Source organism: Lethenteron reissneri, chromosome 14 (genome assembly GCF_015708825.2).
Source record: "Lethenteron reissneri isolate LAM-NWPU_2019-01 chromosome 14, ASM1570882v1, whole genome shotgun sequence".
In the NCBI taxonomy this organism is placed as follows: domain Eukaryota; kingdom Metazoa; phylum Chordata; class Hyperoartia; order Petromyzontiformes; family Petromyzontidae; genus Lethenteron; species Lethenteron reissneri.
In genome coordinates, this window is record NC_083792.1 from 5,829,442 (window position 1) to 5,901,361 (window position 71,920).

The 71,920-nt window shown below is 50.4% G+C and overlaps 2 protein-coding genes across 3 annotated transcripts; one reads left to right on the forward strand and one right to left on the reverse strand.

Annotated features, from left to right (window-relative positions):
• Positions 1-15,740: 15,740 nt before the first annotated feature.
• SLC35F4 (solute carrier family 35 member F4) lies at positions 15,741-44,755 on the forward strand. 2 transcript variants are annotated; one of them, XM_061551370.1, is made up of 7 exons: positions 15,741-15,937; positions 31,250-31,556; positions 32,552-32,771; positions 36,053-36,178; positions 36,555-36,747; positions 38,454-38,543; positions 38,739-44,755. In XM_061551370.1, exons 1-7 carry the CDS (start codon positions 15,748-15,750, stop codon positions 38,969-38,971), a joined length of 1,359 nt encoding a protein of 452 aa, XP_061407354.1. In that variant the 5' UTR covers positions 15,741-15,747; the 3' UTR covers positions 38,972-44,755. The 2 variants fall into 2 exon arrangements, with proteins under 2 accessions (XP_061407354.1, XP_061407355.1); XM_061551371.1 differs by lacking the exon at positions 15,741-15,937 and adding an exon at positions 29,898-30,299.
• Positions 44,756-47,184: 2,429 nt separating this feature from the next.
• On the reverse strand, positions 47,185-52,430 carry LOC133342309 (protein FAM89A-like). Its single transcript, XM_061551394.1, has 2 exons — positions 51,088-52,430; positions 47,185-49,405 (listed from the first exon to the last, which is right to left on the reverse strand). The coding sequence occupies exons 1-2, from the start codon at positions 51,481-51,483 to the stop codon at positions 49,181-49,183; spliced, it is 621 nt and encodes a 206-aa protein (XP_061407378.1). The 5' UTR covers positions 51,484-52,430; the 3' UTR covers positions 47,185-49,180.
• Positions 52,431-71,920: the final 19,490 nt, after the last annotated feature.

Sequence of the window (71,920 nt, forward strand, 5' to 3'; positions counted from 1 at the left end):
GCCAGCACCACGCCCGACCGCCTTTGTCTCCCTAGTGGCGATGTTTACACACCGCACCAGGTACTCATTTGAGGCTGAGTCAACCTAGGGGAGGCCCAGGACCGGTTCAGATAATCGTCACTGGTGTTTGCCGTGAGCGTGAATCGATCCCGGGTCGCCAGGTTCGTAGTGCAGCGCGCTGACCGCTACACCACCGCTCCCCACCAGACACCCCCTACCTCACGCACACGTGCGGCGGTTGCTGCGCTACTGACGGAGTGGCCGCATGGATTGCTACGTCGATGCGACTCTCATAAATTTGCACACCGAATTTGAAATTCAAATTCACTTTAGGATTTGAACATCACACGCGGTATTGTGGGGAGCGGTAGTGGAGCGGTTAGCGCTACGAAGGCCGGAGAGCCGAGTTCGATTGCCGCTCACGTCCAACACCGGTGACGATTATCTGAACCGATCCTGGGCCTCCCCTATGTCGGCTTCGGCTCAAATGAGTACCTGGTGTGGTGTGTAAACAGTACCACTGGGGAAGACAAAGGCGGACGGCCGTGGTGTTGGCCATCCAACCCTCGTGTGTTGTTACGGCCTTCATAGGCGCTACTCGATAACAGCACTTGCTCCCAAAAAAACTGATTAAGGCTATTTGGGGAATTTTCGTTTGTTGTTGCATGAAAACAACATTTGATATTGAAGTCGTCTCAATTGAATAATTGACAGCCTTTGCGACGCAAAGGCAGCGGACACGCAAAGTTTGCGTGTCCGCTGCCGTACGATCGGCTATCATAGGGGGTTGTTTGACCATACTTCACCATTATGATCAGCGCAGATTAGTGACGGGAGGCCAGATTCTGCTCCACCACGCACGAGACGGATGAAATAAAAAGTCCTTGGCACGAAACAATTCGAATAACAATTTCATCGCAACACAATTCCAACGTTCCACTCCATGCGTACGAGTTTCTGCAAAACACAAAAGTAAAATATTGCCGTTTTTTTTTACTCAAGCAAACCATTTTTTTAAATGTAGTTTGTTTGGCTGAGACCCACAGAGGTATTCGATTTAAGGATGTTTGGGTCTGGCTGGGCACAATATTAAAACAGCATCTTGTGTTGTTGCACTCTTTCGGTTTTTTGCTTTTAGGGCCTTTGCAAGTAAAATTATGCGAAACTCCAGAGCGTGGGCTGTAATCCTGGAAGCCGCAAGTCTCTGAAGACGAAGTCGGGCCCCACGGATGCGAGACGGAGCGAGTGTTGATGATACCCTAGCCAGCCCACACCCCTCTTCCCTGCAGGCCCACGACACTCCCCCCCCCCCCCCCCCCTGTTTGGGGAATAAATCCCCCACTCCCTTTTAACGTGTTCTCTTCGAATTCGTTTAAATGAGTTGTCTACAGCGATTATACGCGTGGCAGCCTGACAGGAGCGATTCTCTTTGCCCATTGCCTCTGGATGGCGGAGACTCTTCCGTGAAGATCAGAACCGCCCACAGCTCCTCAGTCTGCCAATTATTTTTCACAAAAAATCCGTTACCACTTTCGGCTGTATAAAGTTACAAGCAAAGGTGCGGCCCTGCAGCTGTTTGCGCATCGCCACTGCTGCCTTAACCTTCCGATGGTTTTGGGGCAGGGCTCAGCAACCAAAATAACAAGAAGAGGCATTTTTTAATGATTCAGTAAAGCACCTTGAATATTTCAAGAGCCGCAATGCACGTGGTGAACACGCTCCTGAATAAACGACGTCACGAAGCTGTCCTCAAAGAGCCGCACGCCTCTCCGGATCCGTAGGTGGCCAAACCCCCTGGTATAGGGAGCTCCGGCGAGCCGATATTGTGTTAAAGACTGCAAAACCATCTTGGTGGGAGGTTGGAGAACCCACACGGTACCTGACGACACGCGATCTGCCGATGGAGTGAACTGCGCTATTCACACGGCCGGGTTCGTCAGAGGCCGTGGCGCGGCAGATTTAAGAAACCTGCCGCGTTGTTTCAACTGCCGCGCCGGAATATGGAATCGAACCGGTGGTCTGTGGACTCTAAGGCCAGTGCGCTTGACCCTGACACCGTGGCAGCTCCCATTGTCATATCCGTGTGGGATTCCACCCCCACCCCTACCTCCTCCTTCTAACCCTTTTGGGGAGGGGCTTAGGAGGTCCAGGATTGTTCGTTTCCGACCTCATATTTGTTCATCCTCTGTGTGCCCTGAGCTTCGGTTCTCACGGCCATGGTACCGAGCGAGTGCCTCCTCGCCCACAGATGTTTAGTCGCTGATGATCAAACCTCGGACCGCTGAACCACAAACCCCATCCGCTTGGCCTCGGATTTGTTTGTTTATTGCTGTATTTGTATGCGTTAACCTCCTGATGGTTTACGCAAATCAACGCATTTGCTAAAAACAAAAAATAACTGCCGCAATTTACACGAGATACAACCGAGAGCGTCACGCGGCTTAAGTGGCTGCGATTATCCCGAGGTGCATGCCGAAATTATCGTGAAGAATCTGCACGTGGGGTAACAGCTCCATTACCACGCGCTTCAGTGCAATTTGTAAGCCGAGAGGGCTCAAGCTAATTCTGCGTAACCATCTGAGAGGGTCCGCTGACGCATGCAGGAAATCATTTGTCCACTACACGTATGCAATTACTTTTTGAATGGTTGCTCTATTTATGATGGTTCCGATTTGTAACCCCCCTCCTCTAAAACAGCTGCACCAGGGCGCTGGTATTCGTGGAGTTGGCGACATTGAACTGGGAGGGGAGGGGGGTTTAATTTATTTCGCCATGGCCCATCCATTGCTCTGAAACCCCCGCGTGACAATCTCACCGCTCTGCAGCTCCGTGGCCCTCTTCGTCTCCTCGGGCCTCTGAGAGGCCAGGCCACGGTCGATTTGAATTTTAGTTGGGTGCCATTCCAAGGACGGCTGCCTCCATAACCCCCGTTCATGGCACACGGAACTCTCTCCCGTGCCCTTATCTGTGAGCGCGCACAGACACACACGCACATACACACACGCAGCAGCAGCAGCAGCAGCAACAGCAGCCAGGCTCCCTGAAAGTTTAATGCAGGCCACCAGGCACACACGGCTTCGTCGCGCGCACACACACACACGCGCTCCCGTGAAATAGAAGACGCGATTTAAATGATCGTTAGGTACGTGTCGCGGTGTGAACGGATCGCACGCTCGCGCCTGTCACGCGCGAGCTCTGCTGCTCAGTGTCGGGACTTTGCGATGAGAGGACGGCGTGGGCGGGCGGGCGGGAGGGAGGGGTCGTCGTGGCAGGGGTTTGGAAGGTCACCTGAATCATATTTCTAGGTCTCTCTCTCTCTCACATCTTGGAGGGACAGCCTCGTTGGCCCCAGTGACTCACCCGGCGATGTTTCTCTGCTGTCCTCCGCTCAGGCGAACCGTCACACGCGAACCGGTTTTTTGTGTTAATGGTCAATTATCTGTGACCTATACAGGCCCCAACCTACTTAGCTCAGCCCCTGAGCTGACGAGATAAGAGCGCATTCCGGTTTACGTGGTCATCGGTACAGTTCTCCATGCATCACACACGCAACACGGGTTGTATTATAGAGGGTTCATGGCACGACCTTAGATATTCACTTAATCCTGGATTTTACTGCCAACTCTTAGCCTTGTAGTCAAGGGGACCGCACCGCGGGTCTGGTCCCAACCTCGACAAAAGCCACCAAAACACAATTATGCCACATCCGTCAACGGTGCTGACCTTTCTCTCTCTCTGACGGCGCAGGGTCTGATGGGTAACGCCGATGGTTTTGATCATCTCGGCCCAGGAGCAGTGCCTGTGGAAAAATACTCCCGTGCAGGGAAGTTCAGATGCCGCAGGAGGCCACGGGCAGAATGCCACGTGAGGCCCCCTTAATCGTTCGCGAAAAATAACAGGCCCGTTATGGGGCGCCCTCTTTTGTGTGGGTCCCAGGGCGAATCGCCCCTTTGCTCAAACACCCCCAACGTATTTTCTGAGCACGTTGGTGCTCAGAAAACAGCGCAGGACAAATGCCGTTGAACTTTTCATTCGCGTTTGTGTTGTGCTGCTAATTTGAACTCTTTAGGCCAAATTAACCTCACCGAAGCCCCCCGTAAGCTACGGTCTCATTGCGATTCTGCTCGCGAACCGGAGCATCCACTAATGCAACCAGAGCGATGATGACATCTGCAGTTGCCGATCCCTGGGAGGTGGCAGCGGCTTGGGAAGGGCTTCATCCAACAGTGGACTGACCATGGCTCATTATGTTGGTGTATACTTATCGATGTAATAAAAGTCACTTGCCTACGAACATCCACACTCGCGTTTGTCAAAGAGCAAACGTAAGCCGGCAAAGCTACCGCAGCAGCCCCTAAAACACAAGTTGCAAAACTAAGTTCGCTTAGACGTTGGGAGCAAACACGAATGTCTACCGTTAGTTGTCACACACGCTGCTGTTCACGCTGAATAACTGCCGAACTGCGCGACTACCCTGTGGCGCTCCGTAAACTTTAAAAGAATAAAAGAGGAAACTCCTTCCCTCCGATGTTGCCATTTCCAATCCAAATAAATATTTGATGAAGCCGGATCGGGAGTAACGCGAGCCCATTACACTGCTCGATGCATCCAAGGGCACGGAAACCAAATTAGATGGCGCTTGGCTCTGTCGGTAGAGGCCGACCTAGGATATCAAATATCCATTCACTTCGGTTCGCCGCGCGGGTCAGCGGCCCACTTAGCTAGCGCGGCATTGATGTTACCTTGAAAGAGAATGCATACACCAAAGATTCAGCAGCATCCGCTCCCCAACTACCGTCTTCATAGGGATGAAAATATATATATTGTATTGTGCTTCAGAACGTATGGTGCAGAGATGGCCAAGTGGACTCAGATGGGGAGACGCGAAGATGACACCAGTCCCTGTGCCCCGCATCTCCGGGTCACCATTTACGGGATTTTTTTATGCCGGTTGCTGAGCACAGGCCCAGAAGCACCGTGGTCACGACATCGATACTTGATGCCGAATGGTGGTTGTTGTTGTGTTGTTGTGATCTGCAGTGTGGTGGGTAGGTTGGTGGGTGAGATGTTGAGTGAGTGGGTGGGTGATTAAGTGGATGGGTGCGTGAGTGAGTGGCTGTGTGGGTGGGTAGGTGAGTGAGATGGTGAGTGAGTGGGTGGGTGAGTAAGTGAATGGATGAGTGAGTGAGTGGGTGTGTGAGTGGGTGAGTGAGTGGGTGGGTGAGTAAGTGGGTGGGTGAGTGAGTGAGTGAGTGGGTGAATGAATGGGTAAGTGAATGAGTGGGTGAGTCAGTGGGTGAGTGAGTAAGTGGGTGAGTGAGTAAGTGAATGAGCGCGTGAGTGAGTGGGACAATGAGTGGGTGAGTCAGTGGGTGAGTCAGTGGGTGAGTGAGTGTGTAAGTGAGTGAGTGAATGAGTAGGTGAGTGAGTGAGTGATTGTGTTGTTGCGATCTGCGGTGTGGTGCTTCAATACGGTGTGGAGGAGACGAAACAGTCAGATGTGATGTGAGCTCGCAGAGCGACCGGGAGGGCGGCACTGGGGAAAGGGCTCGGAACAAGAGCAGGAGGAAGAGGAGGTGATCCCCTCCGATGAGCACGGTTGGCTACGTACGGTGCCAAAGAAGTTCAACATACATACAGAACAAGTCGGCTGTTGCCAACGCAAGGAGGGGATCGAGAGCCGGGCAGGGCACAGCCGGCGGGCACCACAACAATGCCACTTCCCATCGGCAGCGCGCGGCGTCGCGAGGGTTACAGCTGGGGAAAAAAACAGCATCGCTTCATTAAAACATATTAATTCAACGGGCAACTTTACACTAATTGTCCTTACGTCTACTCACGTCTGGAGGATAAACAACACGGCACGCGCGCTCTCTTTGCATAACGGCGCCGCGGTTAATGAGCACCGCGCTCCCATCTGCTCGCGTCACGTAGGGACGCGACCTCTGTGAGCCAGAGGCCTTCGGCCGTCACATCCACAGCACTGCAGATTTTCGTGTCAGCAAAAAGAATGTGCACATGAAAACATGAATGACGTTGAATGTGGCCATTGTTGTGTCGCGCTGATTGACACGCTGCGCGATGCACCAAACCTTCAGAGTGTCATTCCTGGTCACGGCTAACATAATTTGTATTATTCATGATTAATATAATTTGTATTAATCACTATTGTAAAATTATCATAAAATCATGAATTCGCATCACCGACCACCGTGCTGCAGTTCTTCGCGTTCACAGAAACCTTGTCACCGCATTTTGTAAATAAAAAATTTGTAATGCAGGAACACGCCTCTCTCATATTTTATTGAACCGTGCTCGCGTGTTTATGGAACACTTAAAATCGAGAGTAAATATGTCCAGAGAGCTGTGCCGTGCCGGCGAGACGTCGTGGCCCTTGGCTCCATCGCGAGTGTTGCAAATCAAACACCGCGCAGATTGATGGCTGGCGGCTCCGTGGAAACGAAATCAGAACACAGGGTCGGAATTGGCCGCTGGCGAAGACGCACGGATGGAATGGAATAAAAATCCCTGTACCACCGTCGCGGTGACCGCTGCCGTCTTGAGACGGGGCGGCTCTGAACGGCGACGGTGAATTTTAGTCGATCCGGCTGGGCCTTGTCAGGCACAACGAGTCTGTTCCACTGCTCAATTGCGCTCGTTCCTTAAACTTCCAGCGTTGTATTGTGAAGAGTGATGGTCATTATAATAATGATGAATAATCTGAATGGCGACGGTGAATTTTTGTCGATCCGGCTGGGCCCTGTCAGGCGCAACGAGTCTGTTCCACTGCTCAATTGCTCTCGTTCCTTAAACTTCTCGGTTGTATTGTGAAGAGTGATGGTCATTATAATAATGATGATGATGGTGAGGATGTAATAAGTATTTAATAATTACCTTAATTATACAAAATGTCAAAAATGGTAATTATAATTTTACGAATTATTATCATTGTAAAATTTAATACTGTATTACAATCATCATAATGTTGACCATTATTGTAACCACAACAATGATGGTAATTAATTACGCAGGAAAGCCTTGCTGACTCTCAAGACGCGTTATCAGGAGGGTCCTGCGAGGTTGGGATGTTTGGTTAGTTCCGTTCGTGACTGTTCCGTTCTGATAGTGTTCATGTTGCTGTGAACCCCAACGGCGAGGCCAGGCACGAGCGTCGCGGTTCCAATTTTCAAATTCAATCGAAAAGTCCAAAACTCGGGCCCAGGTGTGAAATACTCTTTGGTTCATCATTATGCCTCCTTTGCCAGTACCAAAATATAATAATAGGGTTTTGGTTTTTGGTACTGGCAAGTGTAGATGCTCACCCCGAGCCCTCTTTACTTTGATAACACTGGTCAACAAAAAAAAATTATGGCCTGGACTTTTGCAGCTGTTTTAGACTAATTTCAGGGTGCTGATTCCAAATCTGATCTGAGATTTGCTCTATCACATCTCATTTTCATGCTATCGGCATACCCCATTTTAATTGATTTTATCCGAAATTAACTCTGTCACTTATGATTGCAAGTTGTTGCGAGTCAGTGACTGCTTTAGTGTTAAAATATGGTGCTGTATTTTTAGGATAGTGTGTTTATAATATAATTTTATGTAGATATCCACATTTATTTAATATTTTTCTTCAGTAGTTTTTATTGAAAATGCAATATTTGATATCTCAAAAACCTGATGTGATAGACAAAAACTGATGCCAGATTTGGAATCCGTTAGAATACCTTATGCCAGAAAAAAGTGTGTTGACCAGTGTAATGCATTGTCTTTGAGCTGTACACCTTTTAGCGTCCTCTGGTCGAGCACCAATTGGGTCGAGGCTCAAAGGAAAGCCGTCCCTTGGTGTGGACCAATCAGTTTCAAGGACAATGCATATATTATCATAGCGTATTTTTTATTTGCATTTGACTGCAAGTGTTGTGGTTAATGCAGACATGAATCCTTGTAAAAATGTTTCAGTTTTGTTGCCAGAAAAAAGGGGGAAAACCCCCTATTATTATACTCTTTGGTTCTTTCGCTAAAGTCACGTAGGTAGAAAAAACAATAGATCACGACGTTTCAATCGCCACGCGACGATTGTTTGCGTGGCGATCGAAACGTCGTGATCTATCATTTTTTCTACCTCCGTGACTTTACCGAAAGAACCAAAGAGTATGGATTCCTGCAGTCACGAAAGCTTCAAATCAAGGCAGGTGTGACATTTGAGAGGATCCGAAAACATGACGTCACGCCCAGTTGTGTGACGTCACCATCGATGCATTCACTCTCGTGCAGAGGTCGCAAACGGGTTTTGATTCCTTACCCGTACCGGGCCGCACCAGGGTCGCAAATGGGTACACGTTCCATACCCGTACCCTACCCGAAATGAGTGACAAACGGTTACTCACCAGTGACTCACGGCCTACCCGTACCCGTACCCGGCCGCACCAGGGTCACAAACGGCTACCCGTACCCGGCCGGGTACGGGTAGCCGGGTTTCGGGTAGGATACGGGTATCGGGTACCCGGTTGCGACCTCTGCTCTCGTGCGCTCCCCACCGCCACTGCCGTCGGGGTGACGTCACGTTCACAATATGTGATGGTACTTTTGTCGAAATTATTAACGTGCTAAAATGTTGACAACAAAATCCAACAATCTGAAAAGATGAAAATCTGAAACTATTCTCGAGCACGCACTGAACAGTGCCCCCCGTTGACGAGGCTTCGAGGACAATGCGGCTATGTTCACAAACACGTCCCGTGAACGTTGCCACGACCTCCAAAACACGTCCAGAGAACGATGTCACAACCTCCACGAGCCGCATGGGCGGTGCGAGCTCACGGGGCGGCCACGCAGCCGTGGCCTGGGGACACGGGACGCGGGTCTCTGTCTCTCTGTCTGTATCTGTGTCCATCGCTTTCTCTCTCTCTCTCTGTCTCTCTGTGCCCATCTCTCGGTCTGTCTCTGTGTCCGTCTCTCTAATCTGGAGCCAGAGAGAGACATCCAGTGGCGTGATACGTGTGGCGGATTTCACGAAAGCATTCCTGGCACTCAGAGGGGAGTGTTTGCGAAACTGAGTAGAAGGGCGTACGGTACACACCCCTACGTCTGGCGATTTAATACAATACCAAATACCCTGAGTGTTGTTAATTTAATTGCACGATTGTTTTAATTATCGTGAGCGTCATACTGCACAGTGATGTAATTCGTCCGTACATTTGTGGAATTAAGGCTGCCAAAACGGAGCAGCCTACTCTTGCTAATTCAAATCATCGTCATCATCATCATCCTCCTCCAAGGCAGCCTCCCTCCTGTCCCAGCCGCGTGCCCGCTACGTGCTTAGAAGTCGGAACAATCGCGCAGACGTGCGCTGCCTGCAAGTGAGCGGCTCAGGCCGCGTGCGCAGTTCGCCCTCCCTCCCTCCCTCCCAACACGGCACCATAAACAATATCGCGCGCAGACGGCGGCCAAGGACATCCGAATGACGTTCAATCCACGCATGGCTGTTGCCTCGCCGCGCGAGAACGGCTTCAACGTCGACGTTACGGAAAGAAAGCCACGAGCGAACGCGCGTGAATCATGACGATTGGGACGTAGCAGAGCAGAGCGAGCGAGCGCTTGACGACTGCAGGGTGCCGAGCGTTTTGTTTGGGTGCTGCCACTCGCCGCGTGCCACTACGGTGAAGTCGAACGCGGGGCAGCGGGGGGTCAGAGTGCGCCACGGGCCACGACGCGGCCCCGGAGGCAGCGAGGTCGCCACCCCAGTCGCAGAGAACAGCTTCGCGGTGCGGATTCAGCGGGCCCCTCTGGTTATTACTGCGGTTGTGTTACCCATCACATGCCTCCTGCCGTTTGCTTCACCGTGCGCGTTAAAGATCCCCTGCCGTCGTTTTAAACGAGAAGCCCTTTGTGAGCTGGCGTCATGGTCCAATTGGGCCAAATTGCACTATTACCGAAAAATTATTGATTGGAAATATACAGCACGATAATCGCCACCTACTGGCAGCTTCATGCCTGTTTGCAGGTCAGGTGCTGAGTCACATTGTCCCCACAGGGACAGCTGCCACTGGGGTGCCCTTGCGACGAGATGGCAGTGGTTTATTATCGCGTGTCAAGCGCTCTCAGACCCCAGGTGTAATCGAGGGCACGCTGTCAACAACCCGTCTCGATCGTCATTACTCTGACGCTACGGTGTGCAGGCGCTTTGTGGATTATTACATTGCAGGGGTCACTGGAAGACGGTCTTCATTCAGCAGTAGATTGATCATGGCCGAATATCGTGGCCGAATACGGTTAGAGGCCATCCATCCTGGGCCTGAGCCGTGATCACACTCTGTAGCCTCCACGTGCCTCGACAGCAGGAGTGGGGAACCTTTTGTCTGCCATTTGGATATTTATAACATCAATCGCGGGCCATACAAAATTATCAACTTAAAAATTAGACTGTTATATTTGGTCAAACATTTAATTAACTCACACCTAATGTGATGGCTGGAACTGCTTCTCTTTGGCGAGGCGTGTGCGATGTTCGCTGGTATTTATGATGTTGCTACTCGCAACTGCTTTTCCAGGTTTGCTCCTAGAGATTTATTGAATTTCGAGTCCCGCCTGCGGTTGCCTTGGCAGGGCCACACCAAATGATTTCGTGGGCCTCATACGGCCCGCGGGCCGGACGTTCCCCACCCCTGCTTTACAGCGTCGTGGGCTCAGTGGATTTTTTGGAGAACAAAGTCCACGCGCGGTGTTGGTGGCCGTGCGACATCGGCGATGCCTCGTGCAGGAAGGGACGGTGGAGCGACGCGCCGTGCAGTCGGCTGTGTCCCGTGCGTGGGTTCAGCGCTTTCTCTCCAGATCCCCGTTGTTCGCAGTGAAATCTGTCGGAGGAGCTCCGCCGGTGCGCGTGCGATGTGGCCAGGGGCAGTCTCTGTTTGAACTGCGACGTCGCAAGCAATTTGATCAAAGTCAATCAGCTCTCTTACTCTAACGCTGAGCTAAATACATAATTTTGATGGCTCTACCTTTGAAAATATATTTTACACTTTCTGTTTGAATGTTCAGAATTTAAGAGATATGTCCAATGCAAATGTGTGCATTGGATTGATATATTTAAATCAAATGCACTGGCCCCATCGCGCCCCATCAAGCCCTGTCTGGCAAAGAGAAGAAGAAGAAGACCCCAGATTCTACCTAAGTGGTTCTCACCTGGAGACACAGCACCTTTATTGGTGCATTTATTGATTAACGTGTCCAAGGACGAAGAGCTGAATGAGGTGGAATTCACCAGCCCGATCAATCAATTCCCTTTGCCCCGGCAGACAAGGGGACACGGGGCCTCTGGGCCGGTGACACAAGGAGGGAACCTGCTCTGAACATCGACACAGCGCAACACCGTGGCGCATTCATGTAGCGTCTACATGCAGCCCCATCTCAAAATGATCTACAAAAACAGAGACCCGTGGACTCTTAGAGGCTCATAGACAAACACAGAGGATCATACTATAGACTCTTAGAGATCCATACACTCACACAAAGAACACAATCGAAATGGATCTAAAATGTAAATGCAATCGTGACTCAAGACAGTCGCTTAAGAGGGAGGAAGAGGAAGGTGGTTGAACTCCAATGAGGGCAGCTAAAGAACAGCATGGGCAGCTGGGGAAAGGGAATTCGCGACTACGAGGGCAGCCGATGAGAATGAATGACCTCCCACTCAGTGGTCGTTGTTTTGGGGGTCTCTCCACAGACACCCTTGGTAGTTGCAGTGGAGATTACGTGGAGAGGTGAGAGACCTGGGGAGGCGAGGCACGCGCGGAGGTGAGGGATGTGGGGAAGGGATTGATGGAGGTTTTAGCTGGGTTGAGGGAGTGTGGAGTTTTTGGCGCCGCTGCGCAAGATGGAATCGGTTTGGCAGCAGCAGCAGCAGCACTTTAGCGCGGAGCCGATAGGCAGCAGCAGCAGCAGCCGCGGTCGGCAGATCGCGCGGTTAGACAAACGACGCTCGCCTCGCGGCGCGGCGTGCAAACAAATCGATGCGCAGCGCGGGGATTCACGTCCCGTGCAGAGCGCCGCTCGTCAATGCGTGCGCGGCACGGAGCGCGCTGAGGGCCGTGACTGAACACGCGGCACGAGGGTAGCACGGCCCCCCCGTGGACATCTCCAGCTCAGGACATCTAACGCAGTGATCTTCACTCATTTTCAGAGGGGGGGGGGTACATTCGCCCATAAGACATCAGCGTGTGAGGGCCGCTACACCGCCTGAAGTGGGTCTTGTCACGTGCTGGGTATTGTCGGGGACCGCACTGAAGGCCACCAGGGGCCGCCAGCGGGCCACGGGCCTTGCACTGAAGAACGCTGCTCTCTCTCTTTCGAGAGAGAAAGAGAGAGAGAGTCAAAGTGAGTTCCTGCTCAAAGGAGCTTTGAGGCATGGTTGCTCATCTCCTGTTTGCGTATCCTGAGTCAGTGGTGGAAATTCCGCGGTCATACGACGGGGGCAGTTCAGTTCAGCCCACAGGAACTGCGATTAACGGGTTGGATTCAGGGTTAAGGGATAAACTGGCAGTCCCCTGTCGGTGACGAATAAAAAAAAAACCGCCCTTCCACTGCTGCTGCGTACGGGCAATTGACGCGCCACGATGGACGATGATTGCGCCATGGTCGTGTCAGAGTGGCGTTCATTTACATTTGGCGACACGCCGTTCATTATGTCGCTCCGCAGCTTCACTCGTTGCCTCCGACAGGCGAGGCGCAGCGAAACGCGGACAAGCGGCGTCCCTCGCCTCCAGCCCTCGGATTTGCGGAGCTCATCGTGGAGGCCACGGCGCGCGCGCGTGGCGCCTGCGACGAAATCCGATTCAAGATGCTCCGGGAGGGAATGGCTACCGGAAGGAATTGCTGAGAAGTCGGACGAGAAGGAAGGTGGCATGCACGGGACATTATGGGGGTGGAGGGTCCGAGACCGGTTCAGATATCACTCGTTACTCATGTTAGCTGTGGCCAGGAATCGAACTCATATGCCTGGGTTCAGAGCAGAGTGCGCTCTTCACCGTGCCACCGCTCCTACCCCAAAGCAATATCAAAATCTGAGTCTGATATCCAATTCACGTGTGTACATTTCCATGTTTTTCTGACGTCTACATTACCTACATCGGTGGAGCGAATTGCCAAGGCAACGCGTCCTTGGCTGTTTCGCGGACATGTGAATCTGGCCCCTTGATGGCGAGGTGTCTTGGAGTGGCGACGTTTGAAGAGATTTGCGGAGCGGAGGAAAGCGAAGCTCGGCGTGACAGGGGGCGGGGGGTGGCTCCGGTCAAATGGATGCGCGTGGAAGCGAAGCGCCGTGGCCCTGAAGGGCAACGGAGACTCGGAGCCGTCGCAAGGAAACGCGCGCTCGCGGTCGGCACTCCTCCTCCTCCCTCTCTGGCAGCGAGCAGCTGCACAGCGCTGCTCTGGCTGCATACCAATCGCCGCGCGCGCACACGGCGAGCGCGCGTGTGTATTTATACGCGGGGCGAATGGGGGGTTCGGAGAAAGAAAAAAAAGCTATTCATCAACTTACAAGCGCAACGGACCGCGGCCACGCAGAGCATATATTACGCAAAACATATATTGCGCACTTAAATACATTACATTGATTTATACCAGATGTACCAGATGACTGAACGAGAGTGAGCGGTGGCGCAGTGGTTAGCGCACCGTGCTATGGACCAGATGACCTGAACCGGTCCTGTGTCCCCACTTCACCAACCTGCACAGACCAGCAGGGTGAAGTATTGTCAAGCAGCGGATTGACACATGGCTGACGATGATGATGACTTCACCCGATGTCTCCCCTTGTAAACTTGCTCCCCAAATTGCATCAATTCATCTGACGAGGCAGAGAATGAAGCCAAGAGAGCAATTTACTTGCAAAAGCAGAGTGGGGGGAGCCGGGCACGAAGACGTCCCTAAAGTGCGCGCTGCGGTGTATATTGTGTGCTCAAAGATCGTGGGAAAGAAGAGCTTCCCCATCCGCCTCGCCTCTCCCTGCACCCTCGCTCGCTCGCTCGAGCGCGGGCGTTGTTTAAGCAATGCCAACAACTCAGAGGCGTTGTCCACATTCGCTCTCAGTGCCCATTCGCGCGTCAACAATGAATGACCTCACAGCCAAGGGGGGCTGAAACGCCGCTTGCTGTCGCTGTGGACGTTGCAAAGCGCCGAGCTGCGCGCTGATGGGCCCGTGGCTTCGTTGCTGCGTGGTGCGTAAGCGACAATCATCGACAGCCAAATAATGGTGAGAAATGCCACCCCGAGAGGAGACGCGAGAGCGCATTCCCAATGCGACCGCGGGCCATGCGGGTGTATTGCCTCCTGCCTGGGCGCCTACTGTCCCCGCCTGCGCTGTGCGTGCGCGGGGTGTACCGAGGCGAGGCGAAGTGCCGCGATTGTGCTGCCGCGCACGTAGCCTGGGAGCGCAGCGCGCCCCGAGCGGAGACCGGGCATTCACAATGCGGTGGTGGTCGCCACTCTTCCTCGCACACTCACGCACGCGCGCAAAAAAAACACAAAGCTCCCCCGTGTAGCCTTAACAGACTTTTGGGGCAAGTGCTGTTAGCGAGCAGCACCTATTAAGGCCCCGCACGGTACACGAAGGGGTGGGTGGGCCAGCACCACGCCCGACCGCCTTTGTCTCTCCAGTGGCGATGTTTACACACCGCACAAGGAACTCATTTGAGGCTGCTTAGACATAGGGGAGGCCCAGGACCGGTTTAGATAATCGTCACTGGTGTTGACCCTGAGCGGGAATCGAACCCGGGTCGCCAGGTTCGTAGCGCAAACACGCTAACCGCTACACTACCGCACCCCTCACATACATCCACCCACACACATATCCACTCACACACATATCAACTCACACACCCACACACAACTCACGCTTACCCACCCAGCCAGCCTACCGGCCAGCCACACTCTCACCAAGCCAGCCATCTACCCACCCACTTATCAAGCTAGCCACACGGTCTCCTACCCACATACTCCCCTATCCGTCCAGTCACTTCCCTATTCACCCAATTACCTATTGCCTCGGCTCCCCACGGTGTCGCAACACCCCCGTGTCACGGGCCGGCAGCTCGTTACCGACCCCACACGGGACCCTCCCGGGGTTTGACCCCTATCCAGAGAGCAGTGCTCAGCCCTAACGCACTGCGGATCAGATTGCACGGCAGATTGGTCGCCTCCTTGATCGATAGAGAACGCAGAATTGTCCGCGCCGTGACTCCTGCGGTCGCCAGGGCACGGATCACACGATCCGGCACTGGCCCTCGCGTCCCCGGCTCGAGGGCGACGTCCTCGACATCCACCGAACCCCCCACAGAGGCTTCACGACAGCTTCACGGCAGGAGGTAACGCCGCTAACTTCACCTCGCCCTACGAGCGTAGAGGAAAGTCAAGCACTCGCGTCACCCCGAGCCCCCCCCCTCCTCCTGAGCCCCCCCCCCTCAGTCATTGCCCCACCCCCTACGCGGACTGCCCGTGAATCTTGAGTCCCCGCATGCCGCAGCTAACCCCGGCGTCTCTGTCTCACGCACTCAGCCGCGTTCCCATCTCTCCTCCTGCCCCAGTGCCCCCCGACCTCACCCCCCCTCACTCTCCCCCACGAAGCAAAGCAATTCCCCCTCCCCACCTATCCCCCGATCCCTCTGCGCCCCCTCCCCCTCCTCCTCCTGCTCCCCCCCTCCCGCCACCCCGCCCACCGCCCACCCCCGCCTCCCCACGGCTATCGCCATGCCGCCCGTACGGCGCCTCTCAGACGCCGGCAATACGCTCGCCTCGCTGGGCGCCGCTCCGCGCCTCCCGGTGTCGCGTTCCTTCATGGACGTCCCGAGCGTCTCCAACGGCTTCGCGAGCATCGAGGACCGCATCCTGCGCATCACGGGATACTACGGCTACTACCCGGCGTGCTCCAGCCACAAGCGTGAGTACTTCGTGGCCGAGGGAGGGGACTGGGCGCTCACTCGGAGCGATGCTCCTGTCGGGATGACGATGTTGTTGTTGATGTTGTTGAGATGGTAGCGATTGGTCGTGGTTACGATGAGATTATCAGAAGTTGTCATCACCGATGTCGCCACCGTCATCAGCAACAGCAGCACAAGGGGTAGTCGGTGTTGGCACGAGTGTGCACCGTTAACATAATGCCATGTCACCGACACATCACCAACAGCAATCATCATCAGACGTTATCAGCAACAGCATCACCAATCACCACCATCAACATCATCATATCACCACCATCTCAACATCATCATCATATCACCAACATCGAGGACCATCGGACGTCACCAACAGCAGTCTACATCAAAAGTCACCATCATGACCACTAGCACTGCCAGTCATGATGTATCAACTACTGGATCCCACAGCTCCCCACGCAATGCCTCACGGCCCCCGCGATGTCACAATCGGAGTGCTCCTGCGAATGAGCTCATCTCGCGGGCTCCATCTGCGCGCTTATCGTCCTCCTGTCTGGCGCGCCTTGCACCGTGCGCACGTGCGCGTGCGAAGTGCCGAGTGGACATGTAAACATCCCCTTGTGCATGCATACGCACACCGCGCTGCGTGTACACACGTGTATACGAGTGGTGTGCGCGTGCATGGTGCCGAGTGTACTTGAGCATGGACGTGGTGCTTACCGCACATGTATTTGAGTGTACGTGTAAACTGTGCATGAACGGGCACGTGTTGCACGGTGCCGGGTGTACTTGCGGCAGCCTCGTGTACACAGTGCTCGGTGTACACGAGGCTGTGTCAAGCAGGGCAAGCCCCCCCCCCCCCACCACAAGAGGGGGTGGGGGGCGACCCAGAGGTTTGTCCCCTCGAAGGAGGCCCAATAGGCGACGTTTCGGGCAATGGCCCTTCTTCATAGCACATACATCATATTGTGGACATACATCAAGTGTATTTCAACACTTTGCAAGGCTACGAAGTGGCCACAATTTGACAGTACAGCAAGTCGGCTACTGGTGTGTATCTGCAGGCCGCACACGGAGTACTGAGCGTGACGGCGTTCCTCTGGGTGTCCTCGTGTTTCCTCCTCATCACAAAAATATCGATTTGGCTAAAAATCCCAAATAGGCAATTAACGTTGTCAATCACTCTAATTGCCACAGTGTAGAATTTCGCCGCCTCTTTCTCTCTTTCTCTCTTACACACACACACACACCGAATATGTATGCTTATTCACAATCAATAGGTATGCATTGCTATTCAGAATCAACACACGGGTGGGCGAGGAGAGAGGGCGATGGAGGGGGAAACGCGGGTCGGGATAACGATCAGGCCCTCTAAATGCAGAATGAATTCCGCGTGCCGCATTCTTCACACTTCACTTGTCTCTCAGCCTCAGCCCTGCAGTGCCCCCCCTGCCCCGCGCAGAGAGAGAGAGAGCTGATACTGGGCTTGGGATATTATTCTCTATTGTCAGGAAATCGTATCATGAAACTCTCCATTTAACAGAAGGAGCCACCGTCAAAACCCCAGCTCTTGTAGATACAGCACTGGCTGGATCACGGCACTGCCCAGCAGCAGTCTCAAGCTTAGTTAAATATTGTAATAATAACAAGTATATATATATATTCTTGGTTCTTTCGGTAAAGTCACGTAGAAGGGAAATAATAAAATAATATAAATATAAAACAATTAAAATTCTCAAAATCCACAGCAATAAAATGTTCTTGCTGTGGATTTCACACCTGATGATGATTGCTTGTGTTGCAGTCGAAACGTCGTGAGAATTTTTATGTTTTATATTTTTATTATTTTTATTATTTCCCTTCTACGTGACTTTACCGAAAGAACCAAGAATATGAATCCCTGCAGTCACGAAAGCTTTAAATACAAAAATAACAAGTATCATGATGTATTATTGTGTTTACGCTTGTTTACCCAGCAAAGTCTCACTGAGTCTCAAGACTCGATATCAGGAGAGCCCTGCCCAGTGTTAGCAGTAGTGGACGGTGTTGCTTGCTGCTGTGTGTGATCCCAATTTGGATGTTTGGTAATTGTTCAGGATTGGGATGTTAGGCCAATACCAGGCTACGACATGCAGCACATGAGCTGTTTGGGATGATGGTGGCTTCTATTGTTCATAATAATAACTACGATAATTGCTCTTGATGGTGATGGCATCAGCGCCTTTGGCCGTGATGGCATCGTGATATTAAATTTTGATTTAAAGCTTTTGTGGCTGCAGGGATTCATATTCTTGGTTCTTTTGGTAAAGTCACGTAGAAGAGAAATAATAAAATAATATAAATATAAAACAATAAAAAATCCTCACAACGTTTCGACTGCAACACAAGCAATCATCATCAGGTGTGAAATCCACAGAAAGAAAATTTGATGATTGCTTGTGTTGCAGTCGAAACGTCGTGAGAATTTTTTATTGTTTTATATTTATATTATTTTATTATTTCCCTTCTACGTGACTTTACCGAAAGAACCAAGAATATGAATATCGTGATAATATTGTTTTGGTGATGGTGATGTGCATCTCCCTCTTATCCACACGAGGGCCAATCAGGGGGAGGGGGGGTGGAAGTGGGGGGAGGGGGGCTGGGCCCAGCGCCACCAAACGTCCCCTGGGCAACCCACCCAAGTTCACCTTCCTCCGTGGCGGCGGTAAATCACTGCGGCACGGTGACCCCCGCACGGCACCTCGACTGGGCCCCCGTCCGAGAGGAGCCGGAGGAGCCGGGCCAGGAGCCAAGAGACGGAGTAAGACGAAGTGTGCCGTCCACTCAGAAAGAGGACGCGCGTGTGGGAGGGAAGCATGAGGCGGCAGCGTGGAGCGCACGCGGAGCAGATGGCGGCGGGGACAGGCGCACGGCTACAAATCGGGCGGCCGTGTCGCAAGAAATTGACAACGGATGAACACTTAAAAAAATAGAAACAATTTCCACTGTTTTTGTCATGGCTATCTCCGCCAAAGTGCCGCGCGCCTCTTCAGTTGGGGTTTGAAACCAAGGTGGCTGCAAGTCGCGAAGGCCCCGTGGGTGCGGATTCTGGCGTTTGTGTCATCGGATTCTGGCGTTTGTGTCATCGGATTCTGGCGTTTGTGTCGTCGGGTGTCGCGCTCGCAGCGCTGCAGAGACTGCTGCCACTGCGCTGATCCACGCCGAGACGCCGCAGTTAAAGGTTGGCGCTTAGCTGCAACACCGACATCAAGACGCTCCCGTTTATGTAAATGAAATGCATCTCTGCACTAAGTTGCCCATCCGTACGTCCGTACGCACGTCCAGAGAACCCAATGGCCAATCTGACTGCTCCACAGTTCACGATCGCCCAGCGCGTGACGCGGGGCGCCCCACGGGCAGCGGCTGAATCCCAACCGGCGTCGCACTACAGGGCACAGACTGGCGAGTGTTGAGGGCCGGGCGAGTTTGTGGTGAATGTCTGACGAAGGGCAGGTGAGCGTCACGTGAGTGTCACGTCACCTCGGCCGCAGGACGGGCTGCCCAACGCGACGGAGACATTCGCTCTCGAATCGTACGTTTAGAACACGAGGAGGAGGAGGCTTTGCATGACAATGCTGGCGAGGAAAGCGGCTTCCGTGGCGTGACTACGGCATGCAAATGCGGTTCGGAGAAACAAAAAAACCACGTGCGCAGAACGGCGCAGTGACTACAAAGATCAAAGAGGGATTCTCTCGCGCCCTAATCTGGAGCGTTCAGGAGACTCTTTAATCCATTATTGTGACATGTTGCCTATAATGGTGGCTCGCTTCGAGTTGAAAAAAAAATCCCCTTGTGTGTGATTAAACTCAAAGCGAAAATCACCCTGCAAGCAGTGTTGTCAGCTACTTGATGATTATAATTTTAATGCGGTCGAAGCTTTCGACATATATCACGAGGTGAATATAAAAAAAACGAAAGGAGGTGTCATCCGTGGCCCTCAAAGCTGGTTTGGCTGAGTGCTAGCAGCAGCTGGCTTTACCACCACCACCTCTAGCCCTGCCACCACCACTCACCCCTCCGCCACCCACACACGACCACTGCTCACGCTGTATTGACGGGCAAAGTGACTTGCATCTCAGCGAGTCACCGTCGCTTTGCTCAGCTCGGCACATTCCGAGGCGGTTTCCCTCTTGAAGCGGAGTAGCAGCGGCAGAGGGCCTCTCGCGGCCGCCCCAGAGGTCAATTGGAACCGCCGCCCCGTGGCCTGTGAGCCGTGACCGGAGGCCGGAGTGGCCAGGATGGGCCATGCGGTGCCAGAGGCCTCGGGGCCGACCACACAATCCGCGTGTCGCCAGCGCTCACGAAGTCCCCGTTGCTCATGCTGTGTTGACTCTAAGCCCCTGTGGCAAATTAACAATAACGACACTCAGATCATCATTAATAAAAACAATTCCATAGACAAATAAAGGGTGTAATTGATAGCATGATGTCACAATTCCACGTGTCATGCAATCTCTCTCACACACACGAGGACGATGGTACCACATTTAGCCGTATAGTTTCACCTGCCCCAACTCGGCTGGCAACAGACGAAGTCACCCCGAATGTGCTCGATATCGAGAGGTTTTAGAAGCCAGGAAAGCGTCACCGTGACTCTTTGTCAGGAGGGTCCTGTCAAGTTTTCACAGTCGAGGGCGATGCTTGCTTGCTTTGTCTACATCGCAACTGAATAATTGGCGGTTGGTTTTTCAAGTTTGGTTCAGGACGCCGACACACAATGACCTACTCTGAATTACATGTCACGGGCATCTTCATAGTGAGGAATGTGAGATGGTGTAGGGCCGCCTGGGCAAGAGGCAAGTCAAGGGACCTTAGAAGTAGTTCAGTCATGTCCCCTTCCAGAGAGAGGCCTTTCTCAAACATGGGTCATTTGCAGTGCAACTTGTAAAGTAATCGCCAAAAGATGACAACGTAGAAGATCAGTTTACCACGTAGGCTTTCGCGACCAATATTATTCATAATCAACGAGCAGAGCCTCACCATTCTGGCGAATTGCCCCATGATGCTGGATGCAATTACCAGCGAAACGTCGTACTCAAAAATTGTAAATGTTGTGGTTTCACGCTTCAACACACCGGTGGGCTAAAGCAGTGAACTATTTGTCTTTTGTCAACGTGACACTTTTTTACTGATTGGCCGTGTCGGGTGGTGGAGGGTTACGACACATTTATAAATAACGCGATCTAAACCCAAAAACGTTGATTATGAACGTAGAAGATGTCAGACAATCTGTGTTCCTTGCCAGCTGTGAACCTGAACGTGGGGTGCCCTCTGCTGTAGCCATCTGCTGACCTCTGCTGGCGATCGCTTCAGCAGCAACAGAGAGAGAGAGGGCCGCTACATTCCCAGTCCCGAGTCCGTAAAAACGACACACGCAGTCGGATTTCATACCCTTAACAATGCAACATAAGTTATGAATAACACGACAAGAATGAACGATAATTATCTGATATACCGCGCTTCTTATTTAAACCTAATATTGGAGCACACTATTGAATTCGCCAAAGCGCAGTACGGCGCTACGATGCAAAACAAAACGATGATATAACCGAGGCTCTTCCGCAAACAAAAACAATCAGAGTTGATGTTTTCTCTTCGAGACATGGAGACGAGCAGAGGCCCCAAAGCGTCGGAGCAGCGAGCGCTGCGTCGACTCCCCTGGAAGCCCAAACCCTCGTCACCGACTGCTCTCATCACAAATCCTTAACCTGTGTTGCACAGATGATGAAGCAATTTGGCTTTATAAATCATCCACGAGCATGGAAATTCGTTTGAAATTGAGGGGCGGGCGGGATGGGCGGGCGAACAGCGAATGGAACAAAGTGGAAGAGGCAAGGGGAGACGTGAAGAATGCCAATTCAGAGGCGGAGAAATCGTCTCGGCTGCCGCTCACACCCCCATCCAGACGTTGGGAGGCAGCTGCTGTCGCGCTCCCTCTCTCTCTTCCTACGCGAATAAAAATACACCTGAAGGCACTTGGCGGCAGCAGAATGTACATTCGGTTTGTGAGGCCGGGGAGCGGTTCTGACGGCTGGAGAATAATAACTATCATCATCATCGTCATCATAACCTCAATCGGACTAAAGAGTGAGAAGCTGGTGGAAATATCAGAAGTCAGAGGGATGTGTGGCAGTGTCGTTCGATGATGATGGGCTGGCCATTTTACGGTCGTAATGATGAGCCACATTGTGGTTCCTCCAGCGATGTTGAGGACACGTTCTACCAGACTCACTGCCGGTCAAATCACTCCTCTTTCTGCTTCATAAATTGTATTTTTGGGTTCGACTAATTTTTATTTCTACATTTTATCTCGTGCGCGGCTGTTTCCAGATACGAGCTAATGAACCTCCGTGCGTGATTCACCCCAGACCCCCGTGGCTTCTGCAGATGTTCACATTGAAATTATCTCGAGCGAGACATTTCTTGTGCAACACATGGGGCTTGGCGAGAGGGGAAACCCCATATCTCTCACCCGCTGCTGGGCAAAGGCCTCCCCATACCGTGTTGGTCAAGGGGATCGTTTAATCATCACGCTGGTCAATGCGGGTTGTTGAAGTGTGAAGTTTAGGAGCGGTTTGGATGTCACTCGCCACTGGCGTAAGCCGTGACTGGGAATCACACCCAGGTCATGTGTTCATGGCGCAGCGCGCTAACTGCTGCGCCACAAATTTCGATTTAAAGCTTTCGTGACTGCAGGGATTCATCTTCTTGGTTCTTTCGGTAAAGTCACGTAGAAGGGAAATAATAAAATAATAAAAATAAAACATAATAAAATACAATTCTCACGACGTTTCGGCCACAACGCAAGCAGCCGTCCTCAAGGTGAAGAACAGGTCTGTCGGAAAGACAGCGTCTGACAGACCTGTTCTTCACCTGAGGACGGCTGCTTGCGTTGTGGCCGAAACGTCGTGAGAATTGTATTTTATTATGTTTTATTTTTATTATTTTATCATTTCCCTTCTACCTGACTTTACCGAAAGAACCAAGAAGATGCTGCGCCACAGTTCCCCTTCCTCATCACAAAATAACTTTTAATTTCACGCTTGTGTGTCTAACTCGGGTTCACTCCCGGGTCTCGGCATGTTTACACACCGGCGTGTTTGTGGGAACGTGTTTACTCCGAGCCCAAAGGGGGGTTGGGTAGAAGATCCCGGCTTGTACCTCGCGTCGCATTCGTGGCGACATTCAGCAGCTCGCACTAATGAGCACCATTACCAACATTTTTGGGGACCGGAATGTAGCGATACATTTTTAAAAAAAAATCTCGCCACCTTCATCACTGACACCACCGCACCACGGATATATACACAGCAGGACTATCACACTTGGGGTTATTGCACTTCGTGAGAGTCAATGGTTTTTATGATTTTGTAAACGAGAAACAGCATGCTTAGATAAATCTGGAGGAATGTTTCGTGTCGAATTCTCTTTGGTAACACGATTTCGTGTGTGTGTGTGTGTATAGTTTGATGTGTTTTTATTGAAGGAACAAAACCACGTGTACACCGAGACCTCCATCACACCACTAACTATAAACACATTGAATGTAATCTGAGCGGAGGTTTGCTCAAGATGCATTCCCAAATGTGCGCCGATCTGTCTCCATTGATTTCTTCAAATATATAAATATACTTTTATATATTAAACGTACGCGCAGCGCGGGTGTTGGGACAGCTCTCGTGAGTGAAATCGATTTGTGGAGAGTGGGCCGCGTGCTTCGGAAGCGGCTCCGTGGATGCATCTCGGCTTGGGTGCCAAATGCTATCGGTGTCCACCATCAGCAATGTCAACCACGGGCAGAAATCGTCGCGTGCATATCGTCTGTTCCATCGACACACTGCCTATTTATCCTCACATTGCGCAGATATTTCACATCACATTCATTTGTTTTCTCACAATTGATATTCTCGATCAACTAATGCTATGACCCCGTTGTTTAAACGTTTTTTGTTCCCACACGAAGACACCAGGATAATCCTGCTATCTGACACAGTTGTGATCTCGAGATAAAATGCTTCAAGCAAATCGTGGTAAGTAAATTGCCATCCAAGGTGGCTGCTACCACTTAACAATGTTTGGGCCAATGGCTCGGCAGCCAGTACCACGGACAGCGCCCTCAGGCTCGGCTCTCAGTCCACCAGTCGCCCAAATACAGCGGCGACACGACGACCTATCGAGCGATACAAGGCCCGTGATAATCGCATCGTCCGTTGTGCTAAATATAATTATACCATTTCTAGTACTGTAATCGTAAATATTATACCCTAACAATATATATGTTTAAACCCATACGCAATCATTAAATCTTGATTTGAAGCTCCCCCCCCTCTCCCCCCCCCCCTTCCCCCCCTCCCGTGCCTATATAAAGCCACAACAGCAGATAATTTTCTCACCTGCAGACCGACGCTTGTGTTGCGACCGAAACGTCGTTTTTTCGTTTGTTATTTTTTTCTATCTACGTGACTTTACCGAAGAAAACAGAGAGTACACATCCATTAAAGTTAGAAATGCGTAGTTATTAATCGTCCATGTTTAACCTGCACCACAACCTAAGTCCGCCTCGACTCTTGGCACCGAATTTAAATTAACCACTCGGTGTATGACCAACAGCATGTGCGTTATCAGCACCGTAGATTGTAAAGTTGCAATGACCGGAAAACTCGTGGCAAGATTATGTTGAGCGAACTGCGTGAGCAAGAATGTTCAAGTGAATCAGAATGTGTACTTGCACTGGAGGAACCCGATGAGCCATACGGCTCTTTTTCATAAATGTCCAGTTGGGGCACGGGGTCAGAACGTTGCACGTGGTCTCTGTTCGCACTGGAAGCGCAGGAAAGCGCGATGAGAATGCGAGACGCCATTCCCAGGGAAAGTTACGGGAAAGTGTCTTCGAGGTCATCGTCATCTCGTTAAAGATCACATGGCCGCGACCCTGCAATCCACACGGCAGAGGTCATGCCCTGCCGTCCACGTAATCTGCACCGGGCTGCAGCCGGGCCAGGTGCCCCATCTGCTGTGGAGAGCGGTAACTGCAGGGCGGCGGCGGCGGTGTCGGCGGCGTGGGGCAGGAAGAGCGCGACCACCTCTCGCTCTCATCGCACACGAACGGGCCCAGTGCAACGGCGATCACCAATATCACACCAGTCTCAAACCACGGCGCACAGGGTAACACCACTGCCCACATCTATCATTTGCTACGGGTATCTATGCGAGTCTATGTGTCTATTTGCAAGTTTTTATGCGAGTCTCTATGTAAGTCAATAGGTCTGTGTGTGAGTCTATGACTCTATATGTAAGCCAATGGGTCTGTGTGTGAGTCTATGATTCTCTATGTAAGTCAATGGGTCTCTATGTAAGTCAATGGGGCTCTATGTGAGTCTATGAGTCTCTATGTAAGTCAATGGTCTGTGTGTGAGTCTATGAGTCTATGTAAGTCAATGGGTCTATGTGTGAGTCTATGTGTCTCTATGTAAGTCAATGGGTCTCTGTGTGAGTCTATGACTCTCTATGTAAGTCAATAGGTCTCTGTGTGAGTCTATGATTCTATATGTAAGTCAATGGGTATGTGTGTCAGTCTATGAGTCTCTGTAAGTCAATGGGTCTCTATGTGAGTCTATGAGTTTCTATGTAAGTCAATGGGTCTGTGTGTGAGTCTATGAGTCTCTATGTAAGTCAATGGGGCTCTATGTGAGTCTATGACTCTCTATGTAAGTCAATGGGTCTGTGTGTGAGTCGATGACTCTCTATGTAAGTCAATGGGTCTCTATGTGAGTCGATGACTCTCTATGTAAGTCAATGGGTCTCTGTGTGAGTCTATGATTCTATATGTAAGTCAATGGGTCTGTGTGTGAGTCTATGAGTCTCTATGTAAGTCAATGGGTCTCTATGTGAGTCTATGAGTCTCTATATAAGTCAATGGGTCTCTGTGTGAGTCTATAAGTCTCTATGCTAGTCTGAGTCTATATATAAAAACCATGGAGGGCACAGTAGCGCGACTTCTCGCATTCATCATTCCCTTGCAGCGGTTCAGATATTCACCACGAAGCTACTCCCGAAGCCATTTACCATTGTCTATTGCAGAATGGTTTCGCTGTGATGTATGTGCCGCTCGAGAGGATGTTTCCCATTGTGTCTGGAGTTGGATCGACGGTTTAGGTCACACGGAACCAGTTCCAAATTCCAATACGTTCGCGGCATCCAGGATACATTTGAAAGCAAACATGTTTGCTCTTCATCATTATACCTCCTTTGCCAGTACCAAAATATAATAATAGGGTTTTTCCCCTTTTTTCTGGCAACAAAACTGAAACCTTTTTACGAGGATTTATGTCTGCATTAACCACAATACTTGCAGTCAAAATTGTCTTTGAGCTGTGCGCCTTTTGGCGTCCTCTGGTCGAGCACCAATTGGGTCGAGGCTCAAAAGAAAGCCGTCCCTTGGTGTGGACCAATCAGTTTCAAGGACAATGCATATATTTCGATTTAAAGCTTTCGTGACTGCAGGGATTCATCTTCTTGGTTCTTTCGGTAAAGTCTACGTGACTTTACCGAAAGAACCAAGAAAATGCATATATTATCATAGTATGTTTTTTGTTTGCATTTTGACTGCAAGTATTGTGGTTAATGCAGACATGAATCCTTGTAAAAAGGTTTCAGTTTTGTTGCCAGAAAAAAGGGGGAAAACACTATTATTATGTTTGCTCTTTTTCTGAACGGGATGCGTGTTTTAACAAAAAAAAAACTCTCTTGGATAAATGTCACACAACTTAATTAACTAAATAGATCAAACAAAAAAAAGTGTGAGCCTCATCACCCGTGGGTCTCCCGATCCCAATTGCGCTGCAGTATCGCCCGGCGGGACGCGTCTCGTTCACGAGTGGTCCGCGTCAGCCTCTACCAGCTCTTGCACTGCCGGCGATAAAGGCCCTCGAGATCGGTTGGAGCACCCACGATTTACTCCACCCACTAGCCGCGTACACTGCCCGGTGACCAGAGGCGGAGGGAGCTTCGTCGACTGCCGCGCCATCGTGAAACGTTGACCGAGCGTCCGAGCGAAGTCGGGGAGAGCGGGGAGAGCGGGGCTCGCGCGCTTAGATGTGGGCAGCAAAGGGCAGCAAAGGGCAGCAAAGGGCAGCAAAGGGCAGGCGCTACCTTTGAGGTTTCTCGGGATCGATGATCGCGAGCCGTGGGTTTCCTCGCGGCGCCGAGTGCCACCACAGCCACGAGCTCGGGGTTAGAGAAACGGGCCCGACTCGGCGTTCTGCTGTGACCCGAATCGGCCAGAGCCAAACCGCACACCGCCCCCCGAGAATTGCGGAGAGCACGTCAAAGCGCGGATGATGGATCCAGTCGGCGATATCGTTTCTTTTTAATACATCGTGTTATAGAAGCAAAGAGAAAGGTCCCCCGTATAACCTGTGACAGAATGTTGTGGCAAGTGTTGTTAGCGAGCACATGTGAAGGCCATAATGGCACAGCACCACGCCCGGCTGCCTTTGTCTCCCCAGTGGCGATGTTTACACACCGCACCAGGTACTAATTTGAGGCTGAGTCGATCTAGGGGAGATCCAGGACCGGTTCAGATAATCGTCTCTAATTTTGGCCGTGAGCGGGAATCGAACTCGGGTCGCCAGGTTCGTAGCGCAGCGTAGCGCTAACCACTACACTACCGCTCCCCACAGAGACGTGGCGGTACGTGGGAGATTGAGAGCAAACTCTCCCTTTCCTGTGAACCGAGCAAAGAGGACGTCTTGTGATGCAGCAGTGCCCTCGGTGTGGCCTTGCGCTATGCGAACGGCGCAAATACCCAAATGCACTCTTGATTTTACGATGTGGTGATTCAGCTACTGTTCACGCAAAGGCGTGTTACATATATGCCAACGTTACATGTCGGCGAATGCAGTGGGAAAAGCTGGATGAACGGAGCAGGACAAATGAGATGGTACAAATGAGACAACATAGAGTAAGTGGCAGACGGGCGAATCGACTCCAGGGCAGTTGAATCACAAGCATAAGGAAATCCTCATCATCATTATCATCATTATCAGCCATGGTCGAGCCACTGCTACGTGAAGGGTTCTCCCAAGCCACTGCCACATTCGTTCACAATCATGCAACATAGCAATCCACCTAGCACCCACACACTGATGTCACCGCTCCGTCTGCTCGGTAGACAAGTTCCGTCCCCGGGCCAGAGGCCAAGGGGCGAGTCAGAGAGAGGGGAGTACGGGAGGAAGAGGATTTCTCCACTGAACAAAACAATTGGATTGTAGATGAAACTGCTCAGTTTTTGGCGAAGAAGAGGAGGCTTGAGCCTGGGTAGACAGAGGGCATCAGCCATGCTGTTATTTAGTGATTAAAATAGTTAACGTAGAACATCGCTTGAGACAGTAAACGTCAATTGCAGGACATCTAGATTGTCCGGATGGCCAGAGGTTTGGACTTCCAGCTCACAGCGTCACACAAGGAGCGACCTCCCATTGAGCGGACTGTCAAACATATTTTATATCTTAATATGAATACATTATGCCTGGGAAATAGTTGGGCAATACAACAACAGCAACCTCAGTCACTTGACTTAATGACGCTGAAACCGCGGGACAAGGAGCCCTCTGGCTGAGCGTGTCCCAGTGCCGAGACAGTCTCCGCAGCTCTTATGGCAACTCACGGCGTATGTTTTAATCTTGATTTGAAGCTTTCGTGACTGCAGGAATCCATACTCTTTGGTTCTTTCGGTAAAATCACGTAGTTAGGAATACAATGAAACAAAGCACGACGCTTCGGGCGCAACACAAGCGTCCGTCATCGGGTGGGACAACCACCGCAAGAAAAACAATTGCTCAAGTGGGTGAGAGAGCTGCTTTATTCCGTGCTCCTTTTGCGCATTAATTTTACTCGCTAATTTGCATCAATCGCACAGCTGGTCACATTTGAATTGAATTCTCTAACGCAAAGTGAACCCCCCCTCCTCCTCCTCCTCCTCCCACCGACACTGATTTCCGTGAGCGCCCTCGCGAGGCGTTCGCGCAGTGGCTCTTCTCTACGCTCGTGCGACGCGAGATGAACCCGGCGCTCATCCCCCGCCCGGCTAATGCGGCCGACGCCTCCGCCGAGGCCCCCACAAAGCAGAAGAGACATTTCATTTCCGCGCTGAGAATGGGGCCTCGGCTCTTTCGCTCCCGTGGCACCTGCAGAGGGACCCGCCCGCCTTCTGGCCGTGTCCACGGTGTAATCGATTCATCTGCACGAGACGGCTGCACGGAACCCATGTGACACGTAACGCACTTGACTTTGCGTCACGAGGGAAGGAGGTAATTGATTTTTGTTTTCGCTGTTTTCCCAACGCGCCCGTCTGTGTCAATGCAAAGTGAGTCGCAGCATACTGCGTACAATGAAGTCACCACCGGCTGCAGGATAGTTTTGCTCGTGATCCGCATTGCAATTGCTAGACGGAGGCAAGCCGCTGGCATTTTAATTCGTGGTGTGAACAGAATTGAATGCTTTCGTCTCGTGGTACATTTGTGTCGGCAAAAGTGCATCCCATTTATGTGTGGAGCAATTCACGTCAAAACTTGCACATTTAGTCAAATAATGTCAATGCTCGTAATCAGCTCAAAGCATCAAATAGCAATTATTGATGATGATGGTTCTAGTGATGGAGAGGGATAATTCAAGTTTCCATATCCGAACAGTTTCCGTTACGACGAATGTAAAATCTACGGCGGTATCAGCGCGTCAAGCTTCTCAAAGGCTCCGCCACACAAAAAAAAACGATGACTGGCAAAAAAAAAAAACCACGCAGTGCGCAGCGCCGGAAAATCCCAGCGCTCGCTCCGCATTCCCCATCGGTGGCTGCTGCTGAGGCTGCTGCTGCTGCTGCCACGTCGTTGGCGCAAGCGGAGTCCATTCGCTCGTCACAAACGCCTCGTCGGTCCCAACCGCACGAGACCCCATCGCTCTCCACCGCCCCACCGCAGCCACTCCAGCGGGGAGCGCGCTGCCGGCTGCCGGCTGTCGGAGCTGTGCCCCCTCGCTCTGGGGGGACGTCAATGGGACCAGCGGCTCGGTCGCCATGGTGAAGCGATGCACGGCGAGACGCCGCTGCCGACAGCGCCTCGCGCGGGGAGAGGGGACGGGCTGCGGCGCGGTGATGGTGCGGCACTGGCTGGTGCCGCCGTGCGTGCCAAGCCCGGCCGAGCCTTGAAGCGGCAGGAGTCGGCGGCGGCTGTGGCGTCGGTAGTTTGGGCGGCGGCCGGGAAGCAGCCATGAGGAAGCACTCTGCCAGGGTGGCGCCCGTCGCTGCCGGCACGGCCACCCGCGGCACCGGTAAGCGAGGCGAGCCGAGGCTGCGGGGTGACGGGGGCGCGTCCGTCCGTTCGTTCCCTCTCGAGGGTCGCAGTCCCAAGATGACCGTCGCAACGAATGTTTTATTACCGATCGAAAAAAAGACACGGTGCGTTCCTGTGGGGTAATGCCGTGTTGCGAGTTTGGGAGTTGGGAGTCAGCGTTTTCTCGAACGGTCTTAGCAATCAGCGCTGATTGCAGTCATCACCGCAGGCGACTTCAACCATCGTCACGGCACTCGCCCTCGCTGCTGTTGCAGTGATCGTTATCGCTCCCGGTCGTTCGCTTGTGCGTCTGGGGCACAACTGCCGTGACTCTTCTCTCTCTCTGTGTCTTTCTCTCTCTTCTTGTTGTTGTTGTTCTGTCACCGTTCGCATTTGTTAATTCAACCGTTTCTCTTCAACTGTATTTGCTACATTTTACAGGCGTGAAGTCACATTTGTAAATTCGTATTGTCGATTTTTAAAAACATATTTCTATCCGCATTTGCATTGGGATGAAGCGCCTATTCCACCCTCACTGCAGGCTGACAGGATTCAGAGTACAGCAGTCAGGGTGGGCGATGATCCAGCTGCACATTCACTCCTCGCCTCCCCATCACTCTTCTATCGCTACTGCCATGGTCACCATTGCCATGTCCTTCGCTCGTTGCTCCGATTACTATTTTGGTCGTCTCTGCTCTGATGTCGTCTACTTGATGGTTTTAGCTCTGATTTCTGCACCGATGCCTATTTGCTTTAGTCTTGTCCCTTGTGCTATTGTCATGTTGGTGACCCAGGGCACTCGCTCGTGAATCCTCGCCGGGTAAATCAATGTGCATTTGAAACTTGAAAAAAAATTGTACGAAAAGAAAGTGCTTTTGTGTGCGCATCTCTGTGTATTTGTGTGTGCACGCGCGTGTGCGTGCGCGTGCGTGCGCGTGCGGCCCGCAGGTGACGAATCCCCGACCGAGGCCCGGACGGAGCCGGAGGGAGGGGAGGGCGCGGGGAGTCCGCGTTGCGACCGCTGCTGCACCCCCGAGGGCGCGCACCGCAGCGCGTGCGGCGTGGGCGCTCTGCTCGCCGTGGCCGCCTGCCTCGTCGGCGTGAGCCAACTGGCGCGCATCTCCTCGTCCCGCGTCTACGCGCCCTTCTTCCTCACCTGGTTCGCCACCGCCTGGAATGTCGCCTTCTTCCCCATCTACTACCTGGGCCACGTGGCCAGCACCAGCGAGCGCCAATCGCCGCTCAAGCTGCTACGGTGAGCGCCGCCGTCAAATTCGCCGGCACGCGGCGGCTTGCGAGATAAATCAAGAGCGACTGCATTACGAGCGTGCGTGTGCGTGTGCGCGCGCTTCTTCAAAGCGTTTCCATCGCTGGCGTCCTCATCAATGATTCATTAAACCACGGGTACTTCGACTCGCGCGCTGGTTTCCCTAAATAGCGATCTATTTCTCTGATCTAAATGCAAAGAGGAGTCGGGATTAAGAGGGACGGCGCAAGAGGGAGACGAGAGTGAACTAAGTTTTAAAAATTTGAAGCTTTCGTGACTGCAAGGATTCATATTCTTGCGTTTTTTCGGTAAAGTCATGTAGGTAAAAAATTTAAACTAAAATTAATAATAGTAAAATTAATGAAAGTAAAATAAATATCACGACGTTTCGAAGACGGAAGCTTGTGTTGCCTCCGAAACGTCGTGATTTTTATTTTACTTTCATTAATTTTAGTTTTAATGTTTTACCTACGTGACTTTACCGAAAAAACCCAATAATAGAAGTTTTAAAGCACAAAGTCGTACAGCACTCATGCCGCGACTGGATTTTAATTGCGTAGCCAATTAGATAAATAGATTGCCGAGTCCGTCCGCTAAAAAAAGAACATCACGCGAGGAACTGTTTTAAATTTGGAACAGAATGGCCTACGTGTGACAATGTCATCGCGGTGACCGATGCGGTGAGCTGGCCGGGTGACTCCGAGCACACGGAGCACCGATCCAGGGTCGCACAGATCCTGGATTTGAAATCTCGACTGCAGCCACCGTTGATGAATCCGGGTTTATCGAGCCGACGGTCCAAGCCCGGTCACCAACGAGCTCACCAGAGTGAACCCGTTGCTCTTCCTCAATCTGCAGCTCACTTCTCCTCGCTCCCGTGGCGTGCCACGGCCGAAGGGTTGTATCTGCAACGGTGCCGGTTGTTGCCGGACCGCTGGACGTTTTGAGCATTTGTGCCCGCTCCCCCCCCCTCCCCCCGGCAGGGAGTGCACGCGTCTGGTCGGCGAGGACGGCATGACGGTGCGTCTCTTCCTCAAGCGGCTGGCGCCCTTCTGCACGCTCTGGGTGCTCACGCATTACCTGTACCTGCTGGCGCTGCGCAAGCTGCCGCCGAGCGACGCGTCGGCGCTCTTCTGCTGCAACAAGGCCTTCGTGTTCCTGCTGTCGTGGATCGTGCTCAAGGACAAGTTCATGGGCGTCCGGGTGAGCGAGCCGCGCTGCCGATGCTGAAAGCGCGCGATCCGAGGCCCCCCTTCTCGCCTCCGGTGGCCGATAGCCACGGCACGAAGGCCGCGTTGGAGGGTGGCAGCGGGTGGCGAGCGGTGGGCCCGCGGGGTAGGGACGGCCAAACGTGAATGCGTCTCATCACTCCTGCCGGGCGTGAGTCGTCGTGTTAAAGAGGCGGTGATTTCTTGCAAGTGGTGGAGATTTCACATTGCTATGGCGTGGGGTGAGTCTATCCATAGGGCAGCTCATGGAGTGGTATTCGTTTTATTGACCCCAGAGGAATGATGGGCTGAGCTCAATCCCCAAGCGTGAGAGTTATAGGTTTCATTACATTTACTAAAATATATATTTTGGAAAATTACATCTGTAACTGTATTCACCAGTATACCGACGATAATCACCCGGTAATGTCTGTCCTTAACGCTCGTGACGTCACTCCACATCGACCAGCCCCCCTCATTAATAATCATGAACAGGTGACGTCCTCCAAATGGACACCCCCCGCCATTATTATTACCTACTATGATGAGCCAAGAATGTCTGTGTGCAACGCTCGTGACGTCACTCAACATCGACCAGCCCCCCTCATGAATAATCATGAGCAGGTGACGTCACTCCACATCGAACAGTCTTTCATTAATAATCATTATGAGGTGACGTCCTACAAATGGACCGCCCTCCATTCATAATAATTAGCGGCTGACGTCACTCCACATGGGGCCGAGGCGCCTCCATCCCCCTCGGCGTCAACTCACAGCCCTCACGACAAAGGCAGAACCCTCACGTCACGCGATCTCCGTAACGCTTTTGAGACATCGAAGTAAAAAGGACGTCATGATGAACAAGGGAGTATAACCTTTAAATTAAATAGGTCTGTGTCACCGCGCCCTTACGAATGGCACGCGCATTCATGCAAATAATATCACGTCGCGGTCTGCTTTTCGCTTGCAAGTTTCAGATTTACTGCAATAGACCCATCCTTGGCTAGTTTTATATATTTGATATACTCTGTATTTAAAGGAAAGCCTCGCCGAGTCTCAAGACTCGTTTTTAGGAAGGTCCTGGCAAGTTTTTGCATTCGGGTTTCACGCGGCTGCTGTGTGTAATCCCATTTGGGATGTTTGGCCAACACAAGGCACATTGCGTGTGTGCTCAGCAATGGGAGAAACCTGGAGAAGCCGAGAGGAAACCCATTGTCGGCCAGGGCGAGCACGTTACACACCGCACGCGGCAAGGCGCCGAGTCGGGAATTGAACCCCAATGACTTGTTGCCGCGAGGCACGGATGCTACAACCGTGCCACGCTGCCGCCCGTTGGCTGGGCCCCAGAACTCCACGAAAGACACGTGACCTCACGGGATAACTGCCCGCTTCCCCCCCACGCGATGTCCGACGTTTCGCTGCACGCGGCGGGACCTTCCCGCTGTAACGCCAACCTCCGGAGACGATCCCGGGTTCCCATGGAACCCGCTTGGCCCGCTCGCGATGGACGAGAGGGCGGCCACTCGGCACACGCGGTCGCCCCGACGACGCGGCTCGCTCGCTCGCCATCGGAAACATTCCGACTGTCCCCCCCCTGGACCCATTAGAACGTTTCCGCTTGGCGACAAACTCAGATGATACGGCTGCTGCTATTGCCGCAGGAGAAGAACCATTTTAACGATGGTAATTAAACCTTCAAGAGTTGCACTAATTACACGGTCATATTAGCAAATACAAGTGCAGAATAGAAAGTGTCTCCACGCTGAAGTGAGCTCGGAGCGTTGTGTAGCCCTAATTGGCGGCCCTGAGCCAACGGCAGAAATTCCATGTTCCTATGGTGGGGGACAGTACATCCCGAGAGAAACTACTGGTACTGTATGTTAATCTTCACCATCAGCAGCCAGGATCAATCCACTCCTAGATGAAGTAATTCCTTAGCGGCCGTCTGGAGAGCTCTTCCCCTCCGATATTAGGAAGCCACTGGAGCTATGCACTTTTAAATGTAGATTGGAAACGAATTTCTTTAGAACAGTTTTTTGAGTGCTTAGTTTGTTGTCTTAGTTTTGAATGGTGTGTTCGTTCGTACGAACTGCATCGCACAATTGCCAAGGAGCAGCAGACGAGCTGGAAAGCAGCAGCCAGGAGGCGAGCCGGTGCCCATAATTGCCGAAGCTCTGCTGTCCTCTACATGTTAAGATGTTTTCAACAAATTAATTCATGAGCGTCTACTCCACGTGTGGGAGGAAAGCGGCAAAGATGATATTAGTCCGCGCTTTGCCGTGCCGCGTTCTCCTGGCGAGCCATGCTACGGCATCTCGTCGAAGCACGTGATGGGAGTTTCACAGCGTTGTGCGTTAGGAGGGGGCCGAGTCGTGATTAGCAACTCCTGGGTACACTAACATTACGCGAGAAAATTTCGATTTAAAGCTTTCGTGACTGCAGGGATTCATATTCTTGGTTCTTTCGGTAAAGTCACGTAGAAGGGAAATAATAAAATAATAATAATAAAAAAATTCTCACGACGTTTCGATTGCAACACAAGCAATCATCATCCGGTGTGAAAACCACAGATTGCTTGTGTTGCAATCGAAACGTCGTGAGAATTTTATTATTTCCCTTCTAATTGACTTTACCGAAAGAACCAAGAATATGAATATTATGCAAGCAGTTGTCTCCGCGTTAGGAAGCGCTGGGCATAATCGGGGCCCTGGGGTAAGAGATCGGCGAAGGCAAATGTGCTCACTCGAGTAATTGCAACAAATAAATCAATAATGCACGTGTAAAAAATGCATCACTTTTCAATCAGGGCTATCTATATCTGGCGGGACGATGCTGTGGTTTAATCGCTACACTCAGAGGTTCCAAACAACACAGCCACGTGTAAAGAGCACGCGGCCTTTGTGCATTATGCGAAAAAAACATCGGCAGCTCCTGAAGGAGTGCATCGTGGTCCCATTGTGACAGCAACGGATTCAACCACGGATTCAACAATCACTTGCTGTATTGCATCTCCCAGCCTGCATGACAGCCTAGCCTTAGGACATCCGGTAATCCCAGGAAATTTACAATGCCAATGCAAACCAGGCTCAAAACCCGCTTGAGTGTCCTGAGATCTGGTGCATTCGGCAAAAAAAAGAAACATTCAATATGCACACACATGCACGGAATCGCGTCCAAGCCTGCCTGTGCTTCTGCCTGTCTGCGTGTCTGTGTGTCTGTGTGTCTGCGTGTCTGTGTGTCTGTGTGCCTGTGTGTCTGCACGTCTGTGTGGAGCAGATAGTGGCAGCCATCCTGGCCATAGCCGGCATCGTGATGATGGTCTACGTGGACGGCTTCCACCACGACTCCATCGTGGGGGTGGCTCTCGCTGTGGGCTCTGCCTCCACCTCTGCGCTCTACCAGGTGCCACGGGTTTCACCCGAAGCTTTCGTTCGGCTCTCCGACGCGTTTTCGGGTCGTGCCGCTGTGGCTGTTGTTCGCCACGATGTCCGACGTTTCGCTCCACGCGCCCGGGAGCTTCTAGTCGAACGACGCGCGGCGCGACCCGAAAGCACGTCTCGGAGTTTCAGAGTGCGACCTCCAGAAGCCGCGCAAGCAGCGGTTGCTTTCATTTTGTTCTCATAGCTTCCCACAAACCTCGCCAAATCTCACGTCGTCTACGCGGGCAGAACCGGGCCGAGAGCTCGCGTGCATCCGAAACCTTCCCTCGGCAGCATCCCCTTCCGTCTCGCTCACGGCTCACCCCGTGACCCCGTGACTTCCCCACCGGCCCCCGCAGGTCTTGTTCAAGATGCTTCTGGGAAGCGCAAACTTCGGCGAGACGGCGCATTTCCTCTCGTCGCTCGGCCTCTTCAACATCCTCTTCGTGTCGGCCGTGCCGGTGGTGCTGTACTTCACGCGTGTCGAGTACTGGCCCTCCGCCTCCACGCTGCCCTGGGGCTGCATCTGCGGCATCGCGTGCCTCCTGCTCGGTGCGTTCGCTGCTGCACGTGACGATCCTAGTAAGGGGTGGCCCCGGGGGGCTTTGGGGCCGTCCATAAATGATATCACGCGATTTTGGATGATTTTTGACCGCTCCTCCTCCTTGTCACACGACGTCACAAAAAGTCAGACCCCCCCCCCCGCCTCAAATTACGTCACAAAGCTCTGCCCCCCCCCCTCACAAAACTATATTTCCATTTTGAAAATGAAATATGCTTCTACTCGCTTTAAACTATTGTCATTGTAGCGCGTATTTAATGTGGCGCTGCACGCTGATGTTGTAGGAGTGTTGTTATAACAATTAGTGTTGTTATAACAATTAGTGTTGTTATAACAATTCTATATTTATTTAAAATTGCGCATTTTGATGCGACGTCACATTTCTCAAACCCCCACCCCTCCCTCGTCACACATCGTCACAAATGTCTGACCCCCCCCTCCTCCTAGGTGCGTGACGTCATTTATGGACGTTCTCCTTAGGGGGCCGAAACCCAAGAGCCTGGGTTTGAATCCGGGTTTGAGTCACGGGTGTTTGAACAGAGTTCTCGAGTCGAGTTCGTCGACGGACTCCGACTGCATCGATTTGCAGTCGCGTCAAAAATCTGGTCCAAGTCGCTTAAATTCCGACTGTGCTCGAATGCGCGTGGGAGAGGCCGAGTGCCTGGAGTGTGGACAAGAGGCTATGATGTCACTTGAAGAGCTGCTCTCAGCCCTGTCAACGATGAAGGTTTCTGAAATCGGAAACCGAACCCATTCTCTCTGGTTCTTTCGGTAAAGTCACGTAGATAGAAAAAAATATAATAAAAGAACACGACGTTTCGGCCGCAACACAAGCAAGTGTCCGTCATCAGGTTTTGGTTTAACTGAAACTGCACCCAGAAATCTGTCATCAGGTGACGAACGCTTGTGTTGCGACCGAAACGTCGTGTACTTTTCTTATTTTTTCTACCCACGTGACTTTACCGAAAGAAACAGAGAGTATGGATTCCTGCAGTCACGAAAGCTTCAAATCAAGATCGAAGCCATATTCAATTTGCTGCTCCAGAACGGGAGAGGTGGGGTGCGTGTTCGATTACCGGTTCTAACCGGTTCGACACTTTGTCGCTGGCCTCTTCAAGTGAAATTAGCGGTCATCCCTCGGTCATCTTCACCGTCACTCCGCTCGAGGGCACATTGAACGTGGTCGTCAGGTGGCTCGGTGTGGGAGCGAGCCGCTAGCGATCGGAAAGTTTAGAGTCCTCATCCCGGTCACCCGGATGAGCCTCGCTGAGTCTTCAAGGCTCTTTTTCAGAATGGGGAGGTTTGGCCAAGGCCAGTGAGATTTGCGTGTTTTTTTTAGCTGTTTGATTATCCCTTCAGGGCGGGTAAAACGAGCACCGCTTTGTGGATAAGTCAACATTGAACTCGTTTGATGATTCTCCCCACCCCCCACTCCCCCACAAAATAAATTTATCAGAGCTGTAAACAGATGATCACCGCTTAAAAAGAAAAACTACCGTGTGTTTTGTTTTGTTGTGCGAATCTAAAAAGTCTAACTGGTTTAAGCGCTGGTTTTTAGCAAATGGTTAAGCGGAACTCATCCTTCCGAGACCCTTGTGGACTGGCTCAATTGGTTTTGGGTTAACTGAGACTGCACCCAAAAATCTGTTGGTGCGATTTACCAAATCATAACCACGAACGTGCGATATTCTTTCAGCCTTCAACATCCTGGTGAACTTTGGGGTGGCGGTCACCTACCCAACGTTCATTTCCTTTGGGATTCTGCTCAGCGTCCCGGGCAATGCAGGTAATGCCGCTCGGCGCATGGTCATACCGCAGTCCGCACCTCCCATTACGACGGTCGGCTACGTGGCCTGCGAAAGAAGTTCCAACCTACGAACGAAGGGTGCCGCCCACACGACGAACCCCGGCGCATTCGCTTAGCGCCTGACGCCATCCTCACTAACCGCTCGCCCTTCTCTTGGGTTGGGGGCGCCCGCAGTGACGGACGCGCTTTGCACGGACGTGGACTTCGGCTCGCTGCGCCTCCCCGCGCTGCTGGTGATCTGCGTCGCCTTCCTCCTGCTGCACCTGCCCGAGGACTGGGACGAGGTGGCGCTGCGGCTGCTGCAGCGCCTGCGCGAGAAGAAACGCGAGGAAGGCGGCGCGGGGGACGAGCACCCCGAGCTGGGCATGCTGTCGCGCGGAAAGAGCCGGGCCATCGCCGCCTGCTGAATGCACGCGGCGCTGTCGGCGGTGGCGGAGCCCGCAAACGCCCCGCTCCCTCCGACGTCTCAGCTCTCTCCCGCGCGCGCCGTAGCTCGGCTATGCCGCCGTTGCCGCTGCCGCTGCCTGGGGGGCGTCGTAACGATAAGCGGAGGTGTCGAGTCTCGTAGACGCACGCTGCGCGGCAGCGCCCTAGCGCGGTTGGCACCGGATCCTGACGCAAGAATGGATGGGAACCCCCCCCCCCCCCACTACTCACCTCCCTTTTCGTAGCCCGGCACCTGGGTCCCTTGCGTCTGTTGTGTAGGGCCTGGCGTGCAACGCCCACACATTTGAAAGCTGCGCCACCGTAATGTGCGTTAGTCAGCAGGTGGTGAAGCAAGGTTCGCCGGGACGCACGGCTCAGCAGCGACGCTTTGTCGCGATGCCGTCGCTTAACATCGCAACGGGACGAACTCCGTGCGATACGGATGAGCTGGCTAAGTGGCAATGGGGAATGTATCTCAGTGGGACAGCAGCACGGCACTGGGTCGGTGGTTTCACCGAAGCACAACTTCCTCCGCGTGCCACCTTTGTTTTCGCGTTTGCATCTCCGTCCGTAAATCACGGGGTCTTCATCACTGACAACCGATAAGCAATACGCGCAGAGGTGAGGCTGGGTAAATACGTCATGATACAATAATGACTTACTTACCCAGCAAAGCCACGTCGAGTCTGAAGACATAGCAGGGTCCTGCATTGTTTGGTCTACACCAGTGACGCATGTTTTTAGCTTTGGAAGGGACCCGGGGGACCCTGAAGAAACCCATTCAGAGCAGGGGGAGAACATACAACCTCCACACAGAGAACGCACTTGGCAAGCGTTCCATTGAGCAGCCCATCTCTTGAACCCCAAAGCTTTGCCACCGAGGGAGAGAATTCACGCTCTTTGGCTTTCACCGTTTGGTTCCTCAGAGCCGACTGCGATCGAATCGAGCGCGGACGTAGGGCCACCCAGAGCGAAGGGCAAAAGGGGGTGAGACTTGCCCTGGGCTTCACGCAAACAGAGGGCCCCACAATCGCGTGTGTGGTTGATGGAAAAAGAGAGGTCCGCGTGGCATTCTGCCCGGGGTTTCCAGGAGCCTCTGGGAGGTCCTGCGCGGTAGGCTCATCCACTGCTGGCTGAGTGGAGATGATCAGAAACGTCGACCGTAACCCATCAACCCATCAACCCCGCCACCGGCAGAGAGAAGTTCTGGCGTTTTGAAGTTTGTCTTTAGAATGTCTGAGCAGGGCACCCCTCATCGAGAGGCTGCAAAGAGAGAATTTAGTTCACGATTCGTTTCCGAGGCCACCGATTGATCCGTGGGTATCCGCATTTCAAAAGTGTACAGTGTTCAACGCAGTCGTTACGCAGCAGTGCAGTCTGTATGCGACGCATGATTACAGGCACCTAACAGCTGCTCAATGTGTGTGTGTTTTTTTACGAGAAGCGTACCAGGTTTTATTTTGACAGATGCAGAGGGGGGGCGATGTCGGGAAAGCACATTTGTGAGATGATATTGTTTTGCCTCCTGCAGAAGAAAGAGAGAGCGTTATTTCCTGAGCCCAGTTCGATTTTGTTTTGTACATGACAACAGTTCTCTAACACAGCAGCAACATAATACTTCTCTTATCGAGGACACGAACCGAATTTGTATAAAACTGTATTTAAATAAATAATGGTGAGAAAACCCGTAACTGTATTGCATTAATGCAAGATATATTGGGGAGGGGCTATTTTAATTACCTGGGCAATGTATGAGATTACAGTTGAATTCTCATCTCGGTTTTGATCTGCAGGGATAAGCAATACATATGTATACACACACACACCGTGTAAAATACGCAACACAGCACTTTATAAATTATATATATCACTGATTTTAGGGCTAAGATGAAAACAGATTTGAAAGCGATGCTTCATGAGCCACACGATCAATATATATTTATTGCACGGGCATCACGAGCATGGGCCATTTCCCGTGGCTGGGTGGGTCTTGTGGCAGATGAAAAATCCCCTGGTTAGCGCCATCTCGAAGCCAGTGTCGTGCCCAGCCTCTCCAGACCTTTGACCTCCGTGGTGACCGTTTTGCCACCCAGCGGACAAACTACGTTCACAGTGTAGTGATGTACATGTAATTTTTTTTCGCCAATATTTTTATCTCAATTGTGCTGTCATTTTCATACCATGAGACAAAGTGTCCATTCGGAGCTCTCACTGAGCAGAATATCTCCCCCCACACCACATATTGGAAAACGGCCCACAGAAGTGGATATCACAGAACTCCAGTACTTTCGAGTTCCCTTCAAGTGGCATATTTTGAATACTACGGGCACTGCTTTTTGATGCGCCATTCGATATACGATAGGCAATGCGGACGTTTTATGGTTTTTACAGATGAGATTTTGACACATGAAGAGAAGAACCACATTTAATACGATGGGTGTCTGTGCAGTCATTAGCAAGACCATCAAAGTGCTATAGAGAAACGAGTTTAGTCACAGGCGGCTGAATCCCACACTCAAGCCCAGGAAATCAGTGTTGCTGGCTCAGTGATCTAAACCCAGAGCCACCCAGCCACCTCTTGTATTGATGTTTTTAGAGTTTATTTGCCAACCCTGGTCTGATGAATGCAGGCCATGTGACACTCCAGTAGATTTGTGCACAAAAGTGACCGAAGGTGGAGTTTTTTAAAAAAATTCCACATTCTGAGAGCTGTCGATAGAGCCTGAAAATACTTTACACTGAAACCACAGTGTCACCGCCACGCTACGGCACACGAAGCACGCAGAAATGTTTTACAACCCTCTAACGGATCGCGCTGTGATGCTGTCGTGGTGTAATAGTCGGCACACTGCACTTGCAATCCAGAGGGCGCCGGTTCGAACTCTGGATTGCAAGTCAATTCCCCGCCGTGGTAGTTCACACAATGGGCAAGTTTCTAGAATCCACCCACCTCTGGCCATCCAGCAGTATGAATCAGTACACGGCAGGTAGAGCCCGACGGAAATTCGGTTTCGGTCTCGGCGCCGAAAGTTGGCAAATTGCCTCTTTCGGCATACTTTCGGTTTAGGCCGAAAGTCAATTTTTAACTTTCGGCTTTGGCCGAAAGTAAATTTTTAACTTTCGGTTTACTTTCGGTTTCGGCCGAAAGTCAATTTTTTACTTTCGGTGTGGTTTCGGTTTCGGCCGAAACTGATATTGACTTTCGGTCGTCATTCGTCAACCGCATCTCTATTTTTAGAATATAACGCTAGTGCTACGTCTATCACTCTGCCTATCGACCGGTCAGTCGGCGCTAGGCAATCCTATGCGATAGGCTTCGGCCGAAAGTAATTTTTGTACTTTTTTTACTTAATTTTTGTAACTTAATTTTTTACTTTAAAGTATTTTTTTTACTTTCGGTCTGGTTTCGTTTTCGGCTGAAACCAGAAATTCAGTTTAGGTCGGCCTCTAACGAGAGGTGATCAACAGGTCGCGCGTGTGGTGGGATAAAGTGTGGGTACGCCCACCTCTTCCAAGACATTCAATCAGCGTGGAAGAGCAGGCCAAATACCCTCGAGCGGGGATCTCTGAGCGCCCCCCCCCCCCCCCTCCAACGAAGGTCGATCCACCTGCGTTGGCATAAGGCAGAAATTGCAGGGTTGCACCTTTACTGTAGTCGACTTTGCGGACTCATCCGCAAAGTACCGTGCCAGCGTAAGTGGCGTGGGGAAATCTCGCTGTGCCGCACTGGTGCAGAGCCAGCCGTTAATCGTCGTGGCTCTAGATTGGATTTTAAAGATTTAGAATCCTCCATCGGGAAAACCGCTGACCACAAACAAATGCAGCAAAACGAGGGTAAAAGCCCCACGCGTTTTTAACCAAAAACAACGCTTAAAGATTAAAGTGCATTTTTATACGTAATATTGATTAATTTAAGTATGTTACTTTTTAACTCCGTATAACTCCAGGAGTCTGCATATGAGTTCACAATTCGCAGGCATGTGTTCCTAGAGAGCGTGATTTATATGCAGGATTTAGAGTTCAATCAATAGACTCTCACAGTGTTCCTGGAAAGCCTGGTGCCAAGTCCTGCACAAGTAATTGTAGTTTCCTCTACCCTCATCTTCGGAAAGCAGACAATGCAACACAGTTACCTTGATATGTGCGTATACGTGCGCGTGTGTGTGCCTTTGTACAAATACACACACACACAGTCGGGTGATTGTAATGTATTGTCGCAATGGAAGTGTAAACGGATGTGATGGAGGGGTCCGGACATCATGAAAGAGAAAATCCCCCGCAACTTTAAGGCAGGGGTTCAAAGAGTTCCGGGACTTTAACTCCGAATATAACACAAGACACAGCAAGCCCGTGCACGTAAAGCAATGCCACACCGAGGTGGCAGACGGACTGACATACCCAGAACAGACACTCACACGGAGAGTAATAATTTAGAACATTTGGTATTAGCACCAGTCTGAAAACGCAAGGCTTTACGAAGGCGCTGTATCACAGTCTGCAGTCGGTTCGGAGTAGGGGGCGATGTCGCTAACGTGTACGGTTACAAGTACATTCTCTAATTTGGACCATAACACCTGCACATTGGCCTACTTTTCTCAAATCACGCCATGGGATCTTAAACACGCGCTGTGCAGCAGACGGCGTGTGTTTTACACGCAATATGCCCGTAGTCATAACCTGGGCACTCCGTCGGATATGAACCTTGAATCTCGAGAACAAGCGGCGAATGCGCTCCCGCTGAGACACGTGACTGCCGCTGAACCCTCGCCCAAGACCACGAGCTGGTCAGGTCTTTGTTTGACGTGTGTGTGTGTGCGTAGGCCTCGGCAAGGTAAGGTAATTGTACCATTTTACCGGGTAAAAGGGTAAGGGTAAAGGTGTCGACATGCCAAGGGGTAAGGGTAAAGGGTAGGGTAAAAGGTAGGCTCGTTGTTTTTACACTGTTACCTTACCTTGCCGAGGCCTATGTGTGCGCATTACCAGGTGGTGACACATTCCACTGACTGCTCGAGAAAAAAAAAGACCACGATGTGTCTAAGTTGCCGATTGGGCAACACCAACAATGACAGCGTGCGTGACAAACACGGTGCACACCAACTGGGGAGAGGGGCTTTCTTGCTTTGATGTGTTGTGGTCAACGGGTGTTCACGAAAACCTGCCGAGAAAAGCACTGTGTATTTGTGGCCGTGCGTGTGTGTGTGTGTTCAAGTATGAAAACATTGTTTTAACAGGGTAGTGCAAATTTGTCAATGTGTACGTGTGCAAGATGTTGTCAAGCTGTGATAATTGTGTTAAATGTTGCGAAATGATTGTAATAATGACCGTGTGTTTTTTTTTGTATATTTGTGCGAGATAAATTGTGGCCCTCGGTGGCTACTGACTGATGACTGGCCAAAGCAAACCCTTCATTCTTGATTTGACGCTTTCGTGACTGCAGGAATCCATACTCTTTGGTTCTTTCGGTCAAGTCACGTGGGTAGAAAAATAATCATAATAATAGATCAATACGTTTCGATCGCCACATAAGCGATCGTCCTCGGGTGGGATATCCGAAAGAACCAAAGACTACAAACCCTTCATGTCACGACACCCACGTTTCACCACAGGGCATAGCAACACTGAAATGCACGTTCCAGTCTGCTGAACGTTAACGTGTGCTCATACAATGTTAGATGTCAAATTAAGTGTTTTCAAGTTAATTTATTATTATTAAAGAATGTGTATATAATATTAAGTGTGTACATTTCTTAAATTATAATTTATTAATAAAGACTATACCACAGTGACTTCTCGTGGGTTGACCGAGTATGTAACAACAATCACACATCATCTTGGTTCTTTCGGTAAAGTCACGTAGAAGGGAAGTAATAAAATAATAAAAATAAAACATAATAAAATAAAACAATTCTCACGACGTTTCGGCTACAACACAAGGCTACTTGCGTTGTAGCCGAAACGTCAAGCAGCCTTGCGTTGTAGCCGAAACGTCGTGAGACTTGTTTTATTTTATTATGTTTTATTTTTTATTATTTTATTACTTCCCTTCTACGTGACTTTACCGAAAGAACCAAGATGATGAATCCCTGCAGTCACGAAAGCTTTAAATGGAAAAATCACACAACGTGTGAGCGGAAGCGAGTGTGAGTGTGTGTGTGAGTGTGTGTGTGAGTGTGTGTGAGTGTGTGTGTGAGTGAGTGTGTGAGTGTGTGTGAGTGAGTGTGTGTGAGTGTGTGTGAGTGTGTGAGTGTGTGTGTGAGTGTGTGTGTGAGTGTGTGTGTGAGTGTGTGTGTGAGTGTGTGTGAGTGTGTGAGTGTGTGTGTGAGTGTGTGAGTGTGTGTGTGAGTGTGTGTGTGAGTGTGTGTGTGAGTGTGTGTGAGTGTGTGAGTGTGGGGAGCGGTAGTGTAGCGGTTAGCGCGCTGCGCTATGAACCTGGCGACCCGGGTTCGATTCCCGCTCACGGCTAACACCAGTGACGATTATCTGAACCGGTCCTGGGCCTCCCCTAGGTCGACTCAGCCTTAAATGAGTACCTGGTGCGGTGTGTAAACATCGCCACTAGGGAGACAAAGGCGGTCGGGCGTGGTGCTGGCCACCCACCCCCTCGTGTACCGTTCCGGCCTTCATAGGTGCTCGCTAACAGCACTTGCCCCTACAGTCTGTTCAGGCTATACGGGGGATCTTTGTCTTTGAGTGTGTGTGAGTGAGTGAGTGTGTGTGAGTGTGTGTGAGTGTGTGTGAGTGTGTGTGAGTGTGTGTGAGTGTGTGTGAGTGTGTGTGTGCCGCTGGCAGGCGGTGGAGGTGGCAGCAGTACTGGAGAAGGCATTGGTTTAGACTGCTCCATAAACCGCTATTTTATACGAGGGAGGATCCAAATTCTGGCAACTGAATCATCCGCTTCCAAAATGCAATCTCTAAATGCGCTCTCGGTGACAAGGAGGTTAAAATTAAATGGCATAACTCATTCAGGCACGATACCTTGCACAATGTAATCAGTGTACGAGCAGCCTACGATAGTAACGGTGCGTAAGGATTTTTCGATTTAAAGCTTTCGTGACTGCAGGGATTCACCTTCTTGGTTCTTTCGGTAAAGTCACGTAGAAGGGAAGTAATAAAATACTAAAAATAAAACATAATAAATTAATTCTCACGACGTTTCGCTGTCTCCCCGACAGACCGGGTCTTCACCTGAGGACGGCTGCTTGCGTTGTGGCCGAAACGTCGTGAGAATTATTTTTATTATGTTTTATTTTTATTATTTTATTACTTCCCTTCTACGTGACTTTACCGAAAGAACCAAGAAGATTTGCGGAAGGATGTGTTGGGACAGGTGGAGGGTGTTAGCCTGCAACTGCTTGCTCACGCCACTGCTAGCAGAGGGGGCTCCCCTCGTGCTTGAGTTCTCTTTCAGGCTGACCAGACGTGTTAGAGGAAGGTGGGGGTGCCCACACTTTACCCCACCGCATACGACCTGCCAATCAGTTGTGATGAACACATTAATACCAGTGGGGTGGACAGAGGCGGGGAGGGAAGGCGGATTTAATAATCGTGGTCTCATTGTTTCAAGTGCAGTGTAGGGAGATCGATCTGGCGACCTCTGGGATTGCAAGTCCAGTGTGCTGACCGTTACACCACGGCTACCTCCCCACCGTACAGTATGTATTGACAGCAAACATTCTACGTGCCCAATAGCGCCCACGATTTGCATCACCATAACCCACCGGCTGGCACCTTATAACAGCCAGACCATTTTTGAAGTGAGCCGTTGCTCAAGGGCAATGTTTAAAAACACAGCACAGTACAGTATTGGCAGGGCCAGGAATTCCAGTTCAAGGGCAGCTACTTACCTACTCGGTAACCGTGGTATTACCCACCATCTAACGCTGCTGGGCGGATAGAGGTGAAGGGATGTGAGAAACTTGCAACGTTGCTCAAGTGGAGCACCGGAAAATACGATCGAACCTGAGACCTCTAAATTGCAAGTCCAGTGTGCTAAACACAACAGGAGCTCCCCAAGAATGCAATCAGTCTTGAGCTAAACCTCTTTCTTTTTCAACTTCTATTTATGCTGCATCTGCACCCTGGCATGAAGAACTAACACACCCCTGAGCGATCACCGGCCTGTTATTGTTCATGGCAGTATGCAAACGCGCTGACGACTGCGATACTTCAACAAAGCTTTGCAAAACACATACAGTGTATGTATGTAAATGTATTCAGTTCATGAGTTCCAATGAACCAACATAACAAATTCCATCACGTATACACATTGCATTTGAAAACTAAATAAACATTTGGTCAAGATGCAAAAATAATATTTGAAAAAGATTAGGAATGCAGCAGAACAAACTAACAGCCAATACAAATCCAGAACCATTCACTTCATTTCACAATCTCAACTGGATAGGCAACATTACAGATTGTTAAGTTGGTATGTGCCTCTCATGTACGAATGCTTTAAAATACCAAGAAATGTTTAAATGCTGTGAATGCTCTCAGACAAACTATTGTTCGTGGACATGGGACCACACGAAACAGCAAATCAGTGCAAGTAAAGTTTGACCTGATTTTTATAAAGCCACAAACTAAACAGAATCAGTGTGACCCTACAGTGTCCTGACATGCACCAGGATTAAACAAATGGCATTTTTGTAAATTATACCCGTACACCAATCCAAGAAAAACATGAAAAAACGTAAAGGAATAAAACGAATGGAAACATTTATGCAATAAGGTATAGATCAAAAGCACCCAGATAAAGCTGCCTACATTCAGAATGCTGAACCAGATTTGGTTTTCAAAAGGCATTTTTCAGGACAAGGGACAAGCAGGTGAATGTTAGGCAAATTGGAGGGAGGCTTATGTCATTTTAATGTGCAGTCATAGTTACATGATATGTTTAAAGTGAAACCCATATATTAAAGATAGTGTCCTTGTCGATTACATCTCGTAGTTCACCATATTGATTCAAGTGAGCCTGACGGCTGAGGTGACAATCAATGTCAAACCCGCTCCAAAATGTGCTTTTATCTGAATTAATGCTGCCACCTCATGTATTCTTGGAGGGCCGGGAAGCTGATGGGTTGTGTAAGATTACCTTTATATGTTATGCGCGCAGAGGCAGATATTGTCTGCTAGTCTATTCTGTTTAACGTGAAGGCCACTTGCTTTTTAAAATCAACTTTACAAGCCAAAGCATAGCTCATATTCACGTGTTACCCGGGAGGTCATTCCCAAGATAGAATCCCACATCAATAAGCATCATGAGTTTTAAAATAACAATCAATGAACCCTTTTCTACCCCTACTATCTGCATTGTGCCGGTGCTGCAAACATTGTCATTTCTGATGTTCACCCGTGGCAGCTCTGGCTTTATGAGATACCCGCAACTCCACTAAACAACAATCGCGGTCTTCCATACATTCGACAGACCCTGTGTCACGTTACTGGCCTTCAGTGGAGCACTGCCTTGATATGGCAGAGAAGCATGTGAGCTTCAAAAACTCAAGTAGCAAGACTGGACAGGCACACCCATGTCAGTCAGATATACTCTGGGAATATTAAGACAAAATGTAGTCCCTTTACGAGCCCACAATGTGAAGCGTACCCCTGAGATACGCTGAAACCAGAGCTGACGATAACCATGTTACAGGCCAGAAACAATGAGATGTTGTGCACTTGATTATAGCAGATTTTACACTATCACAGTGATACCCATAGTTTTTTTAAAGTTTTTGATAAATTCGCTGAATTACCTAAGGACTAATGCAAAGGCATTGATACATACAGTAAACTGCTGTGCTAGACATAACTACTACTATACTTCACAAGGCTATTAATCTTTAGACCAATGGCTTTATTTTACTGCTGTTGAATGGCGTCACCAAAAATCAATTGCACTATTTATATTTAAACAAAAATATTCATAGGGCCACAACTATGACATGACATTCTATGAAGCCCACCAAAACCAATCTAACGAAGAAAACATGATGTTTCACATACTCCCCAGTATTTATATTTAATTGTATCCAATAAGTAACTAGTATATTACAAATGGATGGGCCACGAAATAGACCTGGGAGATGTTTTGGCCTTCTAATTTTATGGTGGCAGTTTCATGGTGGCAGTCGCAATTGGTCGACGAGAGGGAATTCTGGGATTGTCAACAACAAGAACAACCTTGTGTAGTGTCAAATAGTCATCTGGAAAGGTTCGTTTAAACGCGAGGAGCCCACGGCGTACGAGCCGCTCCTCGGGGAAAACTCGCCGTCGTAGTCGTCCTCAAAGGACGTCTCGGAGGGAGTGACGGAAGAGGCCATGGAGAGGTCTTGCACGAGCGTCTTGTACTCTTGCATGCCCTCATTGAGGGCCGACAACTGGCACAGCAGGGACATGTCCAGCTGCCGGAGTCCCATCTGCACCGTGTGCAAGAGACACCATTTCAATTAATTAAAACTTCAGTCCACTTCAGAAAATAATGTAAACGTTTTTGACCGAATACTGTTGTTGAATTCCAAGATAGACAGGACAAAGATATTGCAACAGAGAACCATTTGTGCTTGCAAAAAAAATGCATAAATGAAATGACTACCAAGGGAAAAAAAGTAAAATAATAAATGCTTGGATTTTAGCAACGATGACCTACATGACACAGACCGCACACATTTTATGTGTTTAGATTCGCTATAAAACTGCAGTCTTGGAGACCTCAACACAACCATGCACACAGAGTGTGCAATTAACAACGCCCATATAACTTTGCCGCAAGTCATCTTGTTCACCACCAACATTGACCGCGATGCTGGTGGTGGAGGTGCAGCCCTGACACTGCCTACTCACAATACTGCTGGCCCTCCACTCGAGGCAGCTTTAAATAGCCCCTCTAAAGCACAGTCGGTCTCCTCTTTCAAATTGGCCCGACGTCTCAAAAGAGCTGGCTGTACCCACACTTACTCGACCACACGCAACCTGCCGAACGGCAGTAATGTACCCATTTATACTACTAAGGTGAACAGGGACGGGGGGATGGGAATCAGACATTTAAGAGACTTGCATCATATTAGCAAGTGTGGGGCCGTTAAACTGGCGACCTCTGCATTGCAAGTCCAGAACGCTAAAATGTACATGACACCAGGATCCCCATGACGCTGTTGGTACAGTATTCATTTATTGTACAGTAAGTACTCTACATGGCCAATAGCACCGACGTTTGCTACCGTAGCACAACACACCTGCTGGCACTTTACAGCCAAACCATTTTGAAAGTGGCCTTGTTGCCTAAGGGCAATGTTCAAAAACACAAACACACACGATACAGTATTGGCAGAGCCAAGAATTACAGTTAAAGGGCAGTTCTTCCGGTAGTTAACTGGTTACACTTCACAAGGACTGTTCATTTCCTACACCAAACAGGCGATGGACAGACATTTGAACCGGTCTAACGCGTCCATGACCCAACAACTCCTGACAGAGCTGTGTGCAGGTTATTTATGAGATCATCAAATACTGGATTACATTATAGGAACTTCAAGTAGACAGCTGGCGTATGCTTAGAATCAAACAACGCTAAAATATGAAACCATTAGGTAGTTTCTATTTTTAAAAGCTTCCAAAAGGATGTGTCATTATTGAAGCAGATTAATTGAGCGTCTCTGTATTGTAACGCTATTAAATTCCAGATAAGCATTTAACATTACATATATGCAGCACTCGATCGAGTTTAAATGCATTTCAAATAATTGGATAAAATACAACAGCACCAACAACTACAGCAAGTGTGCTCATGCATGTTCTTGGCCACCACTCACAACTTTCATCATCATGATCATCAGATTAAAAAAATCTCTTATTTTTTATTCGCACAAAATCAAAATACTATTTCTTGCCCATTAAAAATAACGGCGATCGAACCAATTAGGAGGAACGTGCTTCAAATTGCGGAGCAGACCACCAAAATTAACCACACCAGTCGACATGAAACCTGGAAAAAAATTCCAGAGAGGTGACATTCTGGGTGACAGACTTCCACAAATGTGACCATTAAAGGCCCCCATCGACAAGTCGGCCCTGTGGTAGACGTTGTAAAAAAAAATCTCACCATTTCCTTGCGCAGCAGAGCCATCGCCAGGTCCAGATTGCCGGGCTTGCAGCTGGCCAGCAACATGCGTCCCTCCGCAGCCCCACTCCGGCCCCGCTGTAGGTCGTCCTGGATCATGGACCTCTTGGCGTAGGTCCTCTCCAGCTCTCGCCACGACGTCGGGCCACTCCCGTGGCTCCCGAAGCCACCGCCAGCCGAGCTCAAAAGCCCGCTCAGACTCTTGGGCAACGCTGGCAGCCCAGAGGGCCCAACCGTGCTGGGTGCCGCGGTCCCACGGCCGCCTGCCAGTGGAGTTGTGCCCACCAGGAGACTGGGGATTTGAACCTTCCCTGAACTCGAATCGACGGCATCACGAGGTGCAGAGGCGTCAGTCTTCACGGTCTCATGTCCCTCCATCGAGGAGGTCTCCCCCTTGCTCGCTGGCTTTGGTGGATGGAGGTGGAGGCAGGAGGATCAGCAGCAGCAATGGCAAATAGTGGACGACGTTCAGGAGGTATGAAGAGTGTGCTGATGAAGTTTCGGTATGTTGAGATGCTGGGACTGAGATGTGAGTTTATTAAGTAGGGGATGTAAAGATTGTGAGGTTATGCAGATGAGACGAGTGAAACATTGACGGGTATATATTGGGATGCTGAGGATGTAGTATGTGAAGATAATGTTGAAGATGTATTCGAGGTAGATGTCGAGTCGATGTTGGGATGTTGTGGGGATGATGTTGATGAAATAAATAGCCGAGATATGAAACCGGGGAAAATTGAGAGGCTATGTTGAGTCGATACGGAAATATCGATGACCGCACTGTAATCAAAGGCTGCACACGTGGATATTAAGGGGAGGATAACGAGATGCCGATGAGTCTACGCCGAGATGACGAGGAGGCGATTCTGTGGAGGTTGTCGCTGCTGTGTCGAGATGTCAAGACTCGCGATTATCACCGCAGCCGATCAGGGAGCGCCTCCCCTGGCTCCTTCCGCGCTCCCTCCCCCCGTGAGACACCACGAGAGGCAGCAGCAGCAGCAGGAGCAGCAGCAGCTGGAGCTGCTGTACCTCCTCCTCGTCGTCGTCGTCGTCGTCTTCGGCTGCGCGTCGCGGTTGACGAGGACGAGGACTCCTCGAAAGCGAAGCGAGCGGCGGAGGCCTTCTGCTTCGCGTTTTAATGGACGCCCCGGCGACTGCGGCTGCTGCTGCTGCGAGTGAGCGGCGCTCGCTCCGTCACTGGCTCAGTCGCCCCCAGCGCCTCTCACACCGCCACCGCTCAGCCGAGCAAGCGTCACGCACACACACAGGTGCGTGCAGGTGAGATCCAGTCCAGCCACCTCCCTCTTCCTCGTCGTCACCTGCAGTGGCCCCACCCTCACCTGCCAGACACACCCACCTCCACAACCTCACCTATACACCCACCCACCTGTCAGACACGCCCACCCACCTACAAACCCCCACCTACACCCTCACCTACACACCCTCACCTGCCAGACACGCCCACCTCCACAACCTCACCTATACACCCACCCACCTGCCAGACACACCCACCCACCTACACACCCTCACCTGCCAGACACGCCCACCTCCACAACCTCACCTACACACCCACCCACCTGTCAGACACACCCACCCACCTACACAATCACCCACCTCCACAACCTCACCTACACACCCACCCACCTGCCAGACACACCCACCCACCTACACACCCTCACCTGCCAGACACGCCCACCCACCTACACAACCACCCACCTACACAACCTCACCTGCCAGACACACCTACCCACCTACACAACCACCCACCTACACACCCTCACCTACACACCCTCACCTTCCAGACACACCCACCCACCTACACAACCACCCACCTACACACCCACCCACCTACACACCCTCACCTATACACCCTCACCTGCCAGACACACCACCCACCTACACAACCACCCACCTACACACCCTCACCTTCCAGACACACCCACCCACCTACACAACCACCCACCTACACACCCTCACCTATACACCCTCACCTGCCAGACACATCACCCACCTACACACCCACCCACCTACACACCCACGCACCCACCTACACACCCACCCACCTACACACCCACCTACCTACACACCCCACCCACCTACACACCCCACCTGCACATAGCCACCTACACACCCTCACCTGCCAGACACACCCACCCACCTACACACCCCACCTGCACACCCACCCACCTACAACACCTTCACCTGCCAGACACACCCACCGACCTACACACAACCTCACCTGCCAGACACACCCACCCACCTCCACACCCTCACCTACACAGCTACCCACCCTCTACACACCCCACCTGCACACCATCACCTGCCAGACACACCCACCCACCTAAACACCCCACCTGCACACCCTCACCTCCACCTACCTGTGCAGGTGAGCCAGTCCTCACCTGTAGGTGTCAATACCAACACCTGCTGCTGCTGCTGCCGCTCGGTGGACAGTAGAGGGCAGTAACATGCTTTTTTAATCCACTGCTGAATGGAGGCCTCTCCATGACCTTGTTAGTCATAGGGGTTCGTTCTTAACTGCACTACACCACGCGTTGTTCATGTGGGTTGAAGTAGGGAGATCCAGCACCGCTTCCGATATAAAACCTGTGATGTTCGTAGCCATGGCGAGGAATCAAACTCGGGTGGCTGGGGTTCATCGTGGCGTGCGTTAACCACTGCATCACCCTTCTTTCTTACACATATATGACTAATCACAATACGTACAAGTTAACGCGTTCGTCAATAACAGGGTGGCCTTAACAGGAATGTAATATGCGACGTTTCGAGCAATGGCCCTCCTATGTGCTATGCAAAGGGATATTGCACGAAACGTCAGTTGTTTGTTTATTTTTAAGACAGCGTTCTTGCCGAACGTGTTGGTTGAGTTGTTTGTTGGGAGTGCTTGTGCATCAAATACTGTGATTAATTTGGTGTATATTTAAATAAATGGAAATAATATTCTATATAATATTTAATTATAATTTGTTTTATTGATTACGATTAACAACATTGAAGTTCCGGTAGCTGTGTACTGTATTATTCAATACTATTGCTTTGTTAAGTTTAAAATGCTTGAAATGTGTTGCTGTATTTTAATTGACATTACGTAGCCCACCCGAGTCACCCTTCAAAAAGAGGCAAAGCATCACGTGTGTGAACGCACCTGTGGTACATAGCCAGTTGACATATGCTACGAGATATATATACCTCAGGACTTGTTTAAAAAAAGTACAATATTGTATCTGCACCGTAACACCTCGCTAAATAAAAAGGTACTAATTATCATCGCGAGCTATTAAAATGTTATGACATCCGATACCGTATTACCTTTTATTTATTTTACTCATGTTTCCTTTCAACAAAGTAACGCTGTTTCATTGGGTATGCACCTAACTGTATTTTTTTTTTAAATCAGGCGTGTTTGGAAAGAAATGTGAGGCTGGCATATTGGGATCAAAATAATGTACGAAAGCTATTCAGTCTCAATCTTAATTTGTCTCCTCCCATAAAACGTCAATTAACAACAATGTTCTAAAGGGTGTACTCTGTTTCTGTGGTCAACTGCTTTGTCCCCTTGACACATTGTCGCCACCTCCCACAGCCTGCCCACTGAAGGAAAGAAACCCCCACAAGCCAGTGGTGTGGACTCGAGTCATGTGACTTGGACTCGAGTCAGACTCGAGTCATGAATTTGATGACTTCAGACTCGACTTGGACTTGCATAACAATGACTTTGTCCCACCTCTGCAAGCCACACTCAGAATGACGCGCGGTTGATGGTGGCGATGGTGGCGTCACCCTGCCCGTCACCTACCACCCAGTGAGACTCGTGTGAACATAGAAATGCAAGTCGGTGCCTCTGGAGTTTGTATGTTCTCTCTTCCCCTGGTTCTGCAACGGTTTCCTCCCATAACTAAAAACAAAAACCATGCAATGTTATTGGAATTGGCCATACATCCCAATGCTAACAATGATCTGCCAATTACTATTGTATTACAAATATAAATCATCGCCCCCTACTGCGAGAACTTGGCAGGACCCTCCTGAAACAGAGTTGAGACTCAATTGGAGCTTTCTTGGGTCAGCACGCGTAATAATATGAAAAACTAAAATTGAATATCTCAGTTCTACCCCCTAAACTCACTCGCTAATGCCATCCATCATAGGAAATTGGCCAATAGGCCCAGTCTCAGCATATCCTAGCGCTGTAGTCGGTGCATTGTGGGTGGATGGTTTGGTCCTGGGACATTGCAAGAGTGGATGATTAGTTCAATAGCTGCGTACGATCAAAGGACGGGGACCCACGGTGTTGAACAACGAGCTTAGGACATAAGTGAAGAGTATTGCAGTTTTGAAAATCAAAGTGGCACCGCCTTCTATGAACTTGCCACGACAAGAAGACATCCAATTAAACTCCTCGTTCGTTTCTTAATCTGCTTGTCCTGGTGACGGTTGCGGCGGCAGTATGTTGAGTAGGGCGTTCCAGACCTCCCTTTCCCTGGCGACAGATTGTAGCTCTTCCTGGGGAATTCCCAGGCGTTCCCAGGCCAGCCGAGCGACATCGTCCTGCCAATGTGTCTTGGGCCGGCCCCGGCTTTTTCACCCATCGTCTAGAATGGCCTCCCATTATGCTGTGCATATTGTAGTACAACACTGCAGTGCTGTTCACTCGAATGTTTACCAGCATCGGTTTCAGCAAGCCTGACTCCTTGCTGATGAGGCGCTAAATGGCAAAACTTGTGTTAAATCAATGCTGATGAAATAATTCCCAGAAGGCCACTTGGCCAATGGCATGTGTGAAAACAACTGCGGGTGTATTTCTTGTTAGAGGCACAGATATGGGAAAGAGGGATATCGTCTTGTGATCTAGTTTGTATTTTCTGCGGTGGCATCTCACAGTTGTCAAGTGTCCGCTCGCGAGGTTGGCCCTGAGTGGTGGCTTGCAGGCAGAGGTCGCAAACGGGTTTTGATTCCTTACCCGGTCCCGGCCGCACCAGGGTCGCAAACGGGTACCCGTACCCGGCCGGGTACGGGTAGCCGGGTATCGGGTAGGGTACGGGTATCGGGTACCCGGTTGCGACCTCTGCTTGCAGGGCACGGCAGCAATGTGGGTGTGACCGGAATTTTGTGACCAACACTTTAGCATGCTGCAACGGGCCCTACTGTTTGTTTTCTTTCGTGGATATGACAGGCGATAATAACCTGCTTGCCTCGCCGCACAGAGATTTAACGAAGTGATCTGCGACTGTCCTTTCGAGAAATCAGATTCGTTTAATGTCACGGAGAGAGATTGAATAAAAAAAGACAAGCTAAAATAAATGTACGTACATGAAGCAATGAATCCCTGATACAAGTATAATACTATATGTCAATGAACCTCCGTGGTAATATATTTTCCGAAATATTAACTGCATATTGTAAATCTTAAACATAAATCTGTAAATCGCTCTGCAGGTAGGGGGCAGTAGCTGTCCATCAAAGAGCCTCTGCTGTGAACGCAGCTCTAAAGCTGAACAATTGACAATGCCCTATCCATTACTCTAGGGGTGCCCGTCAACAAAAAACCTTCGACATTTAAGTGATGATATTTAAACTGGTGGTGATTTCAGTTGTAACTATTATTTTGTACATCGTAACTTTCGTTTTAAAAAGGTTCGTTTTGTGCAAACGAGTGGCTACGCGTTGTTTTAAACAGATACAACTCTCTCTCTCGTGGTGGTGTTGGTGCGAGGTAGCCAAAATATACGTTAACTGTGACGAAAAACCAGCCAATAATTGTCAAATAAAAGAGCATGTAGTAATGATATAGTGTTAGTTACCTTTATTAGCCTATTACCAAGTCACCTGGAATGGATGCACATGACCTCGCCAGCTCTCAGAAGCCAGAGTAGAGTCTGGATGGTGCTTGAATGGGTGGCTCTGTGCGTAACAGACGTTGGAATTTCGCTACTGCTGCTGCCGGGTCGCGTTGTGGGCAGCAGAGGGCAGTAGGCAGCAACACCCGTTGTTGTATCGTAATGTACTTATATGATACAGCTGCTTTCAGCAGCAACCCGGACTGACCACGGTGGTGAAGTATGGTCAAATAACCTCCCCCACCTCCATGGCCTGTAAGGTGTGGGGAGGCTCTCATCTCGCGGTTGATTGACAAAGGGCTGTACGTTCATGATTTAGGTCCGTCCGTCCGTCGTGCATCCAAAAATGGGAGGGGTGGGGCTGGGTGGAGAGGGGCTGGGTGGGGAGGGATGGAGCTGGGTGGGGGGTGGGAGGGGTGGGAGGGGTGGGGCTGGGTGGAGGGTGGGAGGGGTGGGGCTGGGTGGGGGCTGGGTGGGGGGTGGGAGGGTGGGGCTGGGTGGGGAGGGGCTGGTCACCCCGTGGTGCCCTTATAAAACTCAACGTTTAACCTACTCACGCCGGCTTGTGCCCGTCCTCACAGTCGACCATATTTGCGGAATACACCACGCCGCCGTTAACCCTGGCCATTGACCGAGCAACCCAACGTTCCTACCAGCTCCCTCCGCAGGACAATGTGTTTTATCTAAGTGTTATTTTGGCACAGGTAAACCCCATTGGGCAATACATGCTCATTTTAGGGGGGGACTTGGCTACAGAGACCTGGTTGCTGCAGCAACAACAAAACACATGAACACATCCGTCCACAAACAACTGTGGACACGGTCAAGTTCCCAATGGCAAGGTCGTGCATTGACGTGGCACAACCAGCACAATCAATACAAGGCGACGAGAACGCATCACATACAAAGATTGATAATTAAAGTCTGAAAAGCAGAGCGCTGTACACTTGAAAGAAATTCTGAGGTCCAAAGGTGATTTAGAGTGGGACAAGAATGATGAGCTTTTGATCTCAAACATTTTCGCTCGGTTATTCCAGAGATTAGGACCCGCCACACGGAAGAGATTTAAACCGAGTTTGGTTCTCGCATGGAGGGACTGGGGGTGGGGGTGAGCGGGTGGGGTGGGCGGAGGATGGGCTGGGGGGGGTGTTAGTAAGGGGGTGGGTGGGCGGGGGGGGGGTGAGGGGGTGGGCGGAGGATGGGCTGGGGGGGTGCGGGGGTGGGGTGGGTGGGCGGGGGGGTGTGGTGGGCGGAGGATGGGCTAGGGGGGGTGGGGATATGGGGGTGGGGTGGGTGGGCGGGGGGGTGAGGGGGTGGGCGGAGGATGGGCTGGGGGGGTGAGGGGGTGGGGTGGGTGGGCGGGGGGGTGAGGGGGTGGGCGGAGGATGGGCTGGGGGGGTGAGGGGGTGGGGTGGGTGGGCGGGGGGGTGAGGGGGTGGGCGGAGGATGGGCTGGGGGGGTGAGGGGGTGGGGTGGGTGGGCGGGGGGGTGAGGGGGTGGGCGGAGGATGGGCTGGGGGGGTGAGGGGTGGGGTGGGCGGAGGATGGGTTGGGTGGGTGGGGGGTGAGGGGGTGGGGTGGGCGGAGGATGGGCTGGGGGGGGGTAAGGGGTTGGGTGGGTGGGGGTGAGGGGGCGGGGTGGGCGGAGGATGGGCTGGGGGGGGTGGGGGTAAGGGGGGGTGGGTGGGCGGGGGGGTGAAGGGGTGGGCGGAGGATGGGCTGGGGGGGTAAGGGGGCTGGGTGGGTGGTGGTGGGCGGGGGGGGGGGGGCGGAGGATGGGCTGAGGGGGGGGGGCTTGGAGCAGGGACAGGGTGGGAGATTCTAAGGGTATGGGAATTTACGTGGGAGATGATATGATCCAAAAATATATTGAGCAGACTTATTTTGTAACACTTTGAGGATGATGATAGCCCAATGCCATTCCCTGCGTAGATCAAGGAGGGGGGGGGGAGATGTTAACTACCTCGCCTGATACACGGAAGGTCGTGAGTTCGATCCCGACCCTGATGCCTGTGGAGTTTGCGTGTCTCTCTCGCCGTGGTCGCGTGAATTTTTCTCGGGGTCCTCCAGTTCTTCCCTCCACATTTAGAAACAAGCGTTTAGAGTATTTGGCTGCGATACATTTCCACACAATGAGCCACTTCGTTGAGCTCTCATTTGTGGACAGATCGCTGGCTCAGTAGGCTTTACCTGGTAAAATAAAAAAAAATTGTTTAAATAGTAGTTTAAATAAAGCTTACAGTGATGCGTTCTGTACCGGGCATCAATGGCAAAACGGAGTTCGGAGCGGTAGAATGAGATCAATTTGTTGCGGTGAGAAGCCACCGACACTTCTCGTGTTTGGCGAAGGTGAACCCCATTACGTGCACAGATGTAAATGTGAACACGGCACGCCAACGATCGAACAGTTTCTCAACACCCGCGAGTCGCACAACAGATATGTATTCTCTTACACAGCACCTGTGCCGCAATCGTGAACAGGTTCAAGGTTTGTAATGTGTGTGTGTGTCTGCTCGCGTGTACAAAAATAACATTCTCCGTTTTCACAGTTGCTATCCGGTGGGGATTTTCCCCCGTCCCAGGCCATGCAATCCATTTGATTACGGTGGCCTCAACAATGAAGTTCAGAAAACCGTGGACACATCACACCAACCCACAAGTGTGTGCCGGGGTGGCAAGCTTTAACCAATTACCCACAGCCACCAGGGCGTAAAATTACAGATGCTATCGATCCACAGGTCAGCAGCGGGGACAGGAAAACCGAAGGCCAGATACATGATGGTTTGTAAAAAAGCACAAGGCCACTTTATGGCACGGGTGCCTCAGCAGTGGGCCGTCTGTCAGTGGGCCATCACGTGCACAGCGATATGGAGCGCACCGGCGATGACAAATCCCAAAGTGACCTCGGGTCACCACTCTGACCCCGCCGTGGCTTCTGACAGCGTGGTCCGCTGCTTGCTGTACGTCCCTCTGGGAATTCCGGACGTTGATGGATCTCGGCCGGCCACCAGAGGGCTGCAGCGCCTGTCAGTTTTACCGACGTCAGGGTACAGACGTTTTCTTTATGCACTCACGAAGTGCTATTACTCATCACTGCAATCCAGTTCATCGCATGAGAAAGAAAAAAATCAGCTCGCGTGCAGCCGGTGCCCCATGGATCGTTGCATCGCATGATGGTGAAAGGTGGCGGTGGGAAACCTTCATCCAGCAGTGGATTGATCATGGCTGATGATGATGATGATGACAGGCGTTGCATGCTGTGCAGCCATGTACGGAAGTGAGTCAAGTTTTATGCTTTTTTGGAAAGGTCGAAAGAAATGTACGTTATTCAAATTGGAAATGGTAATGATTAAATTGGCCAAAGTCAGAAAAGATCACCACGCCTATAAATAAATTGCTGCCCTTTGTTAACCTATTCGATTAAATACTCTTCAGATCGTGTCCTTCATCGGGGACGCTTTGACTATACTTCGCCGTGATGGTCGGTGCAGTTCGGTGAAGGGGTTGGACTTAGAACCGGCTCATATCTCACGCTCGAAAAAGCTTTCACAGGTAAACTTATTCTACTTTCACAGGTGAGCTCATTCTACTTTTACAGGTAAAGTCATTCTACTTTCACAGGTAAAGTCATTCTACTTTCACAGGTAAACTCCTATTTTCACAGGTAAACTTATTCTCTCTTCACAGGTGAGCTCATTCTTTCACAGGTGAACTCATTCTCATATCACAGGTAAACTCCTTCTACTTTCAAAGGTAAACGTATTCTACTTTCACAGGTGAACTCATTCTACTTTCACAGGTAAACTAATTCTACTTTCATAGGTAAACTCCTACTTTCACAGGCAAAGTCATTCTACTTTCACAGGTAAACTCATTCTACTTTCATAGGTAAACTCCTACTTTCACAGGCAAAGTCATTCTACTTTTACAGGTGAACTTATTGTACTTTCACAGGTAAACTTATTCTACTTTTACAGGTGAACTCATTCTACTTTCACAGGTAAACTCCTACTTTCACAGGTAAACTTATTCTACTTTCACGGGTGAACTCATTCTACTTTCATAGGTGAACTCCTTCTACTTTCACGGGTAAACTCATTCTACTTTCATAGGTAAACTCATTCTACTTTTACAGGTAAACTTATTCTACTTTCACGGGTGAACTCATTCTACTTTTACAGGTGAACTTATTCTACTTTCACAGGTGAACTCATTCTACTTTCATAGGTGAACTCATTCTATTTTCAAAGGTAAACTCATTCTACTTTTACAGGTAAACTCATTTTACTTTCACAGGTAAACTTATTCTACTTTCACGAGTGAACTCATTCTACTTTCACAGGTAAACGCATTCTACTTTCACAGGTAAACTCATTCTACTTTCAGAGGTAAACTCATTCTACTTTCGGCTCGTGCTACCATTCGCACACGCAGTTTGGAATAATATTGTACAAATAAACAAAGGCATAAGTAAATCGTGGATGTGTAAATCATCCTCAAAGTTCTTCTTTCAATGCATTCTATTGTTTAGTAAAACAACTTCACTATTTGCACCATTGTCGCTACAGTGTTTTTTTTTTAAGCAGCAAAAGTGCTTTGGGATTGCGTTGTTTGCATGATCTTCTCTCATCAGGTCAAAGGCTCTCGGTTCACCGTGTCATCGCTGCAGGTGACAGAAGCTACTGAGCTGTCTGCCGGATAAACAACATTAAAACTCGCTCCGTACAAACCTCCCGTCATCATCTCAATTTCCTTGGGTAAGGTCTAGCAGGCTCAACGCTCCACGGACTGCCGTGTGCCCACTTGAACGTGACTCCCATAGGTTGTGAGAAAACGAAAAACTGTTGAGTACATTTGGTGATTTTAATGCACGACACTATCACGAGGGTGCTACGTCTCGCGGATGGGTATAGTCTGTTAGTAGGCGGTGATATAGAAACGTGGTTTTTACCAACATAAGCAACTTGTGGGACATTTTCAATCAGACCGCGACGCCGGCAAACACGGTCTCCGATTCAATCTAGATTTGAAGCTTTCGTGACAGCAGGAATCCATACTCTTTGGTTCTTTCAGTAAAGTCACGTCGGTATAAACTAAAATAAATCACGACGTTTCGATTTCAACACAAGCAGTCGTCATCAGGTGGGAAAACCACAGCAAGAAAATTTATTTTGGAATACCGTCACGGGATCTTTGAACGTCCACTGTAACGTGGACGGTGCCCTCTCGCGGCGAATACTCCCGCCGCATTAACCAGGGCGACCACCGGGTTGAGATCGAACCGTGAACCTCTGCGACGAGCGGCAGAAGAGGCGCCGACGGCTCGGCCCTTGGCGGGGGGGGGGGGGCTGGCCTTCGAGCGGCAGGACGGTTCGGTTTGGCAATGCGGGATGACCGCCCGCGTCTTGCCGAAGATTCACCCAAGTTAACCTTCGCCGGGTGGGGGGATTACTCGCGGTGGGCCATTCAGCAGGGCCCGCTTGCTCGGATTACGGCCACGGCTAAGGCCCCACATTGTGTGCGTCCACCTGCGGCCCCTGTCCGGGAAACAGGATCTAGTCCGAGAGAGCGGCGCGTGCGGTCCGAGACGCGGCGCGCGCAGGGCTCTCGATGGGGAACACTTCAGCACTTTGTCTCCTGCTAGGTTTCAAGTGATGGCTTTTTTCAGAGCGGCAATGAAAGCCACTGACAGATGCAGAGATAGACATCACGTGGCGAAGATTGAGAAGTGCATCGCCGCACGTCGGCTGCATCTGATACGGTTTAATTTGCTCGCTTTCTTAATATTCAGATGATAACACAATTACCTTTTTAGTGAGCAATAAAATACAACTATAATCACGGTTGGCCTAAGCGTGCGCGTTTTACACACGGGTGCGCGCGCGTCTGGAGAGATCAAGGACGGCTGCGAATTCTTGTTTCTCGGGAAAATAAAGCTTGAGGATACCGTTGATGAAAGCGAATGATATTTAGATGACACGTCACAGCATATTATAGTGCAATGGGTTCCCGATAAGATATAGAAAGAGGTAGCGACATCCGAATGTAAGGCGCTGGCTTGGGATTTAAAATGACTCAGCCAAAGATCCCGGGACATGGGTCTCGGTGAATGTGCATTGACATTCAAAATTGTGAGCAGCTCTTCAAGAGCAGCGATGCGTGCCCATCCACTCCTCTATTCCAGAGATACAACCGCACCTTTAGAAGCAGTTCCAGCGTACGGCAGTTAATACCCAGCAAACACGTGCAATGACATTGCATCTATCTTAAAACTCATCCTTCCCTGTAAGTTTATAATGCAAAATTGGATTTATTTCTGGTCCATTAGGAATGAAATTGCTTTTTTTTCACTGAATGCAAAAAATTGTATCTCACTACAAAGTTATATTTTGAATCGTGATATTTCGGATGCTCTATTTGGTTATATTTGATTACTTTTTGCTATTTTGGTAACCCATGCCACTCTGGGAATTGAGACCTATTCTCGTCTCGTGAGTCCTTACCTTGTTAAACAAGATCAACTCGACTAACTAGATCAATCCACTGCTGGATGAAGGTTTATCCATAAATTGTGGGCCTTACCCATACTTCACTGAGTCGTTGAAGGGGAAGACCCAAAACCGGTTCAGACATCACTCGTCACTTTAGTTAGAGCAGGGAATCACATCGAGGTCAACAGGTTCAGAGCGGAGTTTACCAAACATTGTGCCACTACTCCACCCCGATACACGCGCGCGTCCGTACGACCGTTTGAATTCACTCCAAAAACATCGCCGAATGTACACAAACATGGCCTCGCCGTGAGGGCCTGTTGAAAACGTGACTTCCTGTCTAAATCGCAACCCCCTAACCCGAACTAAAGCCTCAACCTCTCCTCGTCAAAACCCAAAGAGCACTGCAAAGGGGATTCTTCTTCTTCTTGGTTCTTTTGGTAAAGTCACGTAGAATGGAAATAATACAATAATTCTCACGACGTTTTGGCCACAACGCAAGCAGCCGTCCTCAGGTGGAGAATAGGTCTATCGAGAAGACAGAGTCTGAATCAGAGAAGACAGTCTGAATTAGACTCTGTCTTCTCGACAGACCTATTCTCCACCTGAAGACGGCTGCTTGCGTTGTGGCCGAAACGTCGTGAGAATAATTTTATTATTATTTTATTATTTCCATTCTACGTGACTTTACCGAAAGAACCAAGAAGATGAATCCCTGCAGTCACGAAAGCTTTAAATCGGGATTCTTCTTGTACCAGCTCTGCTCTTTTGAAAGTCCGCTGTAGGTCGAGACACGAAAGCAGTGGCAGTTGTGCGACGCGGGCAGCTGATGGCTTGAAGCAATCGCCCCAGCATCACGAGCGGTGCGTGCGTTGTTCGTGAGCTCACGGCAGCTCTGCTATAATTATTATTATTACCACCATTGCCGTCTGGTCAATGACAAATTGATGAAAGCCGAATGTGGATAATCAATACAAGGCAATGACACGTAGTTCTCCCCTCTTTAGGCACTGTGAGATATTATTTCTCCTCCCGTGATAAGCCCCGGGTTTTTTTGTACATCTGAGGTGGAAACTCTAAACGCGTCGTGCACGTAAGAGTGAATGATTGGCGATGTGTGTGTCGATGTTGTATGTAATTGACTCGCAGCACCCCTGCAGTTACTGGAGGTGCTACCGTTCAATTAAAAAAAATAAGTATTCTGGAATCCCATTGTGGGCCTGAATTGCAAAAATGAATTGAACTACGGAGAAGGGATGGACGGAGTGAGGTGGTGGGATTATTCTTCCACCCATACTTTTTATTTGCCGACTATAAATTTGCACGTGATAAGCCACTTCGTTGAGCTATAATTTGCGTCCAGTTCGCGTCTAAAAAAAGAGCTACACAGCTCAGTGGGTCTTAACTGGTAATTTTTTTTTCAATTGGCCAACTCTTAACATGACCGAACAAGATAATTGTTTTTTTACCCTTCTATCTGGCAACAAAACTGACACCTTTTTTTACAAGGAGTCATGTCTGCATAGACCACAATACCTGCAGTCATAATGCAAACAAAAAACATAACTCTGATAATATATGCACTGTCCTTGAAGTTGATTGTCAGTTTTGTTGCCAGATAGAAGAGTAAAAAAACAATTATCATATTTTTATTACTGGCAAATGAGGTTCCAATGGTGTAAATGCTTACCCCGAGCTCTCATACTCTGATGGTGCATTATCTTTGAGTTGTGCGCCTTTTGGCGTCATCTGGTCCAACACCATGTGAGACTAGGCTCTAAGGAAAGCTGTCTCGGGTGTGGACCAATCAACTTCAAGGACAGTGCATACATTATCAGAGTTATGTTTTTTTTTGCATTATGATTGCAGGTATTGTGGTCTATGCAAACATGACTCCTTGTAAAAAAGGTGTCAGTTTTGTTGCCAGATAGAAGGGTAAAAAACCTATTATCATATTTTTTACTGGCAAATGAGGTTCCAATGATGACCGAACAAGATCACGTGGTGATGTCACAGCACCTTGCCGTCAGAAAAGACAACACGATGAGAGTTCCTTTCGGGGCCATTGTTTTAATAGCGGTGGCGAGTGAAATATAAACTGGTGGCTGGGCCTCCCCTTTGACCAACCCACACCGACCACCGTGATGAGGCATGGCCAAACAACGCCCTGTGACAGACACGGTGTGGAGTGGCCGTCATCCAGCAGCGGATTGACAAGGCCGAGATAGATAGATGCGGCCTCTGCTCTGGGAGGGGCTGTGAACGTGGCGGCCGGCGTGCCGGTGGCTGCTGAAGGCCGCGCGTCGCTCGCGGCCCGCGGTCCTTGCGTCTCGCTAATCCTGGCGAGGCCTCGGTCGGCCAGGACGTGGCCGCACGTTCCATTGCTGATGCTCATGAGCCATGGGGAAAGGAACCAAATGGGGCCTCCCGCAGTCCATATCTCCCCTAATTCTAGCCCAGTGCTCAGGCCTCCTCTGGCTCGTGGGTCCTGGTGCAGTGGTACCGCACGCGGACTCGAAAGCTACGCCGCTGAATTCCAGATAGCGGGGGCAGCAGAGGCTGACCCGGAGCTCGGAGAGGAGGTCCCTATCGGTGGTGCGGGGGGGGACACGGGCGAGACCGTGAAGTTACTGTATAACGTAAAGCAGATCAACCGTTTTCAAATAATTACAGGGCAGCGTGAGCCCTTTTTGGGTTTTGTTTTTCCTGCGGTAGTCCTAACTCCACTGTCGGGTTTGACGCGGCTGTCGTGACCTGCGTCGACGCCGCTTTTACCCGTCGGCCAGAGCGAAGGGGGGAGATGACTGCCACCTGTTTGATTGGATGAGGTAATTACTGCATTCCACGCGACTGGCTGCCTTTGAGCTGCCTAAGCCCCCACTCCATGCACCGCGGGAGGAGCAGGAGGAGGAGCAGGGGATGGCAGTCTGGCAGCAGGAGGATCTGGTGACCTACCGGATTTGGCCGTGTTGAATAAAGCAGCTCAGGAAAACAAAGGCACTTATTCCACCTGTCCTCACGTAAATCGCCGACGTGCCAAACTGTGACGTGGCCTGTCGAGAGAAGAAGGAGCCGTGTAAAGTTGACATTTGACGAAAAATACGCGAACCCGCCAGCCTCAGTTCGGCTCTCAGCTGCTTGCTTGCGAGGCGCCTGGCACGGCAGGCAGAGCAGGCAGAGCCGGCGAGCGCTCCACGGACGTGCCGAGTCGTGCCCCAGATGGCGCTAAGCCGGGCTGTGACACTTATCCCCACAAATCAAATGTTTGCAGGAAGAGAACAATTACGGGAGCGCGAGCCGTGGCAATGCGAAGCGCCACACACCGTCTCTCTCGGAATCCGTGGATGTCTTGGCCGCCAATTAAGACGCGCGCGTCGGCAGCGGCGGAGGCTGGGGCATGCCCGTCGCGCCTCGACACGGGAGTCTGTCTCGCCACCGGCTATTCACACATTCATTACATCTGCGTCTGGAGATTTGCAGGCAAATTGCATACAATGTTACATGCACATTTGCATCTATTTCACAGTAAGTCAAAGAGTCAAAGTGATTCCCTGATCATCTCCCATTTAGGGCCCCTAGTCAGCGGTGGGAAGCATTCATTCCAAATGGTGGAGACGCGGCTTATGCACAGGACAATCACTGTTGAGTAAATTTTCCACAAAATGGTCACTATTTTAGCGACCTCGGAAGGATGATTGGCCGAGTCAACACCCGACCAGGATTTAAGCTCCGCAACCTTCCGACTGTGAACCACTTCACTCTCTCGCAGTCACGTGGCGATAGTAACGCTAACCACTTATCCAATTATTTATGCAACCTTTTAAATGTTACCGTACTCTTCCCAAAAACATTACAGTGTAACGCGATAAAAAAACGTTATTTCGTTTAATATATTTTAGCGCGAATAATCGTCCGTAAAAATTAACTTAATAATGAAAATCGGCATACCGTTGTGCCTGAGCAAAAACACGTTCAATCAGTGCAAGCTGCCCACGATGACGTGTGGATCTTGCACACGCACGGAGCGGAACAACGGCGGAACAGTGCACACAGACGCACGGAGAGATGCAAGCTTGTAATCACGCGGGAAGAATTATGAACACGCGGGATTAGGGAATGCAAATCACACCACGAAGAAAAATTGGGCTTGGGGCCAGACGCACTGCTCAAAGAAGATGATGGCTCATGGACACAGCCGGTGATGCATCGGCAGCTCCGTCATCATCAAAGGAGAGAATACGACCAAGAGGACAATCGTCACCTCGACGGAACGATCAGCCCGGTTCATGTGCGGGAGTGATGCCCGGCGATATGATCACAGATCTGCGAGGGATGGTGATTGCATGCGCTGGCCCAGAGGTTGGCAAGATGAGCCTCATCGTTAAAATCAACATGCCAGTGTGCCTGGAGATACACGAGTTTAAAACAATTGTCTCTTACCCGCCGTGTCCATGTCGACCAGAAATACGAGACACTGATCAAAAAAGTGGAACTAAAAGCTGAAAAAAACGTGCAACGAAGTGCGGAGAGGTGCACGCTTGATTGTTGCACTGGGAGACAGAAAGCGGAACGTGGGTCAGAGAACAAAATAAATAATAATAATACAAAAGGCAGAAGAGGGTTGAACAGAAAGGAGGCTCAGCCTTTGTTATGCAGTCTATTCTTAGTATTAAGCCTCGCCTTACAATATTAATAAAAGTATGCGGCCCTTGCCCCACCACCTTCTCCAACCATTATATAAACGGAGTGGTAGCCCCTACAATCTCTCATTTACTTGATACAGCTGTCGTGGCTGTGACGGTACCACCTGAAGACGGAAGCTTGTGTTGCCTCCGAAACGTCGTGATTTTTATTTTATTTTACTTTTTAATGTTTTTTACCTACGTGACTTTACCGAAAAAACCTAAGAATATGAATAGAAAGGAGAGTGGCGAGACGGACTGCACACAGCCGCCACCGCAGCTCCACGCCGATGGTAATCGCGCTGAATTATGAAATTCTAGATGACGGCAACGGCCTCTCAGTGGGCCCTGGTTAAACGTGCCCATGAGCTAACAAACAACCCCGTTCATGGTAATCATCGACACTTGGAGCAGGGAACTGCCGTTGAATATTAATCTCGCGAGCGTTCACGAGTCTTCACGCCCATGTCTCCCTTGCAAGCAGTCTTCCCGTCTCAGTTGGGCTCTTACCTGGCTGCAAGCAAACGTCTCTCTCTCTCCAATACGGAGTGGAACTAACAGCAGAGGGGAATACTAAACAGCGGTGAAATCCTTAGGGTCGCCCCAGCATCAATCTTTCACTGGACAATATCAATTTTCATGACGTGACGATTATCGCGATAACTTTCGCAATATAGCTTCGTGATTGCAATTTTAATTATTTTATGGCATAGTTTGTGTTCTTGCTTCGCTTCCAGAAGCAACCAAGGGATTCAAACGCTCTTCAACTGCAGTTCACTCAGCACACGCGGTGCGGTGCCTCTCGACACGATGCTGACAGCACGAATGGAACAACGTGATTCCTTACTAAAACTATTTTTCATTTTCTTCTTGGTTCTTTCGGTAAAGTCACGTAGAATGGAAATAATAAAATAATAAAAATAAAACATAAAATAATTCTCACCACGTTTCGGCCACAACGCAAGCAGCCGCCCTCAGGTGGAGAACAGGTCTGTCGAGAAGAGTCTGAATGACACACCCCAGGCTTGGAGCGTCTATTTAAGCTGGGATGGAGGGGGGGAAGAGCGCCTTGACAAAATAATTTGCATATCAAGAGGAATTTAGCATATTTATGGAAAATGCAGGTATGCAATTGTTAGCAGGTAAGGTCCACTGAGCTACGCAGCTGTGACCTGGCCACAAACGATAGCTCAACGAAACGGCTCACCATGTGGACATTTATAGCAGTCAAATACTCTCCACGCGTGCTTCTCAATGCGGAGGGGAAAACCGGAGGACCCGGAGAAAAATCCACGCGACCGCGGGGAGAGAATGTAAACTCCAAATATACAGCAGCAGGCGGCAGGGTGGCTTACATACACACAGAGATGATAACCGCAGCGAGGCTCGCAGTCATCGAAGCAGTCTCCGTCCACATTGATGAGCTTGGCACAATGTCTACTAGACATCTGTGAAAAGTGTTTTATAGCTCATCGGATTCCTCCAATATAAATATTCTGATTCTGATAATGAAACAATGCCGGCGTGGTGACGCAGTGTTAATAACACTCGTGCCTCACAGCGAGAGGGACCTTGGTTCGATTCCCAACGTGGGTGCCTGTCTGTGTAGAGTTTGCACTTTCTCCCCCTGTTCTGCACGGGTTTCCTCCGGATTCTCCGGTTTCATCGCATAGCTGAAAAACCACACACACACAATGTAACTGGTGTTGGCCAAACATCACACTGCTAATAAATGACCTGCGAATTTACTTAATTGCGATTTCACGCAGCAGTAACATCGGCCCCTAGTGCAAAAAAAAACCTTTCCAAGACCGTCCTGAAAAAAAGTCTTGAGACTCAGCGAGGCTGAATGGTAGAGAGTGAGCCGGCCGCATTGTGTCCGAACACAAGCAGCAGCAACAGCAGCAGCGTACGGTTTGCCAAGGACACGTTACTGCCGAACGCAACCAGAGCAGATCGGGACACAGCAGAGCACATGTGGCAAGATCTTGTTAAAAGAGATTTCAGAAAATTAGGTTTGCCTTGAGATGACCTTGGGAAGGAACCCCTGTATATGAACAACTGGCGCAAGGTGCCGAGGATTTTGTATTTACATACAATATGGAAACACCAGAGAACTCTAGCTCAGCAGGATACTACACTGATATTTTAGACTTAATTTGTTCACGAGATAGGAAAAGGCTGGATGGTTAAATTGACCTTCAAATAGATAAAAGCTCGCCTAAAAAAACATCCAATGGCTGTACCAGCTTGCGCAGAAATATTATAACTTGATATAGAGAACATTTGACACTCTTCTTACGCAATAACATTTCACCGCATCTGAAGGTTGATGGCGCAGGGGATATTTAATTTCACACCGCTGCGTCGGAGTGCGACGCACTTGTCATTTAGGCAGCCAGTGACATTGCCGCCCCATCTGCCGTTTAAGCGCACCATGAAGAGCGTGAGTTAGAAGCGAGGCCCTTCATGGTGGATTATTTCTTAGAGGCTTTATTTTAACCCCGTTTCTGACGCCACGAACGGCCACGTCGGGGGCCGTCATCCGCCGCCGCTCGCGCTCACGGGCTACGAAGCTCGCGGACTGCGAAGCTCGCGGGCTTCAAATCTCGTGGGCTTCAAATCTCGTGGGCTTCAAATCTCGTAGGCTTCAAATATCGTGGGCTTCGAATCTCTCGAGGAGCTAAGAAGTTACCGAGCGAAGAAGCTCGCGGGTTGCGAAGCTCGCGGGTTGCGAAGCTCCCGGGCTGCGAAAACGAGAGAAGAGACCGCGGCGGCCCCGAGACGCTCAATTACCGGGGGCACGGAGGAAATTTCATTTCTGTCCGAAAAAAAAAACCCCGACAAAGCGAGCAAAGCGAGAGGGGAGGGAGTCGGTGGTCGAGGCCGTGCGCCGAGTTTGCGCCGTTGCGATTATCTCGGCCTTCGTCGCTGAAATGGAAACGGGCTTACGCCGCCGTCGGATACAATGGCATAAAGGAGGTGCTGACACCTCGTCGTCCCGACTGCCTCCGACAGAAGGGCATAATGGTCGCAGCGCCTGCCGCGGATTTATGCGGCGGATTAACGTTGACTCCGACACACCTTTCAGCGAGTCGTCGCGCGCACGCACTCACACCTGCCGCTCCGAGCAGCTCTCATCAATAGAGCATTATGCGCCATTCATCCGGCCACTAATCCCGGACGCACAAGCAAACCATTTGGCGTAAGCTGAAAAGGCTCACTTTGTTGATACACATTATCGACGTGCAGATGTACGCAACAGATATTGTTTGTAAGTGCGGCTGCGCGAAAATTATTGTTTTCGAATTTACTCAAAGCGACGCCGAGGAGCGTCGTTCCGTCGGTATGTTAAGGCTAATGATTGGTTGTTAGAGTTATTACAAATGTTATTGGACCGCGCAGAGGGCAGTATGACATTAAACGTAATTGTCACGTCTAATAGTCATGTCATTTACTTATTATCCGGGAAAGCCTCGCTGAGCTTGGATTCTCTGTCAGGGGGGGTCCTGCTGAGGGATATTTTGTCAAATTATTTGTAACCGAGTGTCTGGCTTTGTGAGCGAGAGAGCACCCACAGCAGCCAAAAGCATGGCCACAAAACCCCACGAAATGACTCGGCGTGGAGAAGCGTCGTCATCCAGCAGTGGATTGACAAAGAGCTGTAAATTATTCGTTGTTGATTGACAAAAACACCAACGACTCGGCGACGCCGTCGCAGCGTCGTTTCATCTGTCACACTTCACGACAGCCCCTCAGCGGGATTTTTGAGCCACTGCAAATTT

Excerpts from the sequence above, each read along its gene's own strand:
- SLC35F4 (XM_061551370.1), top strand. The coding sequence starts at position 15,748 with ATGCCGCCCGTACGGCGCCTCTCAGACGCCGGCAATACGCTCGCCTCG. Across the intron at positions 15,938-31,249 it reads GGCGTGCTCCAGCCACAAGC|GTGACGAATCCCCGACCGAG; the intron begins GTGAGTACTTCG and ends TGCGGCCCGCAG. Across the intron at positions 32,772-36,052 it reads ACAAGTTCATGGGCGTCCGG|ATAGTGGCAGCCATCCTGGC; the intron begins GTGAGCGAGCCG and ends TGTGTGGAGCAG.
- LOC133342309 (XM_061551394.1), bottom strand. The coding sequence starts at position 51,483 with ATGGAGGGACATGAGACCGTGAAGACTGACGCCTCTGCACCTCGTGAT. Across the intron at positions 49,406-51,087 it reads CTCTGCTGCGCAAGGAAATG|ATGGGACTCCGGCAGCTGGA; the intron begins GTGAGATTTTTT and ends CACACGGTGCAG.